General features: G+C 33.7%; 10 protein-coding genes and 2 pseudogenes across 20 annotated transcripts in view; 3 read left to right on the top strand and 9 right to left on the bottom strand.

The window, feature by feature from the left end:
* The window catches only part of LOC111285337 (uncharacterized), a 1,905-nt gene extending 1,533 nt beyond the window's left edge, over positions 1-372 (top strand). Inside the window, exon 3 of the mRNA XM_022874731.2 lies at positions 228-372. The gene's annotated coding sequence lies outside the window, so the exon portion shown is untranslated. The remainder of the gene's footprint in view (positions 1-227) is intronic.
* Positions 373-2,317: 1,945 nt separating this feature from the next.
* Positions 2,318-3,652, top strand: LOC111286205 (protein ENHANCED DISEASE RESISTANCE 2-like pseudogene; annotated as a pseudogene). Its single transcript, XR_016343034.1, has one exon. The product of XR_016343034.1 is annotated as a protein ENHANCED DISEASE RESISTANCE 2-like pseudogene (transcript).
* A 2,357-nt stretch (positions 3,653-6,009) lies between these two features.
* Positions 6,010-8,484, top strand: LOC111284434 (aspartyl protease family protein At5g10770-like; annotated as a pseudogene). The gene is made up of 4 exons (XR_016342587.1): positions 6,010-6,135; positions 6,383-6,475; positions 6,719-6,911; positions 7,032-8,484. The product of XR_016342587.1 is annotated as an aspartyl protease family protein At5g10770-like (transcript).
* Positions 8,485-17,292: 8,808 nt separating this feature from the next.
* LOC111286441 (aspartyl protease family protein At5g10770-like) lies at positions 17,293-19,507 on the bottom strand. The gene is made up of 3 exons (XM_022876396.2): positions 19,205-19,507; positions 18,536-18,958; positions 17,293-18,457 (listed from the first exon to the last, which is right to left on the bottom strand). The coding sequence occupies exons 1-3, from the start codon at positions 19,407-19,409 to the stop codon at positions 17,634-17,636; spliced, it is 1,452 nt and encodes a 483-aa protein (XP_022732131.2). The 5' UTR covers positions 19,410-19,507; the 3' UTR covers positions 17,293-17,633.
* A 1,887-nt stretch (positions 19,508-21,394) lies between these two features.
* Positions 21,395-23,672, bottom strand: LOC111286440 (aspartyl protease family protein At5g10770-like). 3 transcript variants are annotated; one of them, XM_022876393.2, is made up of 3 exons: positions 23,449-23,672; positions 22,534-22,977; positions 21,395-22,420 (listed from the first exon to the last, which is right to left on the bottom strand). In XM_022876393.2, the coding sequence occupies exons 1-3, from the start codon at positions 23,639-23,641 to the stop codon at positions 21,594-21,596; spliced, it is 1,464 nt and encodes a 487-aa protein (XP_022732128.2). In that variant the 5' UTR covers positions 23,642-23,672; the 3' UTR covers positions 21,395-21,593. The 3 variants fall into 3 exon arrangements, with proteins under 3 accessions (XP_022732128.2, XP_022732126.2, XP_022732129.2); XM_022876391.2 differs by having other exon boundaries at positions 22,534-22,983; XM_022876394.2 differs by having other exon boundaries at positions 21,446-22,408; positions 22,534-22,983.
* A 2,991-nt stretch (positions 23,673-26,663) lies between these two features.
* LOC111284942 (aspartyl protease family protein At5g10770-like) lies at positions 26,664-30,583 on the bottom strand. Its single transcript, XM_022874076.2, has 3 exons — positions 30,361-30,583; positions 27,961-28,401; positions 26,664-27,735 (listed from the first exon to the last, which is right to left on the bottom strand). Exons 1-3 carry the CDS (start codon positions 30,551-30,553, stop codon positions 26,912-26,914), a joined length of 1,458 nt encoding a protein of 485 aa, XP_022729811.1. The 5' UTR covers positions 30,554-30,583; the 3' UTR covers positions 26,664-26,911.
* A 3,778-nt stretch (positions 30,584-34,361) lies between these two features.
* LOC111284870 (Pentatricopeptide repeat (PPR) superfamily protein) lies at positions 34,362-37,618 on the bottom strand. The gene has a single exon (XM_022873937.2). The coding sequence runs from the start codon at positions 37,176-37,178 to the stop codon at positions 34,971-34,973; it is 2,208 nt and encodes a 735-aa protein (XP_022729672.2). The 5' UTR covers positions 37,179-37,618; the 3' UTR covers positions 34,362-34,970.
* Positions 37,619-37,760: 142 nt separating this feature from the next.
* Positions 37,761-41,079, bottom strand: LOC111284872 (peroxidase 46-like). 3 transcript variants are annotated; one of them, XM_089762698.1, is made up of 5 exons: positions 40,702-41,079; positions 39,060-40,525; positions 38,739-38,918; positions 38,451-38,616; positions 37,761-38,186 (listed from the first exon to the last, which is right to left on the bottom strand). In XM_089762698.1, the coding sequence occupies exons 2-5, from the start codon at positions 39,294-39,296 to the stop codon at positions 37,771-37,773; spliced, it is 999 nt and encodes a 332-aa protein (XP_089618824.1). In that variant the 5' UTR covers positions 39,297-40,525; positions 40,702-41,079; the 3' UTR covers positions 37,761-37,770. The 3 variants fall into 3 exon arrangements, with proteins under 3 accessions (XP_089618824.1, XP_022729673.2, XP_089618825.1); XM_089762699.1 differs by adding an exon at positions 38,289-38,334 and having other exon boundaries at positions 38,009-38,186; positions 39,060-41,079; XM_022873938.2 differs by having other exon boundaries at positions 39,060-41,079.
* Positions 41,080-41,232: 153 nt separating this feature from the next.
* LOC111284873 (putative steroid-binding protein 3) lies at positions 41,233-41,892 on the bottom strand. The gene has a single exon (XM_022873939.2). The coding sequence runs from the start codon at positions 41,752-41,754 to the stop codon at positions 41,452-41,454; it is 303 nt and encodes a 100-aa protein (XP_022729674.2). The 5' UTR covers positions 41,755-41,892; the 3' UTR covers positions 41,233-41,451.
* A 1,586-nt stretch (positions 41,893-43,478) lies between these two features.
* Positions 43,479-47,175, bottom strand: LOC111286024 (uncharacterized). The gene is made up of 6 exons (XM_022875788.2): positions 46,868-47,175; positions 46,719-46,775; positions 45,676-45,829; positions 45,093-45,190; positions 44,899-44,964; positions 43,479-43,792 (listed from the first exon to the last, which is right to left on the bottom strand). Exons 1-6 carry the CDS (start codon positions 46,994-46,996, stop codon positions 43,754-43,756), a joined length of 543 nt encoding a protein of 180 aa, XP_022731523.2. The 5' UTR covers positions 46,997-47,175; the 3' UTR covers positions 43,479-43,753.
* Positions 47,176-48,028: 853 nt separating this feature from the next.
* LOC111284771 (putative transporter C405.03c) lies at positions 48,029-51,779 on the bottom strand. 2 transcript variants are annotated; one of them, XM_022873697.2, is made up of 8 exons: positions 51,040-51,779; positions 50,211-50,606; positions 49,643-49,857; positions 49,279-49,349; positions 49,094-49,195; positions 48,784-48,901; positions 48,478-48,613; positions 48,029-48,273 (listed from the first exon to the last, which is right to left on the bottom strand). In XM_022873697.2, exons 1-8 carry the CDS (start codon positions 51,118-51,120, stop codon positions 48,208-48,210), a joined length of 1,185 nt encoding a protein of 394 aa, XP_022729432.1. In that variant the 5' UTR covers positions 51,121-51,779; the 3' UTR covers positions 48,029-48,207. The 2 variants fall into 2 exon arrangements, with proteins under 2 accessions (XP_022729432.1, XP_022729434.1); XM_022873699.2 differs by having other exon boundaries at positions 51,188-51,321.
* Positions 51,780-51,919: 140 nt separating this feature from the next.
* LOC111284770 (monogalactosyldiacylglycerol synthase, chloroplastic-like) lies at positions 51,920-56,095 on the bottom strand. 4 transcript variants are annotated; one of them, XM_089762703.1, is made up of 9 exons: positions 55,298-56,095; positions 54,855-55,027; positions 54,421-54,582; positions 54,200-54,341; positions 53,675-53,899; positions 53,336-53,398; positions 53,183-53,257; positions 52,331-52,492; positions 52,110-52,247 (listed from the first exon to the last, which is right to left on the bottom strand). In XM_089762703.1, the coding sequence occupies exons 1-8, from the start codon at positions 55,811-55,813 to the stop codon at positions 52,349-52,351; spliced, it is 1,500 nt and encodes a 499-aa protein (XP_089618829.1). In that variant the 5' UTR covers positions 55,814-56,095; the 3' UTR covers positions 52,110-52,247; positions 52,331-52,348. The 4 variants fall into 4 exon arrangements, with proteins under 4 accessions (XP_022729431.2, XP_089618829.1, XP_089618828.1 ...); XM_089762702.1 differs by having other exon boundaries at positions 52,325-52,492; XM_022873696.2 differs by lacking the exon at positions 52,331-52,492 and having other exon boundaries at positions 51,920-52,247.
* Positions 56,096-60,948: the final 4,853 nt, after the last annotated feature.

Consider the following 60,948-nt stretch of genomic DNA (forward strand, 5'->3'; position numbering starts at 1 on the left):
ACTTTTTATCTTAATTGGGTCCATTCCATAGATACAGTAAATTATATAGATCTGCATCCATTTGTCAATGCAGATTCTCATTTTTACCATATTGCCTTTTGTTGAAGTTGGTTGTAGCTCTCCAGTTAGCTAGTTTCCTGCTCTTTCTAGTTGTGGTTGATTCTAGTCTCTCCCTTTGTTTTATATTCTGTAGAAACAAAACTACCTATATCTTTTTTCTTTCGCAGGAGGTTCTTTATGCTGGATTTGATTCTATGTAGAGACAGAGGTTTATAAAAGATTATAAGAAGTTTTGTGAATCTATCATGTGACACATGTTCTGTTGAACATTAGATTTGTTTCCTAGTCCATGTTTGCACATTGTTGTTCTAAATGTTGTTGACTTTGCCATTTTGCTTACCCTCTTGAGTTGGATTATCTTTGCTACCTTGTAAGATGTCAGTGTTCATGCTGTCACTGGTGTTCATTTCATTAGCCAAGGGACATGATTGCTGGATTTCTAACCTCTCTTGTTTTGCAATACTATCTTCAACAACATGTTTACTTATATATCATTTTTTTTTTACCAATTAAAGTATAACAATTCTCGTGATTTTATGTTATAATGGATACATTGATTGTTATCTGTTTCATACACAGGCAATAAGTCTTCTGTGATTGCTGTGATTTTGTTGTCGAATAGAGAATAAATGGTTTTTTCAAGAAAAAACAAAGGATAAAAATTACAAACCATCTCCTCTTCCCCCCTCCCTTTCTTTCCCATTGAGCAAATCTTCAATCTTCATGTTTAGTTGAGAAGTCCTCATAAAGAAAACGAAATCAACTAAGGCGAGACGTGATGTAATCAGTGAAATTCTAAGCTGATGTCTGCGGTATATTTTTCTAGTCAGTCTTATTTGCCAAAAAGAGAGGTGAATATATTCATGTTCACTCTTTCAAAATCAGCCCATCCCGAAAACCAGCAAATTTGGTCCAAAAATCTTGGTGTGGAAAAGATACGTTGTTGATAGAAATATTTTCAGAATTAACTGCCACTTTGCTCTAACTTTCCACGCGCACCCTCTCAAAAATGAAACCACATTTGTCTCTTTGGATATTACCCCATGCCTTGAACACGTCGAGAAACATTCGGCAAGGAAGCAAGTCATAACTGCTCGATTTCATTATCTAGTAATGTTTAATTTTCGTCGTGTTTACCAGGACAAAAGTTACTAACACGTAAATATCATTTTTTTTAAAAAAGCCATTTGAGGCAGCGTGGCATCCAATTTACAATCAGAAAGATACAAAAGCAAAAGTTATGATTATCGTGCAAAGCTCTATCATCCAACCAAGTCTATCATGAGCTCGTGCAAAGCTTGTAACAAACTAATAATAATGGTGAATCGGTGATAGCCGTGAATGAGTCGTTTATTAGTATCATTTCAGAATCCACTGATCAAAATCACACCTTTATTCGGTTGACATGAGTGGTTGACACATGAGGCCACGTTTCGTGAATCTACTCGCTTCTCTTTGCTTCTCTTCTCTGACCGAATTATATCTCTCCTCTGGCGTCATCATCAATGTCTTTAAGTCAATTATTTCCCACGTGTCACATCTCAGACGTCAAATCAATAAGTCAATAACACCGTCAAGTTTATCATCCCGAGCTTACTTTTTAATTCTTCCTAAACTATTGTTATTGAATTACCTAATTGCCATTCTCCTTTCTTTTTTCCAATGAGTTCATTTTGATTTTAATCTCGAGTAATCGAGTTACCTACTCTTACCTCTTGAGTAGAAGGATCATATCCCTTTAATCATTTTAATTAATTTGGTTAAAGAATCACTTAATTGAGTTGCCTACTCCTACCTCTTCAGTGCCAAACCCATATATGGTTATACCATCAACAGTAATAATGACTTAATTTAAAAATAAATTATTAAAAGATAAGATCAAAAAAAAAATTATAATCCCACCAATTTATCTTTTTAACTATAGAATGATAATTTTGATAAAGTAATAAATGGTTTTTATGTCATTAATTACAAAATCAAAATTCCATATCTCTCTTTGCATGCTTAATTGGAAACTATTTACTAAACAAAAAAAAAAAAACTAAAAATTATACCATAATATTTAGATATATTTTATTCCGTATTCATTCTTCTACCTAATTAAGAAAATTTTCAGTGAAAAGAAAAAGAAATTGTCAATTTTAATGTGAATTTCGGAAAAAGTCAAGTTGCGTTTGACTTAAACACCGAGGGGATCAAAATTTCGGCCGGTGTTCCTATATTAAACTTGCTTAATTACTCTACAAATTACAAAAATCAAAGATTACAACATAGGCCACTGGAAAGTATAGTGGCTCTGTCGTAGTTTCGTGGAAATTCAGGGGCACCTTTCATTCACTCCCATCGCTCGCTTCCCCTCAACCACTATCTTCTCACCATACATTCTACGAAGTACACCAAACTTCTGTCTTTGCTTGGTTTTGCCTTCCTATTAAAAGGGCGGAGAACAACGAGAAGAGGATCTAAGAAAAAAAGAGTAAAGAGAAGGTAATATCATGTGTCCGACAAAGCAAAAACAACGGGGTTCCGCGGCGGAATCCGCCAGCAAATACTCTAGACCCGGTTCGATAGCTACTACCACATCAATCCCCGATTGGATCGCTGAGTCAATCAACGGCGGATCCTTGCGACACGTCGACCTTGATAATGGAACCAACGGTTGGGCATCACCTCCCGGTCATCTTTTCTCTCTCCGTTCTAAAAACTACCTGACAAATCGACAAAAATCCCCCTCTGGCGAGTATCTACTCTCTCCTCTAGGTATGGACTGGCTCAAGTCCACTTCCAAGCTCGACAACGTACTCGCCCGTTCCGACAACCGTGTTTCCCACGCTCTAAAACAAGCTCAATCCCAAGGAAAATCCAAGAAAAGTTTCATTTTTGCCGTCAATCTCCAGGTCCCAGGTAAAGATCATTATAGTGCTGTTTTTTATTTCGCCACAGAGGATCCTATCGCACCCGGTTCGTTACTTTACCGTTTCATCAACGGCGACGATGCCTTCAGGAACCAACGGTTCAAGATCGTTAACCGGATCGTCAAAGGACCATGGATCGTCAAAAAAGCGGTGGGCAATTACGCGGCGTGCTTGTTAGGTAAAGCTTTGACGTGTAATTATCATAGAGGAGCTAATTACTTGGAAATTGACGTAGATATTGCGAGCTCGGCAATTGCTAATGCGATTTTGCACATCGCATTGGGATACGTGACGAGCGTAACAATCGATATGGGATTTTTGGTGGAAGGGCAGACGGAGGATGAGTTGCCGGAAAAGTTGATCGGTGCCGTTAGGGTTTGCCAGATGGAAATGTCTTCGGCTGCTGTGATTGACGCGCATATGCCACCGATTCAGACAGCTGCGGCGCGTGGAATGGGTTGTTCTAAGGTTAATCACCATAAGTACGGTGACGGTGATGGTGATGATAATGACAAATGAGGTAACGGAGATTTATCTTAAAACCTTATTTTTTTTGCAAATTTAAATTTAATCTTTTCTTTTTTTATTATGTGAATTGGAGTCCCTTTTTGGAAGGGATTGAAGGGTTGTAGATAATAAAAAGGATAATAACGAATAAACGTTTTCCATTTATTTTCTCCGTTAGTGCCATGTTTTTTTTTCCTTTGATTTTCATTTTTCTGTAATGGGGAGGGACGAAAGGGAATGATGGAAAAATGAAAAATGAAAAATGAAAGTGATGTTTGGGTGTCATTGTTGCGTTGGCGTTGCTTTTGGGCAATTGTTTTTCGTTGCTTTGTAGCATGGATGGAGATTTGACATTTGGGTTGTTAGGGTTTGGCCAGGACGACTGCGGTGGGGGCGTGGGGATGGGGTCCCTTCTTTTGTCACTGCCGGCTACTGTTTAGATTTTGGTGGTGAGAGATTTGTCGGTAACTTGGATTAGGAAGGTGGCTGTGCGGCATTTCCTACAAAAGATAAAGACCAATAATATTTCCATTATAATCATTTGACTTCGATGTTTGAGTTGAAATAGCAGAATCACTTGCGCACTTCAATCTTTTTAAAGTATGATTCACAGCAACGAAAATTGGTAAAGAAGAAGGGCGCCGGTTCCCATTAATTCGAACTTCAATCTGTTTAAAGACATTTTCCTCATTTTTAGTGCATAAATAACGGTTCTTTTCTTTTAAGGTAAATTTCTTTGTTTTATTTTATCTACACAGTAAGATAAAATCAAGTAACTACCTTAGAGCCTACGGAGTGTTCATTGGCTGCATCTAAGTGGTTAACATTTAACTCTAATAGCTCCAATTACGACCTGCGTAATACATCATAATTCTTTTATGATTTCAAGGAATTAGATTATAAAATTCAAAGTTCCTCTTTGATATATAAATAAATAAATGGTAATTATATTTTTATTATCGTCGGCATTGTTGACCTCATGAATCGAGGCAGAAGAAGATAAAGCCTTTGCATTTATATATATATATATTTGTGTCTCATTTTTCAGTGTTCTTTTATGTATGTACACTTTATTAAAGATTCTTTAATTTATTACTAAAGATTCTTTGCGTTTAATTATTATCTCATGCATTGCAAAAGATTCTATTTTCTATCCCATCCCATGCTGTTAATTGAATAATGTTGGGAGCTGTTGGTGCGTGGCATTGTTAATTGCCTTATCTCTCGGCCCTTTCGGCCACAACGACCCTTTGGATTATCCGTCATGCTTTTTAAATTAGATTTTGTTATCAAGATGCTCTTAACATTTTCTTTAAAATAATATATTTATCATTGAAATTATCATAATATAAATTTATTATTATAAAAAATATTAATTAATATTAAATACTTGTTAACGAAGACCTTTTAAATTAAATAAAAAGAATCGAACATAATCTGCATTGCCAGCTTTTCCAACCTCCCTCGATATCTCGCAAACGTCTTCAATAAATGAATTAATGAATACTACTCCTTAAAGGACTGTTTACTCAAATAACAGGCAATGAAGATTTTCCAGGCGCACTTGGTTTTATTTCCTTGCTTGTTTATACGAATCTATCCATGTTGGATGACCTTTATAATTGTGGAGTCGTGATGAAGAAGAGAGAATTAGCTTTAAGGGACGGGTGTTCATCCAGCTTTTAGCTAATTAATTCAGATATAAAGGGGCGATAAGTGTGGGCTTTATCGCCACTAATCACGCTAGCTGCTACTCTGCACTAAACAACCTTTTGTTCTTCTTAATTGGGCTGTTTTATTTCCTCCTCGATTCTGAACTCCATAATTATGACCTTTTCACTTTTGGAATTTGGAATCATGGTGTAACCAGACAAACTAAAATGTGAAGCTAGACAAACTGCATGGGAATATTTCTTTTGATTTTGGTTAGTGACTCAGAAAGAAAGGTTGCCAAAACTAATAATGATGTTGGGCTAATTCCTGCACTGCTCAAGAACTTTTAGCTTTAGTAAAGAAATGAAATGTCTCTACTCTAAAACTTTAAAACCAAAATGAGAGTCATTGATGTGCATGTTATTGTAAATCCCTCGACTTTTCCTTGTCTGTCATTTATTTTATTCTTCAAACGAGAATGTTATAATTAGTTTTTTTTTTTTTTCAATTTGCAGTTTTCCTCTTCAAATTGGATTTTCTATTAACTTAAGAGGAAATTTGACAACTAAGCAGACTTCATTAACATTAATATAATCCTACCACTATTTATATTCAGCATTGGAGGGTCATTATTGTGACTCACTTCGTTCACTCTCTCCTAGCTGTTTTCTTATGATATCAGTGCAATTTTATAATGTTCGCTCTCAGTGTCAGGAAGGCCAGATTTTGCTCTTTTTGGTTTTTTTTTTCCTTGAAAGATAGGAGGTATGGATTGAATATATTGGAGGCGGCTTAAGGTTGTAGATCCTGCAAAGGGGTATGCGATATTTCATGATAATGATCAATACGTTCAACATAAAAACACATGACTATCATGAGAATCCATCATGCACAAGTCTTAATTTCGAGGTTTTATGTAAGGATGGCTAAACCACGGTTAGGTCTTCCCCGTGTTTGTTACTGTAAATTTAGTGAAACAGTGTTTAACTTTAGCATTGAGGTTCGGAGGTAGCCAGAACTTGATAATGGACATTTGGTCCATAAACAAGAGGAACTGGTCAGCTAGACGTGATTCGAGGGGCAAAATCAATTCATAATCTCTTCGTAATTGTTACGGAAAAAAGACGTGGACTATTCTTACATGAGAAAGACTGCTAAAGGGACTGCTTCGTTTTCCCACGAAGACTTGTGTTTTCATTAACGGGAGTATTACAACTGGGATTCGGTGAACTTACTGGAGATTTAAGATAAAACTGAAATGGTTTGCGAATTCAATAGTATTCAAGTGGCTGATATTAACATGGAAAAAGAATTCAGAGCGATTAATTCATAATCTGCTCGTAATTGTTACGAACAAAGACGTGGACTATTCTTACATGAGAGAGACTGGTCAAGAGACTGCTTGTTTTCCCACGAAGACTAGGGCTTTCAGACCTCCCAGTCTTCGGCATGCTCCATGACCAAAGAACAATAAAATAAAGAAAAACTATCAATTTTGTATCTTTTGGCCTCGCAAAGAATTACTTTTGATAGTATCCCGGAAATGATTTGTCTCTCATTCTATATATACTTGTCCAAAGTAGAATAAGATCATATACGCAAGTGGAACTGCAATCATAAGAAATAATATCACCGGTTCCTCAGCATTGATGGCCATTGGCCATATTTTCTTCAGCTATATCCTGTTTTTCTCTTTTCATGCGAATAAGCCATTTGCTTATGGTGCTACTGTGGTGGAGAAAAACAAGTCACGTGCCCCTTCATCCACCTTTTCAGGTTACTCTCTCAATATCAAATTTCTAGCTTTGTTCTTTATTTCAAATATCTGTGCAAAGAAAAAACCCCTCCTTTTGTATCCATTCACGATTACGATTATACTAACATTCCATCTTTCAGGCCCTGCACGAGGTTTGACGATAGTCCATCAATAAGGACCCTGCTCAGCATTTAACCAAAAGAAATCACCCTCCGCTTCCAGCCAGATTCTTCTCAAAGACAAGCTCAGGGTTCAGGTTTTCAGTTCCATTACACAAAATAGGCTTGCAGGTGTTGGGAAAGGGGTGACAGCCCCTCCTCTAAACAACTTAGTAAGTGCTGGTAATTTTCATGTCACAGTTGGTTTTGGCACGCCTATAAATATTTTAATTTGATTTTAGACACGGGCAGTTTCGCAACCTGGGTAAACTGTCAACGTTGTTTGGGGGTTCCCTGCCCAGAACAGAACAACCCGCTCTATTATCCGTCTTCTTCCTCAACTTCCTCTTATGCCCCGTGTTGGCCATCTTGTGATTATTACCAGCAGTACTTAGACGGATCCTACTCCAATGGATCTTTTGTGCGTGATACGCTTATCATACACCCCCCTGATGTGACTTCTAACTTTGTTTTCCTTTGTGCCCAGAACCATAGTAAGGGCTTTGGTGAAGCAGATGGGATTCTAGCCTTAGGTCGGGGCAGCACTAGCCCTGATGAAAAATATGGTAATTATTCTCTTATATCTCAAACTGCAACTCAGTTTGAAAAGGTATTTTGTCATTGTCTTCCCCCGAACGAAAACACAACAGGATATCTGTATTTTGGTAAGGAAGCTCTTGAAAAGTGCCAGAATTCTGGTACTTACACACCGCTTCTAAGTAATCCAAGTGACCCGAGCCTTTATTATGTAAATCTTACTGCCATAACAATAGGCCAGAAAAGATTGGAAATTTCTTCTGCTGTATCATCACCATCATCATTGTCACCAAGCACCATAATTGATTCAGGAACTGTCATTACTCGTCTACCTTCGTCAGTCTATTCAGCGCTGCGCTATGAATTGAAAGAATTGATGTCGAAATACCTTCCTGCTCCTCCCGATAAATTTCTGGATACGTGCTATAACCTGACGGGGTATGATAATTTAACAATACCAAACATGGTTCTACATTTTGAAAATTTAGGTGTAAATTTGGACCAAACAGCAGTTGCTTGGAAAGGAAAAGGCCAGTCTCAAGTTTGCTTGGCATTTGCTGGAAACCGTAAAGAGAATGACCTCACAATCATCGGTAATCATCAACAGCAGAAGCTGAACGTACTTTATAACATCCAAAATAAGAGGATAGAAATCGGTCCTGGTAATTGCTAATGATAACAAACATTTCATTCAGGAATCTGAGCTGATGAGATGACAATAAGAGTCAACTGCTTGCTCCTTCATTTCTTTTGAAGTTACTGGGTTTTGTAAATGTATAAATCCAGTCGCATCACGTCGTGACATGTAATGCCACTTAGAATGCAATTGCTTAGTTGGAATCAATCTTTGTCTTTTTTTAATAAATCTTGAATCAATCAAATTTTATACTTTTGGAAACTTGCTTCTTGTTGAATCAATCTTTTTTGGAGCCTTTGGCATTTAAACTGGAAAAAATCTTTCACTCCGGATCACATTATCTCTAGGCATAAAAAATTAAAAAAAAATTATTTTTTATTTTTAATTTTTTTATGCAATTCTCACACTCGATACCGATATATAACATAGTCATTACCTTAAAATAAAACTCCAAAGTAATATAAAGCTTTTTTTTTTAATTATTTTAAAATTTTTAAATAAAATAATTTATTCATCAGTATCTGTAACTTTAATTTAACTAATAAGAAATTTTCATATTTTCAAATACAAACTAATAAAAATATTAAACCGCTTTGTAAGAGTTTACTAATAAACAATGTCTCTAATAACCAAGTAATCTTTTCAATCTGATCTTCTAGTTTTTCATATAACTAAGCAAATTTATCACATACTTATATGTAAAGAAAAAGTAAAAAGGGAATAAGCAAATTATAGTTCAGCAAGTATAGGCTCACACACCTTATCAGATCAAGCATCGTTTTCATACAATCATATAGATCATTCTCAATATTTATCAAATTATAATGTCAAAACATTTAAAAGATCATCGTTTTGTCAAACATTTTATAAATTCATAAATTAATATCAAAACATATTAATATATAAATTATTGTAAAATATACGATCATTCAAATATCGTAATCAAACCAAATTATGGATTAATTATTAAAAATCATTGCAAATTATTTTCAAATACAAATCATGAATCAATATTTAAAACCATTACAATTCATCATAAGCCATTAGTTCATTACTAGCTACAGTCACTGTTATAATCCATAACATTGACCGTATCATAACATTTTTATAATCATTACTAACTATTATAACCCGTTAATCAAAGATTAATGCTAACTACTATAACCCATTAGCCAAGACTATAAAACTAATTCTGGTGTCGATTATCCCACTTTCAAGGGATATAAATACATAGCTATCATAAAATCGTTTATTAAACAAAAATCATTTTCTCATTTCATTTATAAGCATGATCCATAATTTACATAACAAAAACATAAAATAATCATATGCTCGATCTTATTTTTATATATAAAAAATAAAGAAATAAAATCTTAACTCATTTATAAACATACATATATACATAAGTTCGAAAACAAGTAAATTGTGTGAGATTCTACTTACTTTTTTTTTATTCCACTACTTAGTTTTTTTCTCAAAACAATTAATGGTCTATTCAAGATAATTTCAACATAACAAAAATTAATCAACCCATTTTGAGACCAATTATATCAAAAATAATTAAATTAAACAATTGTTAACTCAACTAATTAATACTATTGACCTGAGGTCATTTTACTAAAATAACTATATCTCAAGATAACCAACTCAGGATTAAGATCTTTTTAATGCATTAGAAACTAGACTCAATAAGACTTATAACCATACATGGCCTATCTCTGATTTCTTATAAATTAATTATAATAATTTTTGCAATCCATGCCATATGCTACTGTCAGACAGCATGTATACCTTATAATAAAAATTACACATTTATTCATAGGAAACTTAAAATTCAATTCTGCTTCTTTCGTTAGAAAGTAGACTTAATAAGATTTTTAAATAAATATAGCTTAATTTGTAATTCCTTGTATAAAAATTAAGAGGAATTTTGAAATTCCTCCTTATTGCTACTATTAGGCAGCCTGCACATTTTTAAGTAAAAATTAAACTACTCTTCAGAGAAAACTCAAATTTGACTTCTGTTTATTTCACTGGAAAGTAAATTCACCAAGCTTTCCAAAGGTATATAAAAATCGTAGCAATGTTTTATCCCTTAATACAGAATATTATCTTAATCCATCACTACAAACACCAAAGTTCATACGAAATAGAAATTTTCCTTTCTAACCCCATCAAATTTCTGTTTCCTATTTTAACAGCAATAAAATCACGTTACTAAACTTTTTCAACACTTTATTAGACCGTAATTAAAGTCTAAATGATTTGCCCAAACCAATCTTGAATAGAGATAATGAATTTCCTAAAATTTTAGGGTTTCTCGATTACAAGTTAAACATCAAGACTTAATAATCACCATTATTTCTCCAAAATTGAAGAAAATTATTTACTCACTTCTGAAAGACAACTCTCCTTGTAGATTTTGTTCTTAGCTTTCACTTGAAATCCTTCGACTTGTCTATTTTGTACAAGAAAGAAAGGAGAAATAAGCCTTTATTTTCTTTCCATCAATTATCGACTGAAAATAGTACTATAAGTTAATCCTATTAAAAGTTAGATTATTTACTGATAGGTCCTTTGCTTTTGGGAGTTTTTTTATTAAAAACTCCCTTTATTTATAAATTTTTACGAATATTACATTCTTTCAACTTATAAAAAGTTTCGTCGTTAAAACTTGATTTACCTTCATTTCCAAATAACTAAGGATGTCATTTTTTCATATCATCTTCCATTTTCTAAGTTGCTTCTCTTGGTTTTGTGATTGTTCCATTGAACTTTTACAAAGAGAATAGTTATGTGCCTTAAGACTTACTCTTTTCGATTAACTATTTGGATAGGATATTCCAAGTATGTTAAATCTTTTTGAACTTTTAAAAGTTCATACTTTACTACATGACCTAAGTCAAAAATATATTTTTTCAACATGGACATATGAAGCACATTTTGGACACTAGATAACTAAGGTGGCAATATATTTTTTCAACATGGACACATGAAATACATTATGCATACTAGATAGTTAAGGTGGCAAGGCTATTCTATATGCAACTTCTTTCACCTTATCAAGAATTTCAAATGATTCTATATAACATGGGCTTAACTTTCTTCGCTTCCCAAACCACATAATACTTTTGTGGGTGACACCTTTAAAAAGACATAGTCCCTTTATTGAAACTCTAACTCCTTTTTTTTTTTTTTTGTCTGCCCAACTCTTTTGACAATCTTATGCTACTTTAACTCTCTCCTTAATCACTTTGATCTTTCCAACCATTAGTTGCACCATTTTTAGCTCCAAAAGTTTTTTTTCCCAACATCATTTCAACATAAAAGAGATCTACATTTTTTACTGTACATAAATTCAAAATGAGCCATCCCTATTCTGGATTAGTAACATTATTGTAAGCAAACTCTGCTAAAAGTAAGTAAGCATCCCAACTACTTCTTAGATCATCATACATGCTCGAAGCATATCTTTCAGAATTGATTCATTTTCTCCATTTGCCTATCTGTTTGAGGGTGAAAAGCTATACTCAATTTTAAATTTATCCTCATAATTTGTTTTAAGCTTGCCCAAAATTTAGAGATAAATTTAGAATCACTATTTGACACAATATTTATTGAAACTTCATGCAATCTGACAATTTCATCCATGTATAATTGTGTTAATTTATTAAATGGAGTAGTCAACTTGAAAAGTAAAAAATAAGCTGATTTAATGAGTCTATCAGCAACTACCCACATTGCATTATTCTTTTCGATGACCTAGGCAATCTCATCACGAAATCTATAGAGATGTGCTCTCATTTCCACTTCAATATCTCCAAAGATTGCAACAACCCTGATAGTCTTTAGTGTTTAGCCTTAAGTTGCTGACACATTAGACATTGGGACACAAACTGAGCTATTTCACATTTCATGTTTTTTCACAAAAAACTTTCTTTCAAATCTTTATACATCTTAGTGCCTCTAAGATGTATAGTGAATTGAAACCCATATGCTTCCTCCAAGATCTTTTGTTTTAACTCAAAATCATTTGGTACACATAACCTATTCCCAAAGCTTAATGTGCCATTTTCGTGAAACTTAGACTCTAGCCACAAACCATTCCTTAATGAACTAAAATTTATCAGCCATTTGATCCATAAATTCAAGAAATAAAAGTTTTTTCTTACTTGTTTTTATCTCAATAAATTTAAGATTTAGATCTACTTCCATATAAAACCTCAAAATGAATCATTGAATGTTTATCTTATGACTATTGTTATAAAACATTTCTCTTCAAGTCATGATTTAAGCATTGCATAGAAGAATGTCTACCATCGATAAAACCTTCAAAACTAAAAGGACCGTAAAATATTTTTATCCAAAATATTGATACCCAAAATCCATAAATCTTTATTTATTAAAGATTCATCACTTTCTCGACTAATAATAACCTAAGAATTTATAACTTAAACCAAATCAAGCTTCTGCTGCATACTCTGATATTTTCTTATAGTAAAACTCTAAAATAATAAATTAACTTTCATAACATTGTTTCATGCCAAAAAAAATGTATGTCCATAAAATTTTATGTAATTCGCTTTAGGCTAGGTATTTATAACCATATACAACGTTAAAGTTGAATAATAATATCAATAAATCATTTAGTCACCAAAAAGATATCACATAGTACTTTAATTTTTTTTTCTTCTCTACCGACAATATGAAATTTTTTATCAATTAACTGTTATAAAACATATGATATCGATACAATAGATCATATCCATAAATTTATACTATGTAAATTCAAACATAAATATTTGGTTATCCAAGTTGTCTCCAATTTTGATTATTGTTCTTTCAATTTAATAGACCAATTATCATATAATAATTGATTTTCCATAATCTTCACCAATATCATAATTTTTTAAATTTTTTTATCAAATATATTGCTACAACTCTGAATCCAAGTTAAAGCCTATGTACCATAACTCATAAATAAAATTCTCTTATATAATTTAAACAATAAAAACTCCAAATACTTGAAATCATACCGAAAGTATAGTTATGAACAATAACTAAAGGCATCACATTATTTCAAAAATTTTGTCAAATTTTTCTAAAATCGAATACATGTTTAGCATCACCAAGTATATAAAATCATCACTAATTATTAAGACCTTATCATAAAGTGAACAATCTTTTACACTTGTAAGATTTCAAACAATTATTAACCAAAACATATATATTTTTCTGTAAATCGATTACTCTTTCAAAATCAACTTCCTTACTAAATTATCTAGATAACCACAACTTTAATTTTTATCCACAAATTTAATTCTTTGCTAAGTACATAGCCTTATACCATAATAGGCAATATTTTCCATAAATAAACAATTCAAAAGAATCCAATATTATACTTCAATTATAAAATATAATCACAAATAATTACTTTGACAATTGAGAAAATTCTTTACACTCCAAATAGAAACTTCAAATTAACTATATAAACGTCCAACTCATGTGATCAAATCTTAAATACTTTCTCAAAAAAAATGTAGAACCAAATCAAGTAAATATCCTTCTTTACGTATATAGAACTATTTACTACAATTATAATATTCACAACTAAATCTATCAAGACATTCTCTAACATTATAACTGAGAATTAATTACTTCATAATTTCAAAACATCATTTTCTTTAAACTCTAATATTCTATACTTTTAATTCTAACAATGCATAGTTATATACCACTCTTAATCCATGATTAAGGATTCACTTTACACTTATCATATATTTTACAATCTCATTAAGTCGAAGGTCTTTTCTCAAACCTATAGGATCTTCAATGATCAAATCGTTCTTTTGAATAATCTTTCAACTCATAAAATATGTCTCATTATAAGTTGCATTGAAAATCTTTTCAACTTATAAAATCACATTATATTAAAGTAATTGTATTTTCACTTAACTACAAGATCTAAAAGCAATATATAAATATCAACCAAAATAATTACATCAAGCATTCATTGAATCGTTAATTCTTCAAAATTTATTAAAACTTTAACTATTCCAAAATTTATTGAATCATTTACTTATGCTCACCACTATAGTCTATGGATCAAAGTTATGTCCTTAAAAAATCATCACATTATCTAGAGGTCATCATTTAAATTTTTAAAAATCTCTACATTATTTATAGATCATAACTATGCACATAGAATATCTCTTTTAATCCAAGGATCATAAGCTATGTTCTTAAAAAATCATAATTAATCTAATTATCATAATTTAACTTCTTAGAAAATCTCTAAATATCATAACCTAAGTTTTTAGAAAATCTTCAAAATCATAATATAAGCTCTTAAACATCTCACATAGTTTAAAGATCATAACCTAAACTCTAAAAAAAAAAAAACTCCAAGAATCTTAATTTAAGCTTTTAAAGAAAATCTCATCATAATCTATCTCTTAAAAACTCTTCAAGAATCGTAACCTAGCTCTGATATCAATTTATGTCATGCCCCGTGATCGAGACATAACACAACCATATTATTTTGAAGTAAAATCTCAAAGTAATATGAAGCTTTCTTTCTTAATCATTCTAAAATTTTTAAATAAAATAATCTGTTCAAGAAAATTCAAAACTTTAATTCAACTAAAAAAAAATCCTCATATTCCTAAATGCAAACTAATAAAAATACTAAACCATTTCATAAGAGCTTACTAGCTAACAATGTCTTCAATGTCCAAATAATCTTTTTAATATGATCTTTTAGTTCACATAACTAATCAAACTTATTACTTACTCATCTATAAAGAAAAAGTAAAAGAGGAATAAATAAATCATAGCTTAGTAAGTATAGGCTCATACACCTTATCAAATCAGGCAACATTTTCATACATATCATATAGATCATTCAAAATATTTATCAAATCATAATATCAAAACATTTCAAAGATCATCGTTTTGCCAAATATTTTGTAAATTTATAAATCAATATCAAAACACGTCAATTCATAAATTATTACAAAATATGCTACCATTCAAATATCGTAATTAAACCCAATCATGGATTAATCATTAAAAAATATTGTAAATCATCTTCATATACAAATCATGGATCAATATTTAAATCATCACAATTCATCATAAACCAGTAGTTCATCATTAGTTATGGTCACTGCTACAACTTGTGACATTAAACATATCAACAAATTCATCCTCAAGATCATTACTAATTATTATAATCGGCTAACTAAGGCTTAATACTAACTACTATAATCTGTTAACTAGAGCCGTATAATCATATACATGCTAACTACTGTAACCCGTTAACTAGGATCATAGAGCTAGTTTTGGTATCGATTATCCTACTTCTCAGAGATGTAATCATAAAATCATTCTTTAAACAAAAATTATTTTTTCATTTAATTCATAAGCATGATCCATCATTTACATAGAAAAAATACAAAATAATCATATGCTCGATCCTATTTTCACATATTGAAAATTAAAAAAATAAAATCTTTACTCATTTAAAACCATACATATATACTTAAGTTCAAAAACAAGTAAAGTGTGTGAGAATTTACTTATCTTCTTTCGATTCTATCACTTAATTTTTTTTCTAAAATAATTAACAGCCTATTCAAGATAATTTTAACATAACATAAATTAATCAACCCATTTTTAAACTAATTATACCAAAAATAATTAAGTTAAACAAGGGTTAACTCAACTAATTAATACTGATTGCTTGAACTCCTTTCATTAAAATAGTCATATCTCAAGATATCTAATTCAGAATTAAGATCTTTTTAACACATTAGAAATTAGATTCGATAAGCTTTCTAACCATATATGGTTCATCTTGTGATTCCTTGTAGATTAATTATAATAATTTTTGCAATTCACACCATATGTTACTATCAAATAGTATGTATACCTTCTAATAAAAATTTCATTTATTCATACGAAACTCCAAATTCAATTGTGCTTATTTTGTTGAAAAGTAGAGTTAATAAGCTTTCCAAACATATATGGCTTAATCTGTAATTCCTTGTATATAAATTAAGAGAAATTTTGTAATTCCTCCCTGTTGCTGTTACTAGGTAGCCTATATATCCTTAAATAAAAATTAAACTACTTTTCATAGAAAACTCAAAACTGACTTTCATTTATTTCATTGAAAAGTAAATTCAGCAAGCTTTCCAATAGTATATAATAATCATAGAAATATTTTATCCCTTAATACAGAATAGTATCTTAATTTACCACTGCAAACACCAGAGTTCATACAAGATAAAAATTTTCCTTTCTAACCCCGCCAAATTTCTATTTCCTATTTTTATAGCAATAAAATCATATTACTAAACCTTCTCAATATTTTATTAGACTTTGATTAAAGTCTAAATAATTTACCCAAACCAATCTTAAAGAGGGATAATGAATTTCTTAAAATTTTAAGATTTCTCAATTACAAGTTAAACTTTAAGACTTAACAATTAACATTATTTCTTCAAAATTAAAAGAAATTATTTACTTATATCTGAAAGACAACTCTTCTTATAGATTTTGTTCTTGCCCTTCACTTGAAATTCTTTGACTTGTCTATACTGTATAAGAAAGAAATAAGAAAAAAGACTTTATTTATTGATAAGTTAATCCTATTAAAAGTTGGATTATTTACTGATAAATCCTTTGCCTTTATAACTTTTTATTAAAAACTCCCATAAAATACTATATATATACCCGTATTACAGCAGTATAAACTGGGATGGAATGCTAGGACATGGTATTGATGGTTGCAGCTGTAGATGGCCAACAGTTCATGCATGGAGCTTCTGTGAATATCTTTCTTTCTGATTCAATCATTATTGTCGGAATCACTTCATTTTGTGTTTCAATATGTAGTACATAACTAATCTTGTACAACTCTCTATTGGAGGATACTGTTCTAGTTTTCTAGAATTTTCTTGGTTTACTCTGTATTTTGAGTTACATCTATATCGCCTAGTCTGCAACTTGGCTATTACTGATACTTGTCAAAGACAACATTCATCCAAATAAAAAGAATCAATGCAGAACCTTTTAATCTTCTTCATTTATACCCTTCATAAAAAGTTTGATTATAAGAGTAAAGTTAGGATACTTATCTGCAGGGAAAGAGATGTGCTACACTTGGATTTACACTCAAAGGTACAAGTTCAAGCATGTGTAGCACTGGAAATTGCAACCCTACCACATTATTCATCAACTTGAACTATGCATAAGCATACACAAATTTAATACGTTCTTATATATATTCAACCTTCACACTGATCTTCCATTACTTATTTAGTAGACTTGTTAAACTATTCTGGAATTATCAGAAGTGCTAAGGTATATGAAGATTGTTTTCCTAGCTCGATTGGTAGTTTATCTTAGAGACAACCACCGGGTGCAAAGCCAACCCTTCCTTTAACATCATCGTAGACCACTTCATATGTTTTCTGCTGAAAATTTCCAAGAATCGCCACATCACCAGCATCCTTATTTTTGGCGAACGCCAGACACGCTTGCGATTCATTTCTCAAATACAAAACCCCGCTGTAATCGATCTCAACATTAATACCGCCATTAAAGACTATGCTGACTGTTGGTGTTCTAATAACATTATAACCACTAAAATCGTAGCATGTGTCAAGGATCGAGAGCGGTGGTGCCCTTGGATATTTGGTCATCCATTTATGAAATGCCGATTTGAATTGAGCATATGCTGTTGGGGGAAGACGAGTGATTACAGTTCCGGAGTCGATAATCGCACCAGCTGTCTTGAAAACCGAGCTATTAATGGGTGCCCTCTGGCCGGCCACGTTTATTCCGATAATGTCAAGGCCGTAAAAAGGTGTTTTTTGGAATGATTTTGGCATTGGTGTGAACATGATATTCTTTGGGAGTTTGGTTGGACCAAAGGTAAGGTATCCAACTGAGCTATCCTTTGATGGTAAACAATGGGAAAAGATTTTCCTATATTTCTTGGCAGTTTGTGATACAAAGGAAAACTTGCCTCGTCCAAGTCCTATGAGCCCAGCTACACGGCTACTTAGAAGTTGGTTCTGTTGGCCGCAACCAAACAAGTAGCCTGGAAACACATCTGACCGTGAAATGGTTAACTTTTCTTTAGCCAAAAAGCCTATGGAAGACGACGAATCACCATAAGAGATACCGTACAGGCATGTCGAGGAAGAGCAACCCTGCTGCATACCTACATTTATAATAACAATAACAAAAATCTTCTCCTTCTCCATTATAAATTTAATGAATCTTTTTAGTGTTACTTTACCTTCAGCAGAAATTTGATTACATGTTGCTGCGCGACAGGTAATGTTGGCGTATGACTTTGATTTTGATGGGTTGAATATTGGTTCGACTTGGTCATGGCAAAATCCTGCGCATGGCTCACATTGAGTCCAAGTGAAGTGACTTCCGGTGTCAAATATGAGAGCATATTTTTTCGTTGGCGTTCCAAACCCAACAGTGACGAGGTAGTTGCCTGTGCCAACGAAGACTCCTTTCTTGGTTGGAAGTGTAACAGCATCTATCTCCTCCATGGAATTCATGGAAAGCCTAGAGTGGATTGAATCCACCCGGGACTGGTCTTGACTTAGAATTTCAGCATGAGAGTGAGCATTTACTCTGTCTTGGTTCGATGCAAAGCATGACCCATGCTTATGTACTACTTCTAGTGATGACTTTTTGTTGATTACTGAAATATATATACAAACATTTTCAAGAAACATTAAACCTTAATTATTTGTCAAAGCTCTTTTTATACAGATAATCATTGTTGCTGAAATTAATAATCTAAATACATATACTGTATCATATGCTCTAGTAACTATATATCTTGCTATGATTAATTAGATGTTTCTACCACCAAGCACTTGAACTAGTTAAATCCTGATAGCAAGGGATGTTAACACTGTAGAAATTAACCTTAAAATTACTATACCTTTGGTAGATGAGTTGCATACAGTTGATGGAAGCAGAGAGCTTATCTTAATAAAATGAACATGTAAATGAAAATCCTTGGTTTCCAGAGTACTCATTTTTTCTTGCAAGGCATAGCTATTTTTTGAAGAGTGTAGAAGCAAGATAAAGAAGAGAAAAGGAGGAAGAAGGAAGGAGAACAAATTAGAGAAAATGGAAGTAGCCATGGACTAAATCTTTGTTTCTGCGTAATGTTCTACGATTCAAAATGATTGCTGCTTGGTCACCCCCTTATACAGAATCAATGGTGGAAAATACTAGTGCTAGTCTTAGCTTATGCATTTCACTATCTTATCCTTGCTCAAAATCTTTCTTCAAGCCCGACAGAGTTAAACTTAGTGGAAGCAAAAGTGCCAATAGTAACCAAAGTGAAAAGATAATTATTAGATCCATTTCTTAGAAGAAGAAAGTGCATCCCAAGCCAACTTTGGCCTAATTGATCGAGTCTCCATTTAGGAACCGGAAGCAATAATGGGATTGTTGATTTTTCATTTAAGGGACCATGGTTTTTTTTTTTTTGCAATTAGGGACCAGCATTCTTGGCTCCTATTTTGATCTGTATATAAAATTCAAGGTTTATCCCCATTAACAAAATAGAAAAACACAAGTGCGTCCATAATCCTCATTGTTTTCATATTTATCAAGTTGGTGGCCGGTAAGATTTAGAAACTTAGGTTCGATTTTCATTGTTGGGCTTAATAATCTTTTGGGTGGATGATCATAAATTTAATAGGTCTTTGTTGAAATATATGATATGCTCTGATCTTGAAATAAAATAATTTCTCATCACTTAAACATTTTTGTAATAAAAAAAATTATATAGGAACACAATCAAAGTCGTTGGAAAGCTTGTAAAGTCGAGAGAACGTAGGAGTACTATTTGTCGTGAAAGTGATTTTTTTTTTTTTAATACAAGTACATACTCTAACCTGATTTTATCCTAAGGTTTGTATTTTTTTGGACATAAGAAAGAATACTAAATATTCTAATACAATAAATATATATCCATCCAACTCTCAATATTTCATCCAAATCTCATCCCATCTTTATTACTTGAATCAAAATCAAATGGCTACAAAACGCCTCAAAATATTGAAAGACTTTAACATTAGACAATAGTTGAATCAAATCCTTTTGACAAATAATGACGTCATATAAAATAACTAGAAACACACTTTATCTATTCTGAAATCTTATACAAATTCAAGTACCATGAAAACGAATTTATATCATCTTTGATTAAAGTGTAAAGTGGAAGAAGAGGATTGAAACTGAAAATGGGAAATGTCCTAGTCTTTTATTTCCATGCTTGAGGATTTCGTTGATCGTGGGCTGCTATGTCTAGCTTTATCCGCCACGGGTTTGATCAATAGAAATGATTGGATTCAACACTCAAGAAAACTATACGATTACTTTTTGATGTGGCTCTTGTGTCACGGGTCGAGACTTAAGCTCCGAACCCGCGCGGCTCCGGGACCCGGGTATTCACCCTTCCCGCGTCTCGGATCAGCCTGACCACCACGGTTCACACCCTTGTGAGGTATTGTCCGCTCTGGCCCCCCTGGCCTCACGGTTTTGTCCTACAAAAGGTGCCTCCCAAGGCGGAGATGCTGTGAACCCTTTTATACCCCAGGGACCTTCCTATTATGTTCGATGTGAGATTCAGGACTCCCTCTTAGGTCCGTGACATTCTCCCGCACCCAACCTCGTGATGCCCTCGTCACGGAGGCCGGCCACTCTGCCTACCTCCCTTGAGGCGCTCGACGTGGATCGAACGGTTTAGGGCTGGCTCTGATACCACTTGTCACGGGTCGAGACTTAAGCTCCGAACCCGCGCGGCTCCGGGACCCGGGCATTCACCCTTCCCGCGTCTCGGATCAGCCTGACCGCCACGGTTCACACCCTTGTGAGGTATTGTCCGCTCTGGCCCCCCTGGCCTCACGGTTTTGTCCTACAAAAGGCGCCTCCCAAGGCGGAGATGCTGTGAACCCTTTTATATCCCAGAGACCTTCCTATTATGTTCGATGTGAGATTCAGGACTCCCTCTTAGGTCCGTGACACTTGCACTAGCCAAGCTTGGTGGTAGGAAACGGAACTTACTATATACAATGATTTATGACTATATATGAGCTGTAGCCCCCCATTTTTTTCCAGCTATTATTATTTCTTAATTCTGATTACAAGTTGCAGAAAAGTTGAACTGATACTAATTAGAGTCGTTTTTTTTTTTTTTCCAATAGTGAAAGATAGAGCTTTCGCCAATAACAGTTATTCAATCTTTCTCCATCAGCATTACTGTATGATGATGAAGGACCTAATTTGAAGATTCTCTTCTCCATTAGATGACAAACTTACTGGCATCCCCCGGTCGCAAATCCAACTCTTCCTCCAGCACCATCATATACCACTTGCAGTGTCTTCTGCTGCGTATTCCCAAATATCGCCACATCACTGACATCATCATTTGCAGCAAATGCTAGGCATATCTGAGAAACACTTATAGAGTACAAAATCCCCTCTTGGGGGATTGCCAACTCAATGCCTCCGCTGAAGAAGAAGCTTATCTTTGGTATGGTAACGGATTTGTAATTTCTAAAATCATAGCATGTGTCAAGTATTGAAAATTTTTTAGCCTTTGGATATTGGCTCATGCTTTGTCGAAATGTGGACCTCAGTGCTGCGTATGCAGCAGGTGGCAAGCGTGTGATAACAGTTCCAGAGTCAATGATTGCACCGGCAGTGGTGAAAACTGATTCTGAAATCGATAGTTTTGTGCCACCAACGCTGATTCCAGTAATGTCAAGGCCATAAAAAGATGTATCTCGGAAGCTTTTGGATAATGGAGTGAATTTTACAGATTTTGAGCTGCCCCTACCTTTTCCAAAAGTGAGGAAACCGGTTGAGCTGGAGGATGATGGCAAGCAGTAAGAGAAAATTTTCTTGTATTTCCTGGCTGTTTGTGAAGGCAAAGCTAATTTATCTCGGCCAAGTCCCAGCATACCGGCTGCACCAACAAAAAGACCTTGGTTGTTTTGGCCACAACCGAAAAGAAAGTTGTTGAACACATCTGTTGACGTTAAGGTTAGCCTTTCTTTGGCAAAGAATCCAATCGAGAAAGAAGAGTCTCCGTATTGAATGTCATAGACACATGTCGATGATTCGCAACCTAGTGGGTTCCCTGCTAAAATTTTGTCAGCCCCGTATATCTCATAAAATTTTCAACCAACTTCTAATTTTATTCTCAATTTGACCTAACCAAATATCAGATTGGTCACTTATGAATAGTTATACCTGTTGCAGAAAAGAGTGAATTGCATAGTGCCGTATTGCATGAAACGTTGGAATATGTTGAGGAAGCAGAGGGGTCAAATATTGTCTCCTGCTGCTGATAGCAATACCCTGCGCAAGGCTCACATTGTGTCCAGGTGATGTCGCTTCCTGTATCAAATATGAGAGAGAGTTGTTTCTTTGGGGTGCCAAGACCCACGATGACTATGTAATCGCCCGACCCCACCACACTACCATCCCTGGCTGGGAGATTGGCGTCATCAGTCTCCTTCACATCTGACCTGGAGCCTGAGTTCTTGGCTAGTCTGGACTGAATATATCTGACTCGGGCTTCATCTTGGAAGAGAGTCTCCGCATGAGTGAGATGGTTTTTTGCTCTGCCTTGATGGAGCTGAGAGCATGGGCCATGCTTGTGGACAACTTGTAAAGATGATTTTTTGTCGAGACCTGAAACTGAATGCCATACTTTATAAAATACACATAGAAACAATCAAACCAATTGAAAATCGAATCGAACCATTATCGTGTTACTTGATTCATAAGATTCTTGTTAATATATGTGGTTTGATTTTTTAACTGGATCATGTTAGAATGCCATATAGCATCTAAGATAGACAGTGAAATGCTATACGAAAAATGGAAGTGGACCTGGACTCTCCAAACAAGAATTGGTCTAACATTGATATATAGGCTTCAGTATCTGTATAATAATCAAAGATCTCCAATTTTTTAGTTCTAGTTGAACTTAAAATCTGCTGCAACTCTCTCACCCTTATATATTTGCATATATGAGATGGCAAAAAAATATATATATATATTTGAGACCTCAGGCTGGCCACCTGAACAAAATTATAGAATCTTTTTTTTTTTTTATACACGATAAAGAATCTTAATATAAGTGTATAGTGATAAAGGAACCTTTGGTAGATGAGTTGCAAACGGCTGATGGCAGTAGAGCATTGACGTGAATAATATGGTGAAGATCATTGCTATCTGTACTACTCTTTGTTCCTTGGGAAGCATAACTCTTTTTCCAAGAGCAGAGAATTAGCAAGACAAAGACGACAGAATTAGCTGAAATTAGGAGGTTTGGGAAAATAAAAGTGGCCATTGATAAAACTCAACCTATCTTTAATTTTTTTTCAAATATATACAATTGGAAATGAATGCTGCTTGTTCTTCACCTCTATATATAATGTGGTTTAAGGTTAATATTTTTAATAAACTTATAATTATTATAATATAATTAATCAATTATAATTTAACATTACATGTCGTTCATAAAAAAATTATATAAAACTCACACTTTTAAATGATAAATCTTTATATAATTCTTGATTATAATTAATTAATTATAATATTATAATACAAAATTATAAATAATATGAATCCGTATTTTAGTATTGTTCTTATAATTTCCTAACAAGATTATTTGCCTTCCTTTTTTTTTTTAATCATGCTCAAATTTTCAACACAAAGAACTAAAATTACTGGGAAGCAAAAGTTGCATTAACGATTATAGTCAAAAGATAATCATAATTACATCCACTAATCGTTGGCTACAATCTCTCAAGATAAGAAGCACTGCATATCCAATCTCGGCCCTTGGGATTTCAATGGCTGTTGCATTATATAAAGAATTAAGGACACTTATCTCTTCCAAAAGGCTAAAAGCTAAAGTCAAGACAAATTGTGATGACTTAAAAATGTCAAATGTGAGTATTGAGAATATAATTAATTGATACATTTTTTTTTTTTACTTTCATTTTTATTTTACAAATTAAAAAAATTAATAGTATCAAAATTTTCCTGCTATCATTTTTAAAAAATAAAATTTAACAATTTTAAAATTTAACATCTATAATACCTTGTTTTAATACAAAACAACGAATTTCTTTATATAAAAAAAAAAAAAAAAAACAGCCTCAGTATTTAATTCCATAATTATATTGTTGCAATTATTTTTATTTAAATTAGAACTTTAAATGAAATAATAGTCGCCTGGGCCATGAATCAGCCACTAGACAGACAGAGAAGATTGGAGCCAAGGAACCTTGTCTAACTTATCTAATGGCTAATGCACTAAGGATTGTTATTGGAGGAGTAACCACCCCAAAGTAGACGTCAACGCACTAAAATCCGTTCGACCGACGACTTCCAAATTCCAATGGTGGGAGACTTAAATCTGGTAAATGCGCATTCGATATGAAAAAGATTGCGATTATTTTTAAGGGCGTGGGCTTATACAGATAATGGCCACGAATAACAACCATGATTGGCTTAGTAATATATACTAATATTAGATTATAACCCTTGTAATTTTATTTATTTAATATAAATATATATATACACAAATTAATTTTTTTTCAAAATTATATTCAAAATTTTAAAACTTATAACATATATAAAATTTATATATATTAATATATCATTAAAAAATAAACTTTCTGAAAGCAATAAAAAAAAATTATGTTTTTCTTTTAGATATTTTTATTTGTAATAATATTTATACATCTGTAAAATTATATCAAATAAAAATAAATTATATTTAAAAAATAAAAATATATATTATTAAATAATAAATTAAATAATAGAAAAATATTAACATACTTTCATATTAGTAATCTTGACTAAATTATTATACAAAATATGAAAAATGTTAGAAAATATGCAAAAATTGAAAAAATATTATTTTTCATAAGAATGAAACTATAATAATAATAAAATATATCTTAGAAAAAATTTACTAAAAAAATTGCAATAATAATAAAATATACCTTAGAAAAAAGTTAATGAAAAAAATAAAAAAATTAATGTATAACATATAATTTTGTAGTTTTAAATTTGTAAAAGAATTCTTTAGTAACAATTAGGATTTAATAGATAATTTTTAAATTAATTTTTTAAAATTTAAAATGAATATCATAAGTGATAAAGATAATATTAAATTTTTTACATTTATTTGAAATATAAATTTAATAAATAGAGTTCAAATGGATATAATTATTTTGATAATCTGATTATTTAAAGATTTAAAATGAAAATTTTTTGAAATTTCAAAATCTTACATAAAATTTGCTTAAATTTTTAATGTCTTACTTAAATTTTTTAAAAAGATAATATTTTAAATCAAGATAAAAAAAATTATTGAAAGATTTAGATAAACTTAATCTTTGTAATTTTTAAATATGTTATAAAAGATTTTGATAATTAAATAATTTTTTAAATAAGGTTATTTGGTAAACAATTAAAATTATTTATTAAAAAATAAAATCTGTATTTCATTTTTTGAATTTTAAAATATATATCTTTAACTTGATTTGATTTTTAATTATAATTTGAATAAATCTAAAACTATCTTATTCTTTTAAAAAACTATTATATGTGTCATTTAAAAAATTATTTACATAGGTACTTATATGGTAGACTTATTTATATATGTTGTTATACATATATATATATATATATATATATATATTATATGGGGAATGAGCTATGAGTGTGAAAGAACTTAAAAAGAAAATTACCATGTGGCCCATCTTATACCACAAAATGGTGGATATGATATGGGAGACATTCTGGTTTTGGATAAGCTAAAGATTTTATTTATCCAAAGAAAGAATTATCCTATTTCAAATTACAAAGATAACATATTACAGCAACTAAAAATCAAACAAAATTTCCTGAACTGAACTCCATTGTTTGACAAAAATCCTTGAACTGATAAGGGAGATATTACTTTCAAGATATAGAAAGATTGTTGTAATTTGTATAATAATTCATATGAAAATCTGCTGTTACTTATTTGGTTTCGAACCAAGGAATGAAAGAAAGGAGTAAGACAGATTGGTGACAGCAATGATCCAGGATTAAATGTGGGGAAATTCCTCTGGCTGTTCATGTACGCGAATGGGATGGCGTTTTAAACAATAAACACACTTAAATATGGCAACTAGAAGGTATTCACTATTTTGTGGAACCTTGGGCTTGTCCCCTGTTGGGTCAAGAGGCAGAAGTCCTGCAGGAGTTGGGATTCTTATCCCAATTCCCGCAAAAATTGAAGCGGTCCTGCTCAGGTTTTTTTTTTTTCTTCAAAAAGAGATACGTATTTTATGATTTGAAGGTTTAACATCGCCTTTGAAAACCATGTCTTGGTTATTATTGTAAATAAGTTTGCAGCAAACATTTGTTTTTGTTTCCTTAATTATGGGGTACAAGTAGCAGAAAAGTACTTGAACTAAAATGGACTCCACCTATGGAGTTCGGATAACTTTCACTGTATATCAATTATTTCAATCTTCAACCACTCTTTTTTTGTCATACATATGGATTATGATTTGACAGCTAACTTGAAGATTTTCTTCTAGATTAGCTTAAAAACTTAGGTACAGCCCCCTGTAGAAAATCCAAGCCTCCCTGCAGCACCATCGTATAGCACTTGCAATGTCTTCTGTTGTGTATTCCCAAAAATCCCTGTATCTGAGTCATCACTGTTTCCGGCGAACCCTAGGCACACTTGTGAGATACTACTAACGTAAAAAACACCCTTTGCTGCGATAGGAACCTCCACACCCCCGCTGAAGAAGAAGCTTATCTTAGGAAAGCTAACTGAAGAATATTTGCTAAAGTCATAGCATGTGTCCAGGATTGAAAGTGGTTGTGCCATTGGATATTGGCTCATCTGTTTTCGAAATGCAGACTTCAGTGCCGCATAGGCAGTTGGTGGCAGCCGCGAGATGACGGTTCCAGAGTCAATGATTGCGCCACCAGCGGTGAAAACAGATGCTGCGATTGATAATTTTTGGCCACCAACGCTTATTCCAGTAATGTCAATACCGTAAAAGGATGAACCTTGGGAGATTGTGGACAACGTTGTGAATTTTATGGATTTTGAGGCGCCACCGTCGCCAAAAGTGAGGAAACCAGTTGAGCTGGCGGATGATGGTAAGCAGTAGGAGAAGAATTTCTTGTATTTTAAGGCGGTTTGTGATGGCAAAGATAATTTATCTCGGCCAAGTCCTAGTAAACCGGCTGAGCCACCAAAAAGACCTCGATTGTTTTGGCCGCAACCAAATAGAAAGTCATTGTACACATCACTTGGTGTCAAGGTGAGCGTATCTTTAGCAAAGAATCCAACTGAGAAGGACGAGTCTCCATATTGGATAGCATAGACACAAGTTGATGATGAGCAGCCAGGTGAGTTGCCTGAAAGCGTATAAAAAGAGAGAATTAACATTTTTTTCACTGGAATAGCTGGGCTATGGCTTGGGTAAGTCCCTAATGAGTCCACAATTTTGAATTCTGGAAGGGGTCCAGCAAATTTGTTTTAATTAACAAGTAATTGTCCACCTTCTTACTCATAAAACTTTCGTTTGATTCTTTGTCTAACACGAAAATTTATTTTTTTCCCAAGTTTGTCACCAAAGTTACCTGTTGCAGAAGCCAGTGAATTGCAAACTGTTGAGGTGCATGAAATGTTGGAATATGTCGAGGATTGTGAGGGCGAAAAAATTGGATCCTGCTGTTTATAGCAAGATCTTACGCAGGGCTGGCATTGTGTCCATGTGATGTCACTTCCAGTATCAAATATGAGAGATAAATCTTTCTTTGGGGTGCCAAGACCCACGGTTACTATGTAATTGCCCGATCCCACCACACTACCATCCTTGGCAGGGAGAGTGGCTGCATCAGTCTCCTCGACATTGCTGGAGCCTGGATAAATCTTGGCAAGTTTTGACCGAATAGACTTGACTCGGGCTTCATCTTGGAGGAGGACCTCGGCGGGAGTGGGAATATTTGCTTTATCTTGATGAAGTCGAGAGCATGGACCGTGCTTATGGACAACTGGTAAAGATGCCTTTTTGTCCAAAGCTGAGATTGAAAGCCATGCATCATATCCAATAAGATAAAGTGTTAGAAACAATACTACTACTATTACAATTAACTACTAAAATAGGAACAAAAATGATTTGCCCCTTCAATTGTGAGAATAGAATATGCCTTTTTTTCCTATAACTTAAAAAGTAATTGTTGAGTGGGGGACACCCAATACAAGAAATGGGCCAATAAGTCTATTCCTTTGATGGGGTTTATGCTTATTTAATTTTAATTATGGAAAAAATTTTGGATAAACATTGTTTCACATCCTTGCATTATTGATTCATTGATTATTTACCATTAATTTTTATTATTAAGTATCTAAAACCTAAGTGGATGATGCACAAATAATGGGGATGAAAGTGACTGCCAAATAATGCATTAGCTAAAGATTGAAAGAAATGTTTTAAAAATAAGAGAGCATGGGCTTCCAATAAAGAAAAAAAACATAGAAAAGCAAAAATCATAGACAATTATGAGATTTACCATCTTGTGGCTGATTGAGAACAAAGTAGTGTTGCGTAGGTGTTTACTTGCTGTTTCTTAGAAGAATTTTTTTTAATTGCAAGATTCTTTGTGCTAAAGGTCTATTTAGTATTAAGGATATAAACTAATTCATCCTTTCAGGGACAAAAACCAAACTTATCAACAAAAAATTCAAGTAATTCGGACCACACAATTTTAAGGCAAGTAGAAGAATACATAGGATTTTTTTTTTTTTTTTTTATGTCTGAACGTTGCTTTTCACGAAGAGATTCTTATGTTTCTTTTTCGATTAATAAAAAAAAAAAAACCAATATTCCCCAAATTTCTAGCCACCAACAAACAACTAGGGAAGTGGAGAAGAAATGCTGGAAATAAATTTATAATAAATATTCAAGGTCGAAAATATTAATTAAAAATTTCCAAACTTTTAGTTCCAAATGCTCTTCTTAATTTTGCTTTTTTTAATTATTTATGTTTGCAATCACGTGAAATCCCCGTCCAAAAGTCTCGTTCAATCATTGTATCACCAACCACAAACCTGACCTTAGCCATTGCCCTGCCCACGAGTTGCAGGTGGAAAAGAAAAATATACGATCAATGACCAATCAAACTCCTCTTGATTATGTTTGTTTGAGTAATGTTTCAAGACCAAACTTTTTTTTTTCTTCGTTAGTGTCTTATGACCAAACCATGCTAGAATGGGTCTCAAGTACAAACACCACTAGCCCCTCGGGACTAGCTGGGTTTCAAATTCAAAAGAAATTAGTGGGCTTTGGATACTATATGGATGTCGGAAAAGAAAACTTTGGGGATAACTTTCTTTTAAAAAAAAAAAAAGATTTTTCAAAAGCCTAATGTATATCTATATATATATATATATATGTATAACTTGTATACTACTACATATATTTACAAGTAGAAAAAAGAGTATGATGATATCAGCTTAATTAATTGGATGATTTCAATTGCAAAAAAAAGGTAATGGCTTTAGGACACTCGGTTTTTGGTCTTAGTCAAATAGTTTCTCAATGGACATGAGTCAGTCAACTATTTGCATGATTAATCATCATTGAAAATTGACTTAGATTACTAAAATACCTTTAAACAATTGTGGGATTTGGGAGCAGAAAAAGAAAGGCTAGATGCTGTGTTTCTCCAACAGGCAAAGCAGCAGAGAGAACACATTGACTATCATCATAAGCTTGATTGATAGCATGAATGCCGGGCAGCGCAGATATACTTGTAACAATCCCAATAATAGCTGATAGCATAATCATCAATAACAATACTACTTATGATAATACTGATTAATTTATATACAGTACTCGCGACAAAGGTAAAGTTGGAAAAAAAAGTCAACAAGCCAAGGGTTCAAGGCTGGCTGCTTTGTATGTGTGCGTGTGTGTGTGTGTGTGTGTGTGTGTGTGTGTGAGAGAGAGAGAGAGAGAGAGAGAGAGGTAATTTAACCTTGGGCTGCAGGGCTACAAACAGAGGAGGGTAGAAGAGAGCTGACTTGGATGGTGTGGCGGTGCTGAAGGTGGTGGCTCTCGGCAGTTGCACTAATTCGTCCCAAGAAATAGCCCTCCTTCAAAGAGCAGACAAGACATACAAGAAGAAGATAAGCAGAGAGGAAGGTGGGGAAAATGGTAGCGGCGCCCATGGTCCACCTTAATTTCTATTTGATTTTCTTATCTTACAACCACGCTCCACTACATATATATATTGTTGGTCACCCTTGCAAGGCGTATGAGAGTGACACAAAGATCACCAATTCTTACACGTCATCCTTGAATGATACACAACTAACAAACTCCACACCACAGCTATATACCCAATTATCTCTCTCTGGTATTTTCAAAAAAAAAAAATCTTTGTTGTTAACTCCGCCCGGCCGAAATCGTCATTAGCTTGGGAATTCACGAATAGGCGGTGAACACGTTGGCCACCAAGGGATTGTTTTCACTCCACTTTATTTCGAAAAAATAATGCTAAATATTCAATTTGTTTTCCCAAGGAAAAAATAATTTTTTAGTACATATAGTTAAGTTATTATTATTATTATTATTATTATTATTATTCTCACTTCTAATAAAGAATTAAACCATAGATTGTCCAAATTCGTAAGACTTTCTCTATCGTTGATGAAGTTGCAAATTAAAAGCAATATGCTTATTCCAAGCTATCTTTGTTTTATTCCGTATACATCAAATCAGAAGCCTTCTTCACGGCACAATGTGAACCCTGGAATGTAAGGTAATGTTTACGTGAAGCTTGCATGAAATTGGGTCCCTTCCCCTCCCCAATTAACAACATTTTTTGGGCCGGATTGTGACTTTTTGGAGCCGAACCATTGTTACTTGCTCTGTTTTAGGCATACCCATGTTTTTAATGGGAAACTAATGAAATTTCCTTTTCAAATAATGGTTCTATACAGTGGCTGGGAATCCAAAATCCACCCGTATGGTTTTCATCAACCGTCTATCATGAAATATAACATGATGGGGTTTCTTTTTTCCTGTGAATTTCATGATGAAGCAATAGATAAGGGCCATAGCTTTTGGTCAGAGTTCATCTAAAAAATTCAAATAAACAAACCACTTGTTTATGCTTTACACGATCATGATCAAACTTTGAAGTCACTGGTTTTGCTTTATTATTTTATTTCTTTATTTAGTGCGAGTTATCCCTTTAGGCCCTTTAATTCCTTAATTACCTCAAATCTGTGGTATAAAAGTACTTGAAATTCAACCTCATCGACTCCTTGTACTACCTTCTATATGATAATTGCCAAATAAAGGCTCTAATCTTGAACGAGTTTTTACAAAATGAAGGGCAGCGATTGGAGAAAGACCAAACTTTTAAGTAATCTTTCTTAAAATAAAATTAAATTTGGAAACTCAAACGGAGTTTACTTATTTATTTATGCTTCTAAATTATGCCTAAATCTAATATCTATCTTTTTTTATTTAAAAAAAATTGAGTCTAATACCTACTTAAGGCTTTCCACCTAATGGCTCCCATATATGATGATATATCTACGTTGATTGTAAATGTTACTGAAAACAACTTAAATGGAATTTTTTGCATAAAATTTGTAAAGTTTTTATTATAAATAATTAATTAAAAATTAAAAATTAATAGATTAAAATATTTTATTATATAAATTACGTAAAATTTGAAAAAATAAATAAATTTTGATATTCTTTTTAAATAGGTATTTTTGATAAAAATTTTAATATAATTTTATTATTAAATAAGTATCAATCAAATTTATATTATAAATTATATTTAAAATATTTTTCAGATACTATTAATTTATCATTAAATTTTATCAATTTATTGATTTAAATTTTTTTATTAAATTTATTTTAAATAAAAACTTTATAAATTTCACATAACAAATTTTATCTAAACTATGCACGTTATCAAGACCAATTACTGAAAAAAAAATTAGAATCTATTTTACTGGGAGTTCGTACAAAAGAGGCATGCCGGCTGTCAATTGGAAATCCAAGCACTACTGTAAAAGGGGCAAAGGCCAAAACTTGCACCTAACAAATAATTGAGGAGTCCACGTAAGATCTCTAAAAGCTTAAAGCAATTATTAAGTGAAAGTGCTACTTAACCTATCTAAAAGATTATAATAATGCATAACAAAGAAAATATCTTTTGCAAAACTCAATAGATCCTTTTCTTTTTTAAACCAAAAAAAAAAAGAAAAAGAAAGATAAATACCAAATCCAGAATACATAATTTTTGCACCCATAGTATACGTAGTTCTAGATGATATTTTTGTCAAAATTGGCGTCAATTTTGGGACCCATTACTCCACTTGAAGATGCTCGGAAATTCCTTGAATCTTCAAAGTTTCTGCACATATTTGTCAGCGCCTACAAAGACATGAACCACTAGGGTCTCACTTTGACATGAACATTGAACAATTGGTCTCGCTTGTTCTCAATTGTGTTTGGAAACTAGTTTTCTACAGGCCTATACAATAAGTGGTGGTGGGCACTAATAAAGTTAAGAGTCTGTGCTAAGGCATCCTGTTTGGCTGTTTGCGAACCAAATATTATTTTAGTGGGTGGTGGATGAAAGCTGGAATCTTTCTGTTCCACAAGAGGGAGATTGATGGGTTAACGACTTATCATGATATAAATTTTCAACTTTTCATATTTTTCTTTGGGTCCATGTTTCCTTTTGTCCTGACCCATTTTCTTTTTCTAATTTCACACTTGATTAAGAAACAAGAAAAAAAAATGGGAAAGAAAAGGAGTTGGTGTGGTTTCAATTCATCATCAGCAGTTACTGTTTTGCAAGCTCTTTGCAACAACCAATCAAATAATGCAAAGAAAAGAAAGTGAGTAAATGTAATGCTCTGATTTGGCAATGCTTATAGTGAAAAAAAAAAAAAAAAAAACCTGAGTTTAGTGCCGACTGTATACTTCCACTCACATACTCCCTATATCCCAAATTCCAACTATAATAATAGGAATGAAAATTGAATAGAAGTCTGATAATAGGCTAATAACAAAAAGAGCATACATTTTCTCCTTATCTTTCAAACTTAAGACAAAACCATTAGCTAGTGGTTGAGGCACATTTCCAACATGGGAGCTTCTAGTATTCAAATTTCTTTTTCCTTGATAATCCATCATAGAATCCTCTAAAGTGGGTGATAAACTGTTAAATATTTCCTCAAGTTCACACAACAAGATCCTCCTTTTATGTAGCCAATTACATTTCCCATTTGAAAATACCCTTATTTGTCTTTTCTACTTGTAGTGAAACCAGAGGCAGAATGCATTCATACTACAGATGCATTGAAGATTTGTTTGCCCATCGGTGGCATTAACAATTGTGAAAAATTGAGGCCAGAATCTGCTATCAATCTTTTGAATGGAAATGGATTCCAAGAAGCCAAAGCCAATTGGCATGTAGGACTGTTTTATATCTGACTATGACTGACCTGGACTATCTTGTAGAAAGAAATCGCGAGTGAAGAACAATTTGAAGAACTTAGCATTAGCTATTTTCTAGTAACTTTGGGACACTTTGCTCGGTTAATACTTGTTACCCTACATTTTTTTCAAGTATTTTCTCATCTCTTCTCCTTCATAGGCAAGAAAGACAGCGGCCTTGACTGCCACAAGAACTCTCAACAAAAGATGAGGAACACAGAAATTCAGCAAATAATCAGATCATGAACAACCAAAGATAAAAATTAAAAAAAAAAAAAAAGTCTGCAATGTCCATAATAAAAAAATATGAAAGGTTAAAAGTTTACCATGATCAAGTGTCTTTGGCCGTTTGAAACCTAAGCAAAGAGAAGAATGTAGTCATTCTTCTCAAGCTTTAAGACTTCAATTGATAGTCCTTTTCTCAAAGTGGAATAGCTCCAAACGTGCGAATTGCAATAGATCTTAATAACAATTTCCCTTTGCTATGCCGGTATTTTTAGCAATAACTAAGCTGAAACTACAAATATTTTTCCTTCATTCTTTCTTGGGGGGGATCTTAATGACACTGGCTAATGAAATACAAGAATGATGCACATTAAAAAAGCTAGCAAAAACGTAGGCCTCTCCAAAGAAATATAAGTACTCACCCCAGTAGGTTGATCTTCATGCCTATTTCAAGAACTAAAAGGGAAAGAATGCAGTTGGTCCTCAATTGCAGAACAAAGAACGACATGAAAACAGGCCAAGAGACTCATGCAACACCCGGAGTTCCTTCCATTGCAGATTCATCAGCACTTCCTCTTCACAATCAGAGTTGTCATATAGAAAACTTTATCACAGCTTTTTGAGTACATGAAGTCGATGTCTAGGATGGCCCGAATGGAAAAATATTAACGAGTAAAAAATGGTGAGGAGCGAAATCTCATATATGAACTACAAGAACTGCTTGGATTATAGCAGCTGTACATCACCAAAATTTTCTTGCCATGAATAGCCATAACTTGTAGCCAATTAATTTGACTTAAAGATGAATAAGCAAGAGATTTGACATCTTTTGGAAGGCATCGTCTCTTCATTGTTTGTGCATCCTTAAGAAACTCCCTGCACTCAGCAGCTTTATATCACAGCATCCAATGACTCATCAGATGTCAAAGCATCTAAACCCAGATTAGTATCTAACCATGTCATTTCCTCCATCAATTCCCCTAGCATTTGATATATCTCTTTACAATGAGGATGTGACTGATCTTCAGCATTGAAAGCATGAACCTTATTCTTAATCTCTATCCAACTCCAACCAGGAATCTTTTTAACTCCCCTCTCCCGCATCAACCTTGTTAGGCTAGCTTTTTCATCCCATCTTCTCAGATGTCCATACATTTGAGAGAGTAGAACATAAGTGCAATGCTCTTCAGGCTCTAGTTCTAGCAGATGGCTTGCTACCTGAGTAGCTAATTCAATGTCACCACAAACCCTACAAGCACCCAACAAAGTCTTCCACACCATTGTGTCAGGTTTAAATGGCATCGATTCAATTAAGCTCTTTGCCTCATCTAATCGCCCAGCCCGCCCAACTAGATCAACTGCACAAGCATAATGCTCCATACGTGGTGGAATCCCATAATCAGATTCCATAGATTTCAGAAAATTCAATCCTCCTTCCACATGACCAATATGACTACATGCAGTTAGAACTGCAACAAATGTTATATGATCAAGCCTCACCCTTCTGTCTCTCATCAGGTAGAATAGGTCAAGGGCAATAATGCCCTGGCCATTTTGTGCATAGCCAAAAATTATTGAATTCCAAGCAATTGAGCTGTCTTTGGGAGTCTCTTCAAAGGATTTTCGAGCATCATCAATTATCCCGCCCTTGGAGTACATAAAAATCAATGCACTTGCCACAAATTCATTTGTCTCAAAGCCTGATTTGAAAGCCAAGACATGAACCTGCCGACCTAATTGAAGTGTTGCTAAATCAGCGCAAGATCTAAGGACAGCAGAAAAGGCATAGTGGTCAATCTCCACCATCGAAAATCTCATTTGCCCAAACAATTTCAAGGCATCTTCACTCAATCCAATCTGGGAAAAACCAGTCAAAATGGAGTTCCAAGAGACACGGTCCTTCAATTCCATGGACTGAAATAAATTTAAAGCTTCTTCCATAGAATTATTATTTGACTTGAGATACATTGCTATCAGTGCATTGGAGATAGGCACGTAGTATTCCCATCCCCTCTTAATAAGTACAGCATGCAAGGATTTTCCATGACTTTTGTGTTCTTTTTCAAAACAAGCACTAAGGACACTAGTGTAAGTATAGATGTCTGGTTCAAACCCCAACCCTTGCATATCCAGAAAAAGTTTAAAGCCGAGTTCTTCTTTCTCATGAACCAAGTAAGCAGCTAGCATGGAATTCCACGTTACCAAATCACGCATGCCAACTGCACCATCAAACACTTTTCTGGCATCTTCGATTGAGCCACACTCTGAATATGAAGTTATCATCGCATTGCACACGGTATTATCAAATGCCAGCCCATTTTTTATAATCTTGCCGTGAATTTGAGTTGTCAGCTTATAAAACTCAATATCATTAAGCAATATAAGAAGCGGAGCAAACGTGCCATCCTCAACCCTCACGCCTTCCTTCTCCATACAACCTAGAAGCCAAAATGCAGTGCTACGATCACCCACTTGTGAAAAGCCAGCAATCAAAGCATTCCATGAGACGGAATTAGGTTCTGATAAGCATTCAAATACCATGTAAGCATCTTCAACCTTCTCACACTTGGCGTACATATCCAAAAGAGCACTCCCTGGATATACATTTTCCTCATAACCCATCTTGACAATCATTGAATGCAGCTGTTGGCCAACTTGAAGTCTATAAGAGGAAGCCACACCCTTAAGTAAACTCCCAAAGGTATAGGCATCAAAACCAAAACCACATCTTTTCATGTTTTTCAGAATCTCGCATGCCGTCTCTAAGTTCCCACAATTTACATACCCAGAGATCATCGTGTTCCAAGAAACGGAGTCTCTGTGGGGAATTTCGGCGAACAGTTTGCGAGCAATATGTAACTCTTTGCATCTTGTATATAAGTTTATGATTTTGTTGGCAGTGTAAACATCGACGAGAGTCCCCAATTTGATAGCGCAACAATGGGTTGTTAAAACCTTGTAAAACGCGCAAGAGAAGCTCTCAATGAGTGAGTTCAACAGCGTCCTCATACATGGGTAAACTTGTTTTGTTACCTTAAAATGATATGGTGATCCTCCAGCGGACAGTGCCGACACAAGGGGCAATATTTGGAGTATCATATATCCTTGGTTTTTAAAGTGAAACCTAAAACTGTTTTTTTTTTTTTCTTTTCTTTTTATTTTTTAAATAGTAAAATGCTGAATGCATACTTTTTTTATAGATCATTTACTTAAATTCATTTACTCATTTTTTTTAAGGGAAAAAAAAAAGGCAAAAAGTAGCACCAATAGTTTTCTGATTTAACCATTGGTTATGTCCTTTAGGCTTTATTTTAGGCTTTTGGGCCTAGAGACCAATTCTTTTATAGTAGGCCCAGATCGTAACCTTTGTGCTTTGCTCCGGATATGATTATGGTGTGAATAAATCACTGTTCTATACTCTGTTCCTTAACTTGTTAATTTCATTGTAATAGTGTTAAAAAGAAGAAGGAATTCCTTTTTTTTTTATTTCATCGTACGACATGATTAGATTTTCCCTTCTCCAAAATATACATGTCTAGTGGACGACAATTGATACAAGCACAAGAGCCATTAGTTGAACAGTAAGACAGGAATAATTATATTGTTATGATTCATTCTGAACATTACCCAAGTACCTAAAGCTTTTATATATATATATATATATATATATATATATATATATTTTCACCCATTAATTATTAGCAAAGGAACAAGATTGTCGAATTTCCCCTTCGGCATCTGTTTTCACTCCAATGATAGTGAGCTTCAAGAATGACTCCCCCCAACTCCGGAAAAAGATTTGCTGATCGTTTGCGAAAGCTTCTACTTGTTTCCTTGTTCTTCCATCCTCTAGAAGAACAGAATCTGACTGAAACAATCCTTTGTGGGCTACGAGATTGCTATAGTACTGATTATCGAACGCAAAGGATGTCTCAGGATCATTGCTGACTGTGTTAGATGTGCTTGCCCCTGCTGGACACTTTTTCATAAGCTCTTCTGCATAGGTACTGTCTAAGGTTGTGTCAATCAACGTGAGCTTTCCCTTGGAGTCTCGCTGGAATCGATCACTGAATGCACTACAATGAGCTAGTCCTATAGTATGAGCGCCTGTAAAGCCAAAGCTCAAAGCCATTAAAGCTTCTAGCAGATAGAGCACCCATGTTTCCATTCTTTACATCCCAACAAAGGCAACTTTTCAGCAAAACTTACGAGGGTAGTTTTGTTTTGTCTTTGGTTATATAGATGTTTAAGCGTCCTACAAAATTTCGATTAATGTTGTACAAAACAGCTTAAGCTATAACCTCACAGAAGTGCATTAATTTAAAATAAAAGAGAGATGAAGATACTATTACTCTTTTATTATTTAAATACCTGACAGCGTAACAAGGTCATCCAGGGACAAGTCTTTAGAATTGAAGAGCTTTATCATCTCATCCATGGTAAAACTTGTATCTACAATATTGGGCCTGACATTTGCAGCGTTGGATATCCTCCCATCTCTCCTTCCAGTTGGAATCTGAAATGCAGGTCCACCAGCCTGTTCCAGGATAACTATGATTAATCCCTCAATAGAAGATGCTGCATGCAGATACGGTGGGGAAGAAAGTCAAGGGAACATTAATTGAAGAGTAAAATGAAGATGTGGACTAGAGATTTTACAACTGCAACTGCATCTCTTGCAGCCAAAGCAATAATATCAGCACAAGAAACGGTTCCCGGACAGAAGATTTCGAGCACCCTTTTAGCGGAATCAATAACTGAAAATCCTCCGAGAGAGGTATTAGCTGGATCACTTCGCTCTGTCCCATTTCCTTTTAACAGTACTGATGCATCACAACCCTGAACATAAACTAATAATAATTACACATAGTAGCAACTATTATTTGGATTTTGGAATAGCCAGTCAAAAAATTTCTTTGAATTTTGATCACTTAATGCAACTTTTAAGGTGATAAGGCGTTTAACCAAAATGGGACTGACCTCCACGAAACAGTCATGGAACAACAGGCGCAATAGTTTCCCGGGGATGGTTGGATCATTAGAGGAAGCTGATCTGACCGTGTTGCTAACGATGAACTCCGCAGCGGGACATGATGTTGCATAGAAGTTGAAAGAGAGGCTAGCATGTGAAGGAGAAGCAGCAAAAGAGAAAAAAACAAGAATAAGAAGAGTACAGAGATTAGGTGTTGGGAAAAGGATAGAAATTTTCGTCTCCATTGAGGCCTTGATTGTCTAGCATAAGTGCATAATTAGTACTGCTCTGGCCTTTGGTCTACACTCTACACTTCATACTGAATTACTGATAAATTTCGAGTAAAAGACAATCAACTGGCCAAAGGTTGCCATGCCCCACGACCTCCCTCTATTTAAAGCTGCAGTTATGGGCTTAAGCTACTGTCAGAAGGGTAGATGGGTTAACTCATGAATTTAATCACATTTGGCCAAGCTACTTCACAGGAAACATTTAAGGTCACTTTAACTTCCACCAAGCATTCCCGAAATAAAAATGTTTCTATAACTAAATATTAATACCCGTAGTAATTAATAATTTTCTTGGACACTTGATAATGTGATACCAATATCATGCAAGAATGGTTTCTAGTTTGAAGATATATATGTAATGTACTGTCCATCTAGCAAGCCAAGTAAGTTTCTTCCTCTCGATCGTTTTAGTCTCTCTTACGTGCTCAAGGCCTCAAACAACGAAGATGACTTTGGAAAGTGGATTTGGATATCAATAAAAGAAAGGAGGAGGGTTTAAAAATAATAAAGATGACTCCATGCAGAAGTAAATGGGAGACTGGAGTAACCAACAATGACTGCAAAAGAGTGTCTGTGACCACCGTAAACATGGATTAGCAGATTGCTAAACTGATAGTGCTTCTTTCATGGACGTACCAGTTTCCTGTATTAAATTTTCCTAGATTCCAAAACTCTTGATACTGTTTAAGGTACGTTGCTAACCCAATTCAATTACCAGTCAAAATTGGAGCTATTTATAAAGGGATTATTATCATTTTTAATAGTTAGAACATCAATAGTTTGTAGGATTCCAAGCAAAGTTATAAAGTTTGAAATTAACTCTAAAAAATTTTATGAAACTAAATTCAATCCAAATGTATTAACCTGTAACCAGTCAAAATTTTAACCTCTAACCAGTCCTTTCTCCCCAACCTAAATCGCAGTGTTAGGCTGTTAGCAACTTGGCATCACGAAAGATGGCAGTATCTTGCAGAAGGATGGCAGGCACAGTGCGACGAATTTTGTCTGCCTATATTTAGCAATCATTGGAAGCTCCCCGTAGACTATATTCCATCGATTCGGACAGGTAAAGCAGCTTGATTCAATTGAGGTGTGCGTATGTGCCATTACCATGGAGGTACGAAGGAGCTCGAGCCAGATTTCCAAGGCAAAGTCTCTTTTATCCCGTCTGCATCATGGGTTACCTACCTTGCAGAAAATAATAACAGATAATTACCCAAGCTGGACTTCGATGAATTACCAAAGATGACTAAGTTCCAACCTGCCATCTTTCTTGCACAATGGGGAACATAAGGCATTAGACACTACTAATGGATTATCCAACAAAAAGACTAGTGAAAGTTTTCATTTCTTGGATAACCTTGACAGCTCCGCTGCAGCTGCTGTACATAGAGTATATGCATATATATTGAAATGTCGCATTAGCTCTACTATTTCATCTGTTGAACTCGTAGCCAACAGATAGCATTCTTTACTATTTTACATCAGTCCCTACTAACAGGAAATGGAGTCATTCGGAAGTGAAACATTAAAAGAACCGAAACATCCAAAATGCCAAAAGCATTGCACTAGAGTAAAGAATACTAATCCCTGCTATTAAGCAAAGCATTCGCCAGTTCTAACCTAATCAACTTATAGGATAGGAATACTCGCTTTTGTTTTCTCATCTTTGTCAAATAAAGATGCCAAATTTGATCGAAATTATAGATACCTAGAGTACAAAGGACCCTATTAAGACTAGCAAAACCAAGCTTCAGCAGTCTAGGGAGGTAAACCAAGGAATATCACAGGTGTAAAAGGTCTAAAATCACACAATCAATGCAATCATCACCATTAACGACCAAGAAATAAACATAGCAAGCAGCGAGATGCAACACAAGTCATAACTATCTCAACATCAAACAGCTTCTGACATTTATTAGTTTCACCCATTACTCCATGAAAGGTTCTGAATTAGTCAAACACCACAGACAAGTTGAAAGTAGCAGATAGATTAACATAGACTAAGAAACTGGCAGAAACAAATTACGCACAGAAAGTAGCAGATAGAATCCCATAAGCTAAGACCCAAACATATGAGCTAAAGTGATTTGAACGAGAGGATGCAAATTCAACAGACAACGCGGCCAACAACCGGGTACTTAGCTTCGAATTTCTTGACCCAATCGTTAAGGACACCCATCTCCTTTTCGGAGAGGCCATCGAGATTGGGGCAGACATCTTCTTCTTTCTTGCTCATCTTTGCAAGGGCTCTGCTGGCGTCTTTGCCTGCAAACAAGGCGTAGTCGCCACCAGGACCGTAGAAAGATTTTCCGGCGGTGACATCGTAGATGCGGCCATTGATTGCAAGGTATATGGGCTTTGACGGGTCGCTACCGTTAAATTGGCTAAGTTGCTGGGCCGTCAAATCCATTGAAGGTTCGGGATGTGCAGCTCGCAAACCAAGAAAAAACAACAGGAAAGGAGAAGAGTGATTTACTGCCTTGATTTGGTCACGAAAATAGAGAAGAGTTACGACACGTGTATCTTTATCCTTTCTTGGTGCGCTGTGAAGTCAAAGAGATACTAAACATAAACAGTCCGTTCATATAAATAATCATCAATATTCAAGACTAAGCGCTATCCTGACGTCGAGTTGGTGGTATGCTTAGATATGTTTTTAGTAATGGTAGCTTATTTCGGCATTTTTTAATATAATAATTTTTTTTATAAGTGGATCAATAATTTATTTAATAATTTTATAAGATTTTTGTTACAAAAGATTTATAATATCATGATAATTGTAAAATATATTAATTCATGTTATTGTAAATCATTACATAAATAATTTAATATGATTCTAAGCTTAAAAAATTGAATGAGGAGGAATAAATCACCAAAAAAGAGAAAGGGTTTTAGAAGAGCATATTTATATAAGAGGATTTTCTTATAAGACTAAAACTTAGGAAGCTCTACTTTTTTAAGAAAGAGTTACAAATTTATATATAAAGAAAAAGTAAATAAATCTATGACTTGACTTGAAGCAATTTACTCAACTTAAAATTATTTTGAATAAAATATATTTAATAAAAATAATTTTTTTTATTTATTAAAATAACTTTAATAAAATAAATTTGATTTGAAAATGACCTAAAGATTGATCATGATAATATAAAAAGTTGATATCAAAGTTGATATTAACAAAAGTAAAACTTGAATTGATGTGTCACTACTAAACTTGTCTTAAAGATTTTAGAGTAATTTATTAAGCATCTTTAAAATATCACATAAATTGTACATAATTTTAGATTGTAACAAGGAATTTCTGTTTGGAGTCTCATCACTTGAGTAAATGCTATATATGTTCTAAAGAGAGATTCAAATGCAAACTGTCTAGAGTAAAATTATAATCCATATTTTCTAATCATTTATCTGGATTAAAATTTTCATATGTAACTATTGGTTTGGATCAAAATCTTCATACAAATCTTGTAAATCTTGACATTTCATTTATTTAACAATCTCATGGATAATCTAACATGTTCAAATCTTATTCTTCCATTAAGAGATTCTTTTCATGCATCATCAAATTTACTATTAAATATGATTTCATGAATTTTTTTTATTAATTTTAAGTTGATAATTATATTCTGAAAGATGATTTTCTTCGAGAATATTATCTTAGAGTTATGACAAAATTTAAGAAGAAATCTTTTTGTTCATTTCACATATCGATCTTTGAAATTGTTCATTTCATATTTTTATCTCTGAAATTCTGTATTAATAAAAAAAACAAATAAAAAATCTGATAATGAATAACTTTATAAAAATTTATTGTGATTTATCTGTTACCGTATATAAAAAATATTGTGATTTATTTGTTACATAACTGAATGGTCCATGAAAGATTAAAATAATATCAGGATCAAGAAAAGCTTCGTTGTATCTTTCATAGATTTCTATTTACTTAATCCAAATAGGAATGGATCTCAACCATTGAAAGTAATACTTATGATTCGGATAAGTAATTGAACATCAAATATTAATTGGCAAATGGAAACTGCCATTTTATTATCCTCAACAAAAAATAAAATGAAAAGGCCAAATTATCATCTTAGAGAATTTTTTTTAGTCTACATCTCTGATAATCCCCAAATCTAGCTTTGGTAAAAGAAGATTTATTATATCTCAATATAAGAGAAATTGTTAACTTGAACATAATTTCAGTTTTTGGATGGTAATATGAAATACAACAAACCTACGTCTCTTAATCATGCCATGCCATGGTTCATAAAATTTAAGATAAAAATCTATGGTGGTGGCGTTCTCCATCTGCAGAAGAAATCAATAAAAACTTCCAAGTTCCACCAGCCTTCATAAGTCCACTCACCACCTCCAGAAATTGTTCAGAAAATCAAAGATGATCAAACTCGTTATTGCAGAGAAATACCCCCACCCGAATACTCAACCTCCTGAAAATTTAATCAATTTAAAGCTAGAGTTAGCAAAAGGCTCCATGTAACACACCATTGATAAAAGCAGTATTAGGTACTCTCACCATTTGATGACAATGGTATCCACATATACTAAAAACATGAACATTTTTGTTAAAGTCAATTCACATGGATTTATACAGACATTAATGAGCACCTTCTCTCCCCACTAAACTGAAATTTATAACCAAGTATTCCCAGGAAATATCAAAATGACAATTGTTTAAGATGGTTAGAACGGTTCACAATGGAATTTCATAAATCCACAGCCACCCACTAGTGTCACGGGCCGAGACTCAACCTCCAGGCTCGGACAGCTCCAGGACTCGAGCATACACTAATCCGACGTCTCAGATTAGCTTAATTATCACGGTTCATACCTTTCTGAGGTATTGTCCGTTCTGGCTCCTCTGACCTCACGGTTTTGTCTTACAACAGATACCTCACAAAAAGGAGGTGGTGTGAACCTTTTATCCCAAGACCAACTCTAGTACTCAACCGATGTAAGATTCCTGACTTCACTTCAGAGCCGTAACATCCTTTCCCACTCCAACGAGAGCCCACCGTCCTAGATGGCATATCGCTAGTACCCCCAAAGCTAGCTCTGATACCACTTATCATGGGCCGAGACTTAGCGTCCAGGCTCATGGGGCTCCAAGACCCGGGTATGTACTCATCCAACATCCCAGATCAGCCTAACTGTCACGGTTCACACCCTTGTGAGATATTGTCTGCTCTTACCTCTCTGACCTTACGGTTTTGTCCTACAAAAAGCCCCTCACAAGAAGGAAACAGTGTGAACCCTCATATCCCAAGATCAACTCTAGTACTCAATCGATGTGAAATTCCTAGCTTCACTTCAGGACTGTGACACTAGCACTTAGCATTGTCTTATCAGCTAAGTGCAACAGCATTAGATGTTACTCGTGATGTTGCGACATATTTCATTAATCCTGCCCCTTCCCCACCCCCTTGTTTTTCACTTAATTGCTGGATTGTGCTAAATTTCTGGATTGTGCTGAATTTCTTAGGAACAAGAACTGAACATAAAATTTACACGAAGGAAAAAGGAAGAACTTATCAACCTGAGCTGGGGATAAGGATGACACCCAATCTGACGCATGTGTTGGAAGAAGCCCCAATGTGTTAAGCTGCCAAAACCAAAGAAATCAAGTGGGAAAATGTAAACTATTAGATAACTCAGGTTTTGTCCCCTTTCCTTCTGTCTAGTAATCTTCAAAAAATCCATTAGGAAGCGAAAAAGGAAACTGCAACTCACCTTCCAAACACCAAGTGCCAAACCACCCAAATTAAGAGCAATGAAAAGTAACTTAGGGCCTAGAAGATCTACTTTATTGTCTTTATAAGGCTCAAAAACTGCAAAGTCAAATTGAAATTTGGATGAATCAACTTAGAAATGGAAAATGCACAGCCCTAACATCTGAATAAAAGAAAATCTAGGCTTTGGTGGCATTTTGCACAACCATAATATCTGCAGGTTTCTTTCTTATATATCTTATACACTTTACAAGAGAGAAATAAGCTATTTATTGAGCCTAGACAGAAACGGAGAGAGATGCCAAACATATATGCAGACAAAAACATTGAAGCTTCTAGAGAAGCAAATTAGATAGGTTTCTTCTGAATACTCATGTGGCTTTCATTAGTACCTTATGGTTACAAGGGTTAAGTATTTCATTCTCAGTAAGGGTACATTACCGAACATATTCTTTACTCTTTTGACAATTTAACCACTCAAACTAAATAAAACAAGTCATTGAGAATTAAAAAAATATATGGAAAGGACAATGATAAGCTAATAATACAGGACCAGAAAATTTAGTAGTTAGACGTCAACTTACCTTTCCCAACCCCTTGAAGAGCACTAATAGGCTGCCAAAGCGCCGAAAAAGTGATACCAATGCTAAAGAGATGCACTGTACTTCCAGCCATCCACATCATGAAGCCCATCATTAACAAATTCTTGAAAGGTGTTTGTGCCACTTCCCAAGCTTTCTGTTCCAAAAGTAAAAGAAGTATAATCTTAAATAACATATTTTGATCGGTTAAATCTTGTAGTAATGTATGTCTTTTTTACCTAACAAACACAATCGCCAAAACTGAACTCTTACCCAAGGGAATATCTAAACCTGCTAAAAATTGCATGGATATACTTAAATCTTTCCAACAGATACTATGTCAATATAATGCATAAATCAATCACTATACCTATACCAAATACCCACCCTCAACCATGCACCAAGAGAAGACACCTTTGCTTTCCCTTTTACCTTCTCTATAAAAATCTATTTACTCTACAGCACCAACCGAACTCAGAAGTGATTTAAGGTCACACTGACTTGCACATATAGTAAAGAAACAACATTGAAGATCCATGCATCACGAAATAGCTTGTAGCTTGCTGCTTTGCCACAGACGTCAGTATTTATTTCTGAATAAAGTTTGCACTGGTTATAATTATAAATGATGTAAACAGTAACACACAAACAATTCTCATACACACTTTTCAGTGAAAGATGGCCAATCCTAAGTCCTACCAAAGCCTCCATGTATAACTAAAAGAAAAAACAAAGATGCCAGAACTCATTTCAGAATGCTCTTTGTTGCACATGATTTGATGAATTTATATGCCTATACGTCCATTATCCTTATTCGGGATTTGCAATGATAATTTCTGAGTTAAATCCATTAGAAAATAATCCACAATCTTTCATCGCAAACACAAACACTTATATCCTTACAAAGTTGAAAAGTTCAAGTCTTTAAGATCCAAAAGGAAATCAATTTAAATCCTTAATTAAGGATCTCCTCACTTTTCTCTAATACTTAGTAGACAATCGGGAAAATTAATCACAATTCAAAATTTAAAGAGAAAAAGAAGAACCTGAGCTTTCCAATTGGCTTCAGCATCCTTCTTTTGGCGAGTCAAGTTCGAATCGTCCTGCCAAAATACAAAGGTGAAGCCTCCAAAGTTAAACCTAATAAAAATCGAAAGCGAATGCTTTTACTTGAGAAAAAGAAAAAAGGGGGAACCTGATCGACAGAGGCACGAGTGAAGCCAGGAGGATCGGGGATGTCACGAGAAGAAGGCGCGGTCGAATTATCGGAGAAATCAACGGCCCATCTTCGGCTGGACCCCATCACTCCTTTGCCCTTCTCCATCTTCCTTTTCTTTCTATATTTTTTTGATTATTTGACGGATACTTACAGTAGATCTTTTCTTATTAAAATCGTACTATTCGGGTTCCCGAATCGAATGCCGAATTTTGAAGGCAGAGCGAGAGCCGCCAGAGAGCTCTGGGTTTCGTGCTTGGCTTGGGCTACCTTTGAGTTTACTAGTACTGGAGATCCAATCCAAGCCTTGAACCTGTTTTTTGTTTTTATTTTCACTCTTTTACACTTTTACTTTACTCCATTCTCTTTTTTCTTTTTCCTCGCTTTCTTTATTTATTAATTAAATTCTATTGGTATGATAAATTACTTTTATTAAGATACCAATCTTATCCTGATCTAATGAAAATTTTAATTTTTTATTCAAATAAAAATAAAAATTATATTATGAAAATAAAAACGAAGATGGATATAATTTAAATATTTATTAAATATCAAAATAAAGAGGGGTAATATGACCTACCTTGTACTTGTATTTTATATATAGTAAATAAATTTTTTATTAAAAATATAAATTATTATTTTTGATTAATTAAAATTAATATATTTTTATTAAAAAATATATTAATATATTTTTATAAAAAAATTACCTAAATATAAAAAATAAAAAAAAAGTTAAAAAATTTTTATTTTTTATTTTTTAAAAAATTAAAGGTATGAGAACTACCATACCCATTAAATATCAATAGGGCTGAAAATATAAATAAATTTAAAGTATTTGAATAAAAAGTGTAATATAAAAATCCTAAAATAAAGATTACCCATTGACATTCCTAACTTTTATTAATTTTACAACTATATCTATATATATTGCTATATACCATAGTTATTGACAATAAATTAAATATATTATATCTTTATTTTTTTAACTATATTAAATATGAAATAATTACTTGGTACATTTAAGAAATTATTTAAATTAAAAGATAAAATGAAAATTACGATTGTTAATTTTCTTGTAACAAATATATATATATATATATATATATCAACTAATTGTCGTATAAGAGGGAAATGATCCAATTTAAGCAACAACGTAGGGAGTTTATGTTTAATTAAAATATTTGACTAAGCTAGTCGTTATTGTTCATGTTTTTCCTGTAATTGTTAAATAAACAAGAAGCCCCTAAAGTCCTGCTATTACATTGTTTACATATAACAAAAACGTTGAATCTCCTCTGAAACTCGCGATTCGCGAATAACTACTTCAACTCCGATTTAGCAGAAAGCTTGTCCGACATGTTAGCTATAACAAAACCTGCAAAGACCTGTATCCAACAAAAGTGGTAAAACGAGTTAAACAACTCCTTCCATTCACTGCTGAATGCTTTCAAGCCACAAAAAGGCTCAATAGAGAATATGATTCCATGTTTTCATCAGCACCAACCAAAAGGAACCACCTGTTGTTTTTCCTTTTCAAGTAAAATGGAAGAGAATAATTTTTTTTTGAACAAACATGAAACGTAAGCTACCTGAATGCACCCAACGATGTAGACTGCAGAGCAGTGTCGACCATGTATTACCATATCAGCTAACATCGCAAGGGGTATTGTCAATGACGTGCCTAATGCTGCAACTAATGGAGTTGTCCAAACCACCGATAGGGCCCTGCATCATATTTGGCGTTATTAAAGTTCAATAGCGATCCAAGCTTAAGCCCAGTCCAGAATATTGACACTGTTCTTGGTTATGGATTACGGCGATGAAAAAGGTTAGATGGTTTCAAGTCCTAGTGGCATTCAACTAGTTCAAAAGTGAAAGGAGGCTGCTCTACATACCAGAAGTAGTCTGACAGAACGCTTCCCACAAAGCCATTAAGCAGCACTACCTCCCCAACAGATGCTGAATGTGGAAATGTAAATGGAGGTTCTATCCCCACAGCATTAAGTGGCCACACTGCACAAAGATGACACTGTGTAAGTTCAAAGGATAAATGGCAGGCAGGAACAGGAACATCGAATATGAGCATTTGACAGAAATAAGATTCCAGCACTGCAATCAAACACAATCCCTTACATCTTGATAGAAACGAGAGAACAAAAATGCACCAAGTTACTTGAAATATCGGGAGATTAATAGATTAAGTACCAAGCCACCAAAGCCCGAGAAGAGTGAAGAGCCCAATGTATCCAAAGATCTTTTGCACATCAACCTTATCTCCTTCTGATCCAGCAGATTTCTTGAGCAGAACTGCATAAATTGACCAGTGCATGGAAATAGAGTAGAGAACAGAAACAGTCGGACCAAATTAAATTTATTATATCCAATCCTACCTGTGAATAAGCCATATGAAATTGCCGAGAGAAGACCAAAAATATCCCCTGTGATTGAGTGCCCTCTAATTCTAGCAAACATGAACGGCACATGGCTCCATAAAAAGATAATCATGATATGAAAACCCAAAAACGAGTTCCCAGCATTGTTACCAATTGCAGGAATTATCGCCTATAAGTAATTCTTGAAAGAGAAGTCTGAAAGGATTATGTTAATAGCGTGTAAAGCATATCACTATTCAAACAGCCTGAACAGCATACAGTATGAATTTATGCACCTTCTGTGGTATATTTGACATATTGTAGAGGAATAATAAAATATTAATAAATTCTTGAAATAATGGCTAAGAGAGACCCAACGTACTCAGAGACACTAAGCTTTTCATCTGATGCCCATGTCTTTCCAACTGTGGTCATAGCAACACCAGCCATGCTAATAAATACAGCGACAACTTTTGCAACATTTATGGTGTCCTGGCGGAGAAGAGCTCCAAAGAAAAGTGTAAAGAGACCTGAAGTAGAGGTAAGGACAGTTGTACTTGCAACACTAGTATTTGCCAGAGCAGAAGTAGATAAATACTGCAAGAAATCAAAGCAATTTTATTAGTCATTCATCTGGACAAATGCACCCATGCTTGCAATCTTGTTGAAGCTAAAAAATGAAGAGTTCTTATTCATCAATTCAACTAAACTAATTATAGAGATTTAATGGAATTTGACTGAACTTTCCAAAATTTACCCTAAAGCAATTACAATAGGAATCCATTTACGATTAATCAGATTTATGTCCAGTAACTTGAACAAGCAACAGATGTCCAAGAAGATATCCCATGGCCACTTGCTTGGGTATAGCCTATATCCGCCCCCTCACAAACGTTTAATGACCACCAATGATTCTAACAGAAAAAAAGGTATTGATAAAGTTATGTTACCTCAGTTATAAACCATATCGGAGTGAGATATAAACTACATTTGGCAATTTCCCATGAACTCAGTCCACCACCATGTCGAGGCAAGTGAGGTTCATCCTTCTCATTACTTGTGTTGAGAGGCTGTCCCTCTTCTCTTTCACTAACATCCTTGTCAGTTATGAGTCGGCTTCTGAGGTCAGCTTCTGCACAGTGGGGCATTTCATTGATTCTAAGAGGAATATCGAGTCCAATTGAAGTATTAATTACCGAGTTACTATCGTAGAGGTTTCTAAAAACATTTGCATCGAATAAGTTGCAGATCCAATCCTTGAACACTGCTATGGGTAAATAAACCACCATAAGAGACACACCAATATAAGTGAGTGCAAATGGCTGTTTGTACTCAGCGAAAATCCTCTGCAACAACAACATATAATCAAATGGTCATGTCAGGGAAAGCTATGACAGAAATAAAAGTTGAAGAGACTCTTTGACTTCACCTATAAAGAGACAAATCAAATGAAATATCTAATCTTAAATAAATACTACCCAAAATATATCCATCAAAATACTTAAAGGACCTAACATGAATCCTAGTTTCAGAACTTTTAATAAAATGTTCTTAGAAAACATGGGCTACTAGGGATCAATGATCCATTTACCTCAGAAAACAGTCGTCACATAGAAAACTTGCACGTATAAAACACAGCAATCACTTAGTTCATGTACCCGTTCGAACACACAATTCACTTAATTTTTCTTTTCTTTTCTAACCATTTCGTTAACAAACAATTCCCAGAAAGCCAAAGGAAAGAAATTGAAGGAAACAGAGTATAATAACTAGACAAACCTGTGTTATCTCTGCAGATACAACCCATAAAAACACAACTGTGCCGATCAACCCCAACCCAGCACTGTACTTCCAACCCATCACCTAAAACACGAACTAAAACGCTAGACACAGAAAATTTGACTCAAAGGAAAAGAACTGAATTGACCTTGATTTTGCTACTATAAAACTTTCACTTCCATACTTTTTAAGCTGAATGGGGACCTTCTCTGATCTCTCTGTGTATTAAGTTGAATCAAGGGATAGTTTTCAAGCTGATTAACCAATAAACGGTGCAACCAATATATGCTTGAATGACAAAGGTATCAAGTCTTGATTTGAGATCGTCTTTTATTTTTTTGTGGGTGTTTTTCTTTTGTCTTGCCGTTAGAGTCCGCAGCAGGACAAGACTGTGAGAATGACAAGTGGTTAAATGTCAACAAAGGATCGATAAAATCAGGGATGAAGCCGATGAAGTGGCGTTTTAACTCGGACGCTTAGGGATGGATGCGGTAGCAGGATTTGTAGGCCCCACTCATCTCCAGCCAGGTCAATAGTCAATGTCTCTGCACGTGAGTCCTTTCACGTGTCAAGTAACTTGAACGTTTAAGGCAGAAAAAGTAGAAACTTCGAAAAACAATTCACCAACAAAAAACTCCTGACAACGAAATCGAGGCTAAATTTTACAATCAAATTATTCCATCCTTTTCAATTCAAACAAGTGAAGTACTCGACCATTCTCAATTCAATCAATCTTTGTTGGCCTTCAAAAAGAACAAGAAGATGTCTATTGGACTCGTCATGCTTTCTCAGTTTGTCGTTGCTTGAAACATTATGGTTATATCAAACAATAGATATTTTCTCAGCAAACTGTCTTATCCCAAAGTAATGGAACGAGAAAGAAGAGAAAAATTGGGGTAATCGATTATGCTTAATCATATATTCCAACGGGGGAAGCTTGTAAGAAAAATGATTTCTTTTTGCTACGGGAATTAAGTTGTTCAGGAATATTGGGGTACAAAATTTCTCCGTCCAACCAGCTCATGAAGATCATGGACAATCTTGAATACGGCGTCAGGCCTTGCCAACTTTAAAGCATTTTGTGACATGGCCATGAGTTCATCTGCTTTTGGACCAAACCATTGGGCAACAATATTGGCTATCTCGTTTGGTGACTTCGAAAATTTCCCACATCCATTTTCCACCACATAAGGAACATTGCCAACTTCCTGTAAATCAAAACAAGATTTTAATTTCTTTGGCAAAAGTTAAAACTCCATTACAAGATTTTTTTTGCAACACTCACAATGACCTTCTAATAGTATATTATTTAACCCAACATTATGAGGTAGGGAGTGTAAAAACTGGGAATAATTTGATTGTGATCCCCCATCATTTCTCCTTGCACTCGTACCATATTGATGGCTAAAGCAAACTCCTCACAAAGGTAGGAAAGTAAAACTACATGGTTTTCCTACAACATCCGGGAAGTTAGAAAGATATAACCAGGCAAGCTGTACCAGTAAACCATAGTTTCAACTAGAGTGAGATGCAGAATTTGTTGGCAAAGGTAATTTGCCAATCCCCATAGGATAGTTTTGTAGGAGGAGGCAAAAAGTTGCACGTATGCTACTGGTTCTTCCAGTCGCAAATACAACCTTCTGTATTATGATGATCTATACCATCTAACACAAATTAATAAGGCATGGCATCATATTAAAGCTTATTTCCTTCTATAAAAATATGATATTCAAGAATATGTAGGGCAAAAATACCTACAAACCATATTCTTTGTACCTTTATTTGTTTATGCTTTCTTTTTCCATTTTTACTTACAGCTGATAAGTAAAATCATAGGGTGCATGAGAAACAGGAAATTTAGAAATTATAATACCTTTTAGATTTCAAGATGTTTTGGCCTTATTTAGCTATTTAATGTAGTAAACTTATTAATTTATTATGTATGGTAAATTAGGGGAAACTCATCATAAGCGAGACTGAGAACAGAAGTCCAATATTTAGATAAATGAAATATCATCAAGATAATAATTGTAAATTAAAGCTAGGGCCTAGGAAGAATACCTGCTGTTCCCTCTCAAAAGACATCTACTTCAGAAAGATTACATATCAAAGTGAAAGAAAAAAAAGAAAAAAGAAAACTTACCTGCCCAGCAATGTAATCATTCAAAATTATAGGAAGACCTCGTATCATAGCCTCAGCAATAGTCCCTGGGCCCGCCTATTGAAGCAAAAGTCATTCAAAATTAAGAAATGTATTACATGCATCCACATATTACGGCCACCATTAGCAAGTTACCTTCGTAATAATGCAGTCGCAAGCACCCATGCATTCCTCCATTTTGGTGACAAATCCCTTGACCTATAAGATTGTGCAGTTTCAGGAAAATATATATGGCCTACATATACCATTTCTTTTAATCACAAAAATTGGAATATGGTTTGGCATGCTTAATGCAGATAGACATATGCTACATAAATTTGTCAATTTAGAACAAGTTTATCACATTTAAACTAATTGACGGAGAATATTAGAAAAGTCATCTCATGGTTCTTGAAAAAGGCATCCGGATATAACTAGAAGACTTAGCTGTCCAAAGTACACTTACAAATTAAAACATAGAAGAAAGGTCAATACCTGGACAGGAATTTTCCAATTAATTGAAAGCAATTTGTTAGCAAGCTTTTTGTTGCGGCCACAAATGACAAGGATTTGCCCTATTGGCTCCCCAAGGTTGTCATCATATAATGCATTTCCAAGTGCACGAGCAGTAGCCTCAATGGGCCCCATTCCTTCCCCTCCTCCCATGAGCAACACAGCAGGAAGATCCTCATCCATTCCTAATTCTCTCCTCAGCTCAATCTACAAGTATCAAAAATTAAATTGTCAGTATCATTTGGTCCAATGAGACAATAAAAGATGAATAGACATAGAGATCTCAGTAGAGATAATAAACTCGAAGATAATTGCAGTAGCACATAAAACGAAAAGTGGTCTAATGGAAACAGCAAAGAGAAAAAGAAAAATTGCAGAAACTGAATACAATAAACTAGTTGCATCAAGACTTCTGTCCATGAGTGCAAAAGTTTGGGACAATAGTTTTCATAAGAATAAAATTGACATAGAAAATGTTAAAGTTCATTACTTGGAAAGTTAACCAACCTTTGGCCGAACAGGCTTCACAAAAGAAGGTCGCACTGGGAGGCCATAAACCTTAATTTGGGATGGTTGAAGTCCAGCTTTCAATGCCCTTTTTGCTACTTCTGCTGTTGGGCAATAGCATCTTGTTACAAGCTTATGAAACCTAAAAAAGGATATACATGACTGCAATTACACAAAGAATAAGTAAATTTTGAAGTATGAAACTAAGATGAAGAACTAACCATGTAGGATGGCAAGTGCTTAAATCTGTGACCACTGTGGTAAACACTATTTTCTTGAGTAGACCCTTTGCCCTCAGAATGCGAAGTGGAACATGTTGCATCAGTGGATGTACACTGATAATAATGTCTGGCTGGTATTTCATCAATCCTTTTGCAACCTCTCTATAACAAGAATGTAAAATAACAGAATCAGATAACTCTATACCATAACACAGATAAGTGTTACAGGAATGGCAAAACAAATCATATAATACTATTCGATATGAGACTGACAACTTTATTCTGTTTCATTAGCATATCTTCTCACGCTAGATCAAGAGGGTTGGGACAGTCATCAATAGAAACTTGCTGAATGGTGATTAGGTGCAAAGCACAACATGATATATAGGAAAACAATCTAAAAAATCTATACCAAGAAGACCACAAATTCTCACCTAGCTATGAATGTTGAAGTTGCAGCAAAATTAGATTGATGAACCAGCCGAGGAGCAGTTCCATAATAGGTCATTCTCCACAATGATCCATGCTTAACCAAGAAATTATAGCTCTTGGGTAATTGATTAAATGGCCAGGGCGTATGATCCGACCACAAATCTGTAACAAACACCTGCAATATGCCACTCTTAAGATGCAGAACAAAGGTAAACCAAAAATATACACACCCACTAGTTCTTAGGCCCTAATTCTTCAACCACTTGCCAAGAAATTGCAGAAACATAAAGACAAATAAAACTGAAATATGTCTCATTGAAAGTAGTCTCAGTTAATCAAAATAATACTAACACTGCAAAGTACAGATTAAATAATTAAACTTTCTTAATTTCTACCTTTACTCAATGTCCACATTTCCTTTGCCACGAAACAAAAGGAAACTGACCTGATAATCGTCCCCAAATTCTTCATTAAAAGCAGCCTTAATAGCTTCAGCGGAGGCTCTGTGACCCCCACCTGTATCACTCATCAAAATCAAAACTTTTTTGGGGGTCTCAGTTTCGACTCTATTCAAAGGCAAACCTTCAACCTCCAAAACACCACCATCATCTTCTCCAACTCCATTGCTATCCTCAGAACCAACCCGAACCGAAGCAAAACCAATTGGGATTCTATCACAGTGAAATTTAATCGCTCTATTAAACTCATTTATGATTCTCCTAAAGGTCGAAGAAACGCTATTTCGAGCACCCAAACTGAGTGAAGCAGCAGCTGCAACTCTACGCCTTGTATGAGAAATTGAGCCTTTGAACCCTGAAAAATACATGAAATTTGGCTGCAATGAATAAAACCCATCTGAACTTAAGCTGTAAAAACTCTTGTTGAAAGCTATGTGACCCAATGGAGTCGCGAGATTGAAGGCAGGCCCCAGTTCTTGGGTAACCGCAGAATGGTTTTGCATTTTGGAAAAAAAAATTTTTTTCTAGTAGCAGAGTTGATGACAAACAAGTCAAAACAATTTAATCCATGGTAGTCTTTGTCACAAATAAAAACCAAATTTCATTTACTTGAATGAAAAAGATATAAATAGAAAACAGATGTCTGAGCAATGAGGGGAAAAATAAGGTGAAAGTAATGAAATCTAATGGTGTTTTGTGTAGCCACAGATGTAGGATTTAGTCGCTTTGTGGCTGCTCCTTTGCTTTGATCCAGACCCAAGCAAATCGTTTCTTGGATTGGGTTTGGGTAGCAAGTTAGGAATCGTTGATGAAAGTAATTTTTGTATTAAAAATTATTTTTGATCCAATTTAATGTTAAACGATAGAAAATATAATTTTTTATTGTAAAAACCTAATTTTGCAATTTAAACAAAAAAATTCAAGATTTTGTGGTGAAAAATATTTTTGATAAAAAATTATTATATTATCTTGTATTTTTAATATTTTATTATTTTATGTATACCTTTTTAAATATTTTCATTATTTACAAAATATATGGAGTAAATATTTTATTATTTTATTTTTAAATTATAAATTTCAAATCATATTTGCATTTTTAATTAATTTTTACAAGTGATTCACTTTTAACAATCAAAATATACTTTTAACTCAAATTAGTGTGTTTTACATTATTTGACATTCAAAAGCTGTTTTTAAAAACCCAAATGCAATATTAAACGAGACCTTAACACATTCAATCAGCATTTTTATTTTCCAACCATTAGATTTATTTTTAGGGGTAAAATCAAGAACTTAAAAAAATAATATAAAATAATTAAAAATATAATCGATTGAATTTAAGTTAATATAATATTAAATTTAAATTTGATTAAAAATTTAAAATTTAATTCGAATTCGATTAAATTTTATTTTTTTAATTTAAGTTTAATTCAAAATAAAAATAAAATTATTTAAATTTACTTAATTAAATTTGATTATCATATAAAATTAAACTTAATTTTTATATTTGATAAATAATTCACACAAGCTAAATAGATGTAATAAATAAATAAAATTAGACCTCATTTTATTAGCAGTCAAGTTTGCCAAGCCAATAAACCTAGCTAGTGCCTAACTCCGTCCACTAGGCGTTCTGTCACCATAGCCATGCCAAACATCTAAAAACAGAAATAGCAATTAAGCATGTGAATTTCGTGCCCGCTTTTACTTTAGTTATTAACCTTAATATTTTGATGCGCATGTGACATTCATTTTTAATGTTGGAAAATGGGAACCCTACCGACCTCACCTCGCCGTCCACAACGTTTTCAAATCGGTTTGTGGAACCACCACGAAACCAAAAGTTAGAGTTGGACAAGGTTTTGGTTAGAAAACAAATACGGGCTTTTGGTAGCCCAAAAATGTGAAAAAATACTTTGGGTTTCAATAGAGAAGTTTTGAAAGCCATTTTTTGTTTGGGCTTGAAGTTTAAGACGGAAGCAATTATGGACCCAAAACAAAAGATTGCATTGGCTGTAAATGTATTTATGGGTTATGTAGAACCGGGTTTATATTTGGTATTGAAAATTTATATGATTGTTTAGATTTAAATCGGCTCAAATTTTTGTGTTTTAAAAGTTTTTAAAGTCTGATTTAAATTAAAAATTAAATTTCAGGCTCATTTATTAATTTAATTTATATAATAAAAATTTTAAATATATAATTAAAATAAATTTAATGAGATTATATTAAATTTATATATATATAAAAATTTAAATTTAAATTTAATAAAATATATAATTTTTATATATATGTGAATTAATTTATATATAATTTACGCATATATAAAAATAATATATATATGTGAATTCAACTTAAAGTCAAGTTTTAAATATTTTGTCTAAGATTTAATTTGAAATTTAAGTAACGCTAAAATTGTATGTAAGTCTGTTCAAAGAATTTTAATTTTTTGTTTAAACCCTTTCAAAACTTTGACTAAAACTTTAGGTTTGAGTGAAGCGAGTAATTCCAATCTTGAACATGTTTAATTGGCTGCATGGTTTATGACTTTCATTTATGTGCAACAAAAATCCAAGGATAGGATATGGAATATTGGAATTGGGTCCATCAATAATGTTTAAACTCCTGTTCTTGGTGGGCTTTTTCCTATTGTACATTCTCTCTCTCTCTCTCTGTCCTTTTTATTTTTATAATAGAATACATTGTTATTTACACACTATGACTGTAACAAACGTCAGCCAATTACAATATGACATATGAGTTGGGTTGAAATTAAAAAAGAAAATCAGTTATAGCATGGGCGCTTCCATTTTTGTTTTTGATGTTTTGGCTATTTTCTATTTCTTGCTCAATGATGGATAGATCAACTTTTTATAGGTCAAACTTTTATACAAAAATTCAAAACAAGGTATTATGATTCCTAACCGAAAAAGTCGATAGTAAGAAAATGGAGTATCATTTATATTACTATTTTGTAGGATCCATATGTGTAAATAAATGGCTTTTCGCCTTTGATTAATTAATGTATTAGATAATATTGATAAGAAAATAATGGGGAGTAGTTGAATTCTCATCATTTGAATCTTGAAAATAAATTTGTTATCTTGACAATTATTATATGTATAATATGTATTAATTACAATCATGTATTAAAATTTTAATATATATATATATGTTAACCTGAAGTAATCATTTTATAAAATCTATTCTCCCATCCTCACTAGTCAATATCTGTTTGGTCTTACAACTCAAATAGGATTAATTTACTTCAGCATGAAGACTTTCTTTTGTTTATTGGGTTGGCAGAAGAGCTGATGATAATAGTGTAGAAATGAGAGCGCCTTTAAACTCCAGAAGCTATACCCAAAGGAAAAGAAAAGAGGAAGGACGTCCTACGTATACCAATGCCGTCGATAATTGTGGCTGGAATCCATACATTGAAACATTGAATTTCAAGCAAATAATAAATAAAGGACTGGATTTGGGCTCTAGACATATAACATGTCTTATGGAAAGATGGCAGCCATATCGCAGGGAATTGGGTAGAAATTGATATTGGTAAGTGAATCTTTGAGTGCTCCATTTCTTTCTTATATTGGAAATAATTAATAGGGGCATATATATATATATATATCTTTTTCCAGGCATTTGGAATTTCTTCTTTGACAAAGAGCAAAGTGCAGAAGTGGAGGGAAATGCTCTCATCACTCCCCCATATGCTCAAATCCACTATCTTTAACAAATTTCAAAGGCTTATCATAACGAGAGAAGAAATGAGAATTGTCCTATCCAAGTGGCAATTTCAAAGAATATTTTGCATGACCCCAACCCTTTGATGTTGAGTTAACAATCATGGATGTTTCTCGTAAATGTGGCAGATTTTGATTTACTGCTTGACTTTTTTGTGTGCCTTAATGGGAAAAACGCCTTATCATAGATGCTCTTGTCTAGGCAAGTAATTCAAAGCGGTTTCCTGATGGATTTTAGGCTATGTAACTAGAGTACTTGTTGAAGGATGATTGGCTAAACTAATTATATTAAGTGATGAAATTCTTGCTGTTGAGTCAGCAAATAGGTTCCATCCTTATAAGTTGATCACTTATGGGCAGACATGATATATATTTCCTTGAAAACTTGATTGATGAATGGGCCAATGTACTAATTCAGTCTTCACCACACTATGCTCTTGCATTAATGATGTTAAAGAGGCAAAAATTTTAGATAAAAAGTAAAATCATAAAGCAAAAGCTGAGGATAATTTTAATTAATTACTTGTTATAAACAAACCTCCATAGTTTTGCAATATACAATTTTCAACTGTCAATATATGCTTTACTTGTAAAAACTGATCTCCATTATTGCGAAAGAAAAGCATCTTGATCTTCATCACCTAATGCCCCATTATCGTCATGCATGTGAAACCAAATAGCTTCCTTGTTACTTGTAAAACTAAATTAAAGCAAAGGAAAACAGTAAAAAAGGACATACATACACCTGTGCTGATTAGAGCAACAATGAATCCATGTTGCTCAAGTGCCCATACAACACGCACAATTGCATAAGTTTCGTCAACGCGGTTGCGTTCCTGGGGGCCTACGTTCCATTTGCAGGTTATAAAGTTTTCCGAAGGGATGACTTGACCTACTAAGGAATAATTAAGCTTAATCATTAATTTCTTACTGTATATGGAGTCGCCATCAAGATTGGCCATGATTTACCCTTCAATGTGAAATATGAGACCCGCTTGCAGCGTTCTTGACAGGTATTCAATGTTTTTATTGACAATTGAAGGAGCATAAACAGGATCTAATATCTAATAATTTGGGTTCATTCATTTTACTTTATTTTTAGACATTTGGGCAATTGTGAATTAGGTGAATATATATGAAGCATATATAATAAGCAAAAGCAATCTGATCACGCCAAAGTTAACAAAGACCCACACGTTTTAATTTTGTGGTGATAGCTTGCAGCTGCTAGGATATGGTGTAAATAACCATGTCAAGTGTGTTTTCACTGTGGAAAAATGCTGTTTCAAAACATTTAAAAAGTATACATATAATATATATACATATATGTGTATTTCTCCTAATTGCATATATTGATATTTTTAAAAATATTCATTCATTTTTTTCTTGAGGAAATTTTTTTTTTTTTTTTTAATGGCGGGACCTGAGAAGGCAGGGTCCTTTGGATTCATCCTTCTTTGCCAATCCGAGAAAACTACCAAAGCATTCCATCATCATGGTCCTCCACTTAAATCAGAGATTTTAAGTGCAGGAATTGAACCGGGCCGATTCATATTCTTAACATTACCATATATATCTTACACTATAACTGCATAGCTGCAAAACTTCTAACAAATGGCAATGGCAATGTGGATTTTCGCCAACGAGGACCCTTCATATAAACCAAATTAATTAACCATGCAAATACTTGATTTTGAGAAAATGTGGCAGTCATATATAGTGGAGAATACGAAGTTCTTACCAACGAATAAATAATTCATAATTTTTAATTAGGTTATCTGATCTTCTTATATAAAGCTTTACTTTTACCTTTTACTTTTCTATGAGTTCAACTCTTTTACACAGGATATCCCTTCGTGTGAAACGTTAGAATCAATGTACACATGAAA

The sequence above is a fragment of the Durio zibethinus genome, chromosome 6 (assembly GCF_047325235.1).
Source record: "Durio zibethinus cultivar Kanyao isolate XHJ-2024 chromosome 6, ASM4732523v1, whole genome shotgun sequence".
NCBI classification, from domain to species: domain Eukaryota; kingdom Viridiplantae; phylum Streptophyta; class Magnoliopsida; order Malvales; family Malvaceae; genus Durio; species Durio zibethinus.

Excerpts from the sequence above, each read along its gene's own strand:
- LOC111284870 (XM_022873937.2), bottom strand. The coding sequence starts at position 37,178 with ATGATACTCCAAATATTGCCCCTTGTGTCGGCACTGTCCGCTGGAGGA.
- LOC111284942 (XM_022874076.2), bottom strand. The coding sequence starts at position 30,553 with ATGGGCGCCGCTACCATTTTCCCCACCTTCCTCTCTGCTTATCTTCTT. Across the intron at positions 28,402-30,360 it reads TTGTAGCCCTGCAGCCCAAG|CTTTGGACAAAAAGGCATCT; the intron begins GTTAAATTACCT and ends TTTCAATCTCAG. Across the intron at positions 27,736-27,960 it reads TTCACTGGCTTCTGCAACAG|GCAACTCACCTGGCTGCTCA; the intron begins GTAACTTTGGTG and ends ATACGCTTTCAG.
- LOC111284872 (XM_089762698.1), bottom strand. The coding sequence starts at position 39,296 with ATGGAGACGAAAATTTCTATCCTTTTCCCAACACCTAATCTCTGTACT. Across the intron at positions 38,919-39,059 it reads TCCATGACTGTTTCGTGGAG|GGTTGTGATGCATCAGTACT; the intron begins GTCAGTCCCATT and ends GTTTATGTTCAG. Across the intron at positions 38,187-38,450 it reads TGACCTTGTTACGCTGTCAG|GCGCTCATACTATAGGACTA; the intron begins GTATTTAAATAA and ends TTGGCTTTACAG.
- LOC111286024 (XM_022875788.2), bottom strand. The coding sequence starts at position 46,996 with ATGGAGAAGGGCAAAGGAGTGATGGGGTCCAGCCGAAGATGGGCCGTT. Across the intron at positions 46,776-46,867 it reads CTCGTGCCTCTGTCGATCAG|GACGATTCGAACTTGACTCG; the intron begins GTTCCCCCTTTT and ends GTATTTTGGCAG. Across the intron at positions 45,830-46,718 it reads AAGCCAATTGGAAAGCTCAG|AAAGCTTGGGAAGTGGCACA; the intron begins GTTCTTCTTTTT and ends CTTTTGGAACAG.
- LOC111284771 (XM_022873697.2), bottom strand. The coding sequence starts at position 51,120 with ATGGGTTGGAAGTACAGTGCTGGGTTGGGGTTGATCGGCACAGTTGTG. Across the intron at positions 50,607-51,039 it reads TATCTGCAGAGATAACACAG|AGGATTTTCGCTGAGTACAA; the intron begins GTTTGTCTAGTT and ends TTGTTGTTGCAG. Across the intron at positions 49,196-49,278 it reads TTCATATGGCTTATTCACAG|TTCTGCTCAAGAAATCTGCT; the intron begins GTAGGATTGGAT and ends CAATTTATGCAG.
- LOC111284873 (XM_022873939.2), bottom strand. The coding sequence starts at position 41,754 with ATGGATTTGACGGCCCAGCAACTTAGCCAATTTAACGGTAGCGACCCG.
- LOC111284770 (XM_022873696.2), bottom strand. The coding sequence starts at position 55,813 with ATGCAAAACCATTCTGCGGTTACCCAAGAACTGGGGCCTGCCTTCAAT. Across the intron at positions 55,028-55,297 it reads AATTTGGGGACGATTATCAG|GTGTTTGTTACAGATTTGTG; the intron begins GTCAGTTTCCTT and ends GGCATATTGCAG. Across the intron at positions 54,583-54,854 it reads ACTTCAACATTCATAGCTAG|AGAGGTTGCAAAAGGATTGA; the intron begins GTGAGAATTTGT and ends TTCTTGTTATAG.
- LOC111286440 (XM_022876391.2), bottom strand. The coding sequence starts at position 23,641 with ATGGCCACTTTTATTTTCCCAAACCTCCTAATTTCAGCTAATTCTGTC. Across the intron at positions 22,984-23,448 it reads TTGCAACTCATCTACCAAAG|TTTCAGGTCTCGACAAAAAA; the intron begins GTTCCTTTATCA and ends TATGGCATTCAG. Across the intron at positions 22,421-22,533 it reads TTCACTCTTTTCTGCAACAG|GGAACCCACTAGGTTGCGAA; the intron begins GTATAACTATTC and ends AAATTTTAGCAG.
- LOC111286441 (XM_022876396.2), bottom strand. The coding sequence starts at position 19,409 with ATGGCTACTTCCATTTTCTCTAATTTGTTCTCCTTCCTTCTTCCTCCT. Across the intron at positions 18,959-19,204 it reads ATGCAACTCATCTACCAAAG|TAATCAACAAAAAGTCATCA; the intron begins GTATAGTAATTT and ends TATATATTTCAG. Across the intron at positions 18,458-18,535 it reads TAATCAAATTTCTGCTGAAG|GTATGCAGCAGGGTTGCTCT; the intron begins GTAAAGTAACAC and ends TTATAAATGTAG.